The sequence below is a fragment of the Bidens hawaiensis genome, unplaced genomic scaffold, assembly GCF_021521415.1.
Source record: "Bidens hawaiensis isolate Kalapana, Puna unplaced genomic scaffold, B.hawaiensis_p1.1 tig00002338_1, whole genome shotgun sequence".
In the NCBI taxonomy this organism is placed as follows: Eukaryota; Viridiplantae; Streptophyta; class Magnoliopsida; order Asterales; family Asteraceae; genus Bidens; species Bidens hawaiensis.
This window is the reverse complement of record NW_027491126.1, coordinates 3,187,702-3,259,790: the sequence shown is the minus strand read 5'-3', so window position 1 is coordinate 3,259,790 and position 72,089 is coordinate 3,187,702. Positions and strand designations below refer to the sequence as shown.

At 38.9% G+C, this 72,089-nt stretch overlaps 4 protein-coding genes across 5 annotated transcripts; 2 read left to right on the top strand and 2 right to left on the bottom strand.

Moving 5' to 3' along the window:
- The first annotated feature begins 14,990 nt into the window (after positions 1-14,990).
- LOC143618721 (double-stranded RNA-binding protein 2-like) lies at positions 14,991-17,336 on the top strand. The gene is made up of 3 exons (XM_077090816.1): positions 14,991-15,418; positions 16,653-16,872; positions 16,954-17,336. Exons 1-3 carry the CDS (start codon positions 15,173-15,175, stop codon positions 17,334-17,336), a joined length of 849 nt encoding a protein of 282 aa, XP_076946931.1. The 5' UTR covers positions 14,991-15,172.
- A 15,887-nt stretch (positions 17,337-33,223) lies between these two features.
- Positions 33,224-34,996, top strand: LOC143618636 (GCN5-related N-acetyltransferase 4, chloroplastic-like). The gene is made up of 3 exons (XM_077090761.1): positions 33,224-33,343; positions 34,084-34,492; positions 34,570-34,996. The coding sequence occupies exons 1-3, from the start codon at positions 33,241-33,243 to the stop codon at positions 34,859-34,861; spliced, it is 804 nt and encodes a 267-aa protein (XP_076946876.1). The 5' UTR covers positions 33,224-33,240; the 3' UTR covers positions 34,862-34,996.
- A 233-nt stretch (positions 34,997-35,229) lies between these two features.
- Positions 35,230-40,189, bottom strand: LOC143618802 (uncharacterized). 2 transcript variants are annotated; one of them, XM_077090901.1, is made up of 17 exons: positions 40,145-40,189; positions 38,340-38,549; positions 38,071-38,134; positions 37,824-38,007; positions 37,686-37,738; positions 37,528-37,616; positions 37,187-37,423; positions 37,043-37,107; positions 36,884-36,944; positions 36,679-36,796; positions 36,506-36,587; positions 36,350-36,422; positions 36,193-36,254; positions 36,011-36,106; positions 35,783-35,937; positions 35,524-35,698; positions 35,230-35,444 (listed from the first exon to the last, which is right to left on the bottom strand). In XM_077090901.1, exons 2-17 carry the CDS (start codon positions 38,545-38,547, stop codon positions 35,337-35,339), a joined length of 1,830 nt encoding a protein of 609 aa, XP_076947016.1. In that variant the 5' UTR covers positions 38,548-38,549; positions 40,145-40,189; the 3' UTR covers positions 35,230-35,336. The 2 variants fall into 2 exon arrangements, with proteins under 2 accessions (XP_076947016.1, XP_076947017.1); XM_077090902.1 differs by lacking the exon at positions 38,340-38,549 and having other exon boundaries at positions 35,232-35,444; positions 40,149-40,170.
- Positions 40,190-49,821: 9,632 nt separating this feature from the next.
- On the bottom strand, positions 49,822-52,000 carry LOC143618801 (auxin response factor 16-like). The gene is made up of 3 exons (XM_077090900.1): positions 51,001-52,000; positions 50,055-50,818; positions 49,822-49,975 (listed from the first exon to the last, which is right to left on the bottom strand). Exons 1-3 carry the CDS (start codon positions 51,940-51,942, stop codon positions 49,915-49,917), a joined length of 1,767 nt encoding a protein of 588 aa, XP_076947015.1. The 5' UTR covers positions 51,943-52,000; the 3' UTR covers positions 49,822-49,914.
- Positions 52,001-72,089: the final 20,089 nt, after the last annotated feature.

Below are 72,089 nucleotides of genomic sequence, written 5' to 3'. Positions count from 1 at the left end.
CACTTGTCACTAACACCGTCATCCAAATTTGTGGTGAAATGCGAATGTACTGTTGGTAAAGCCGTTAGTACATGAACATGTTTTTTGCACATTCTAGAAAACAAACGGGTCTTTGTGTGGGTGTTCTTTAGTGACCGTTGTGGGCCTATCAATAAACGGGAACTTGATTGAATCTTCTCAACGGGCTAATAATATGTAACCGTTTTTTCTTTTTTTTTATATGAGGCATGTAGATGCGTTTAGTGTCTAGATAACTTATGTGATGTGGGAATAACATATGTCTTCATTTTTTTCTAAATTGTACAAGTTGCATTTTTCTCTAGTTACACATAATTCTTTTACTTTTTGTGTGTGTACATATCGTATGGATCTAATAATTAAAATGGACATTGATTTGCCTAAAGTGCACGGACACTTCCTTCGAAACTCGTTGTTCTTGATGTGGTTTTTCTCACAAGTCACCAACCATAATGGGAAAGAAGCAGAGCTGATACTATTTTTAACAGTCGATCCCACATACCAGCTAAATACTCTGCTTTATCTACCAAGAGCTCATGACTTTTATTTGGTTAATTGTTTATATACTTTAGGAAAGAACTTATTAAGATGTTACCCCTACTAAATATGTATTGATATCCGGTGAGTCTAGACGTGACACTGTGTTGGACTGTTGGTGACACTTAAATCTTTAATATGAGATTCACTACCACTTAATGTTTTGTTTTAACATAATATTTAAGACAAGTAGACCCTTAAGCATTAATGTGGCCAAAGGTTGCTAAATTCCACTCAACACTACACACCCTGGCTAACCTTTTCTTAGTTAGTAGTGGAGCATATTGAACCTGCTTATGGTTTATCACAAGGAATTAACTTAGTAAAGTGTAGGGGTCCACATGAAACACTAAAATAGCATCATGCGTGATATGAGTATGTCTTGATATTGTACGCATGTTTTTAGAACCATTAGTTATTTCAGATTAAAAACGAGATGAAAACAGAAAGAATAAAGGATGTGGGAATCTCTATCTTTAAGAAAAACTTGACCCTACAATGTTGTTAATGGATGCATGGCTAGACTTGTGAGTTGTGACATAATGGTCTTAATTCTATGGATGCGTTCGATTTACGGAATGTTTGAAAGTAAATAAAATTTAATAAAATAAGAATCAATTATAAAAGAAAATTCTCTCTTACTATGAACATAAAACATGTATTCTGAAGGTGTGTAAAAGGAAGAAGATAGAATTATGCATGAGATGACTAATTCTGTCACAAAGACTTGTATCAACACCATGACATCGTTTCTTATCAATTTTGGTTGTGAATAATAACCCAAGTTACTTGCCAAAAGTGTTTTTTCCTCCAAATTAAAATTTGAAATCTTTATCTGAATTGTTTGTTCTCCCTCCAAGGTTTAACTACCATACAAGTTACAAAATTCTGAAATTTTAGTTGTCAAATAATTTATAAAAGGTTCAGAAAGGATTTAAAATACTATAAAAACACATTATCGATATAACATCAATGGTAACTAATTTGTGTTAGTAGCAAACTCGCTCCCATCAGCAACAACATACCACTAACGACAAAACAAGTACAAATAAAATATATAAAAGCGGCTCACGGTGATACCATACGTGTGTGCCATCAAAACACCATATTACATTTTCCACAATCATGGTGCTCATATCATCATATGGATGCTTTGCACCCTTTAAGGTTTTCACTAACGCACTAAAAGTTAGTGAAAACTATATTTAAGAGTTGCTCACATTCTTTAGGTTTGTCATTTTCATTTTCTTCCAACAAAATTTATGCTATTTTTCTAGTATAACAAAACTTATAGCATGCTCAAAACACACACACGATATAAGTTTAATTGCGTGTCATTCAGGGACATAGCTTTGTTGGGGCCAGGGGTGGGCCCGGCCCCCTCCGTTTTTTCGCTCGGTAGTTTAATGTTATTCTTTTTCGGCCGAATGTTTTTATACATAGTGTAAATTTACCCGTTTCTGACCGAAACTTTGAGCCCGGCCCCTTCTGTTTTTAGCTCGGTAGTGTAAATCTATTCTTTTTTTCCCTGAAAATTATTATACATAGTGAAAATTTAACCGTTTTCAACTGAAATTTTGAGCTCGACCTCCTCCGTTTTTTCGCTTAACAGTGTAAATTTATCATTTTTCAGCCGAAAATTTTTATACTTGTTTAAATTCACCCGTTTTGACCGAAATTTTGATGCCGCCTCCCTCTAGTGCATGAATTTTTTTTATACATATTGAGTCCGGCCCCCTCGACGCTTATATCCAAGTTTCGCCACTGGTGTCATTTGATATAAATGTGAAATATGCATCTGATTCATTTTATCCAAGGGACATATATAGGGATTCTTAAACCCGTAAAAAAAAAAAAGAACCGTTTAATTTAATTTGGAGCAGACGTAAATACGTAGAAGACCTCCAAACCACACATTTTTTATGGCAATGTGAACTTTAAAGCATATTGCCACGCATTTACCTTATCAACAACATACAAAAGTATTTAGGCTTACAAGTTACAACATTTATTGCTTGGTAATTAGACAAGTGCCTAAGGCGTTGGAGCAAACTTTAATCAAAATGTTGTTAATGTTATACAAAGTTTTCATTATTTATTTTATTTGAGTAGTCAAGCACGTTTAGAGATGGTGATAGATGACGAGAAACCATGACTAACATATACCCCACCTCTTAGTGGATAGTGTTGGAATAAGAGAAAATGACTATACGTATGAAGATTTTTTTTTGAAAGGCAAAGATTCATTACCACAGCGAACTAGCAAGACACTAGAACAACAAATATGCAACTAAACATCAAAACCAAGTAATATTCAAACACGACTACTCGAAGCTAAAGTTACATCAATTTGACTCAGCTAAATATCCAATCCTAACCCGACATTTAATCCAAAGGAACCCCATCTTCCTCATCTCTCGAATAATACCACTTGCCGTAACACTTTTCCTCTCATGACAAACCGAATTCCAGGCTCTCCAAATCCCCCAACAAGCCAAGACAATGACTGATTGCACTTTTGAACCCAACCCCATTCACGAACTCGTGTAAACACAATAAATCTCTAAAACATAAGCAATTGTTGACCCGATCTTGCATGTCATTTTGCAAGCAGTGAAGATACGATCGATGGTTCTGGAACCTCTTCAGAAAAAGGGCACAACACACTATCAATTTAAGTATTCCTCCTCTGAAACGCGACCCTCGTAGGCAACCCTCCAACATTTTATGTATGAAGATGAGAGTATACACAATACAATATAATTTCAATTATATTTTATTTCTAGTATAGTATTGTAGAAAACATTTGAAAAGAAATTATTTTAAAACTATAAAAACTAATTATAGAAGTTATATGCTTCGAGACTAAAACCGCCTTTTACTGTTTCACGCTTTGTCTACCACTTTAAAGTTTTAACTCGTAAACTTAAAAGTTGACAGATTGGTGAAGGGTTTTATGCCACACAATATGATATAAGGATAATAGAAAGAAAATTAAATAAAATGTTGCCATGAGGATTTAGTGGATTCAGCATCGATCCAGCATGGAAGTTGTTGGCTGTCTGTGGACCCATCATGGCAGCTCACGGGCTGGGCAACTAAAGAAAAGAAAAGAATCTGACCCAAAACAACTTCGTATTTTCTCAAAAAGTTATATAAATACTATGGGCTATGTATATTTGGCTTACGTTGATTTGTATATTAAAAAGTGATCCGATTATAATGTATAAAAGTACGCACTATAAGAACTAGAACGATATTATATTTTTTTAGGTAACTATAACCATGAAAAAGTAATATATTCTTAAAAAATGTTTAGAAAGAACAACTCAAATTGTTTTTACAAATTTAGCATATACAAATTGATTTTTTCTAAGTTAAAGTGTCTTTTGGTTGTGTTCGATAACTTTATTTAGTCATTAAAAAAAACCGTAATATGCATTACATATATAAATAAAATAATTAACGGAGTCACTTGAATCCGCACCCTACAATAGGTCCATAATGATCGTGTCCTTTCATTTGTATTAAACTGAACTGTTCAAATATAGTTTAAAGTTTTTCCAATATCTTAAGTTTCTATAAGTAAGATACTCGCAAAATAGATTATGGGATTTCACGATTGAGTTTAAGTTTATTACTTAGTTTGACTTATTGTACTTGCATTTTTTTTAATTTTTTATTAGTGATCACTTTTATTAACAGTAACTATTTTTATATTTGGTTATCAAATAAGTGAATAACCTTAATTTACTAATAAAGAGTACAATCACACGCTTTTATAACATTTTCACATCGATGCGTCACTGCATCATTTTCATACCGTTGTAAATCAGTGATTCATTGTGATATGAATCTTGACTTGTATTGAGTATTTCAATTTCTTCTCTTATATCAAATAATATCTAACATCTTGTCATCAAAACACATTTTGATTATGTTTCATGCTTACATATGCACACGTTATGTGTAGTTAGTGTACAATATTACCTTATAATAAAAGGTTTCATGCAACACATGCTATTTATACGTGACTAGTAAATAAAAGGCACACAAGTTTTTTCAATAATATGCAAATTAATGATAGAATGAACACCTTCAATGTTAAACGAAAAACTTGATTAATATCCTTTTTTTTTCATACAAACTAAGATTACAGAAACACACAATTTCATTGGAATAAATCAATCATATTATATTAAGAATATACTTTTTAACAGCACAAAACCGCTTAAGGTTTTGATTTATACAACAAATGAAGCCAAATTACCTAGGAAAAAAGCTTCCACTGGTCGGTAGCCACACCAGCAGCACATGGAAGCTACGTCACACCGTCTTGTGTTTCAACCTTAACCTATTTGTCCCTATGTATATTCCTACAATGTTCTTCCCCTATCCTTAATTCTTTACCATTCCATTTTCGGGATCATTTTATTCTCTCTTTCATTTTTTAATAATAGTTATTATTTTACTATATGTCTATATGCTTAAATATTTAATAAGACCCAACCAATTAAACAATGAGACAAAGTTTCTGTACAATGACTAACCATATACACTTTTTTTAGTCATGTATGAATCAAAACTGCTAGATATTTATTTTTTAAGTGGGTAGTTAAACTTTTGTATTTGATTAACCTATTTTGTATATAATATTTTAGAGGTTTAAACTAAAACAAATTGAAGTATGAATGAGTCTTTTGAACCTTGTCTGATTACATGGATCAAGACATCATAGATATCTATGTTCTATATTCCTATGAGCTATGTCTTTCTATTTTATGAGAAAAAGTTATCATTCATAGTAGGGAGCAAGTGTGCTATATTGTGATAAATTTTGAACTAAAGTTGTGATTAGTTAAATTTTTATAATCAAAATCATAATATGACAAGAACACAAGAACTTTATGTATAATATTTTTTTTATACAAAATGAAGATGATTTAAGTGGATAGTAAATGAATTATACGGTGTTCTAATGATTTAAAAGTTTTTAAAATGTTGAATTTCTTCTGTACTAAATTTTTTTTGATGATAACCATTTATAAATCGGTGGTCCAAAGTTCTTTAATCTTTAGAGATTTTATACTTTAAGGTGTTGTTGCATTTTGATAATGGGTGGTTAATTACCAACACATGAAACTTATTTTATGTTTTCAGCACCCTGTTGAGTTGGCTTTGTACATGTAACCCTTGTTGTGTTTAGGATAGTTCGTTTTGTTGGTAAAAAGAAACTATTTATATATCGGAGTTTAAAAAGCGTGTCATGCTTAAGTTGACCTTGATTAATTACATTATTTAGATCATTAGATGATTTGTAACATGTTGAATACGTACACTTTAGGAATGCTATCTACTTGCTCGTCTTTGAAGACGATAGAAGGAATTAGCTTCTTCGTCTACTTCCTTTTTTTTTATCTATACATGTTAAAAAAAGATCTAATTTAAGTAATTTGGTTTGATTAGATTGGTGTTTCTCTTGGATTTCTAATTTTAAGTTGTAACTTGAAATTTCTTTTCTAGCGTTGTGATGATCTTCTTATTAATATTGTTTTAAAAAATAACTTTTTATATATTTATTGATTAAAAATACTTTTAACCCATTTGTAGAAAGTTAAATATAATAATGACATTAAATAATTTCAAACAAAAAGGGATATATAAAAGAAATACATAGTTTTACAGAAGTCAACATGGAGTAAAGAGTTATTCTCAACTGAAAACATCGAATATATATTTGTAATGACATAAATGTTTAAAGAAAATATCATATATTTTGTTATTTACATAAAAGAAGTAAGCATTTAAGAAATATAAGATAGTTAAGATGACATATGTATTGATTTAGCGGTTTTTAACACAAGTCAAATATCGTCTCTAACGGGGACGTCCATAGAGATATGTGAATTGATACGGAAGAGATATAGACGTGGGGAACCGACAAGGAAATAGACAGTGATAAACCCGTCTCCACAAATAGCAGCGGGCGGGCTGTGAGAAAGATGAAGGAAGAAAAAGGCATTTTCCTTCTAGATATGAATAGTCTAAGAGGTACTTTTAAAAGTTTTGAAACTTTATAATAAAATAAAATAGTAATGTTTAATTTGAAATTCAATAAACCAATAAGAATATATCATGTGGTTGATCTTTCAAAATGTCTAAGCGACAACAATTATATATCACATTTAAGCTTTTGAAAACCATTTAGTTTTTGCAATATAATTATTAGTATCAATTACAGAGAAAAAGGAAAACATAAATAGTATCAAGATAAAAATATTGTCACTTAAGTTTTTGGAACTAATCTATCATATAAAATTTCAGACTGTTATATTATAATGAGTACCAATTAAGTTTGTATGAAATCTACAAAGTAGTTAAGTTAGCATTTGGACTTGTAGGTGGGTTGGACTAATTGTCTCATCCATGTGTAATGGTCCATTGGGCATACAAGCTAGACACATACATCTAAGGGACTGTTTGATTCATTCAGATCTGAATGAGCATCTGTCTCATTCAGCAATAACATCAAGTCTGAATGATTCAGACATAATTTTAACCATTCAAATGTTTTTCTGTTTAGAACCAAACAGTCTGAAGACTGAATGAATCAGATGTTTACATCTGAATGGTTCCATTCAGATGTAAACAAACAGCCCCTAAGTTTGTAGCTTCTGAGGACTACTAATCGCATATTGCGACCAGATGAGAGGTTTATAAATGAGTATGAGAATACTATATTTGGTAAACATTCAAAATGAGTATGAGAATTCTAAATTTGGTACACAATATTCAACTACGAACATAGATGATGATAAATTAATATTTATTTACTTTTTTGAACGAAAAAAAAACTAAATAAATAAATAAGATGATATCAGTGATCAAATTGAACCGTTCCTTATCGTCTCGAGGTTGAAGCACACACAGAAGCACCCTCTATCATCCATATGTTGAATCGTTGTCATCTTGCCTGCAATATCTGTTTAAAATGTGATTATTATCCGATTACATATAGTTTGCTCAATCATGGAGTTATTGTAATATTTCAAAGTAACATAATTTTAGTATGAAATTATGAAGAGTACAAATGTTTAACGGGCCTTAGAAGTTAGAACATGATTATATGGGCTTAAGATTGGGCCTGCATCTAACGTATTGGCTTATTAGTCTACTACGTAGTGGTAGTACCAAACTACCAACTCTATTGGTCTATAGGTTTTATTATATTTAATTTGTCTTCAAAACAAGGGCTTGAAACTTCCACTCTTCTTTACAAAGTCAAAAACTCCATTAATTCTTAGTAATGAGGATCACCTATATTGACATATTTAATTCTTTAACAAAGACTGGAATTTATTACGATTTTAATTTCGTTGCCATTTTCTATACATTATTTAAATATCTTAAATAACCACTACTTTTCAGTTTTTAAAAAATTGAGTTTTACAGTTCGAAATAGGGTAGCGGCGCAGCTTATTACCCGCTTGTCTATGTTTCGATGTAATTACTATTTTACAGTTTTAAATTATATCTTAAAACATTTTTGAATTTATATTTTTAGTATAAATTATACATTTATAAAATCCAACACAATTCTTAAAGGAACAAGAGTGATGTGGTAACACAAATATAGGGTTTGTGAATGCTTGTAAGTGGAAATTACCCACAATCAAGTATTTGAATTTTTTAGTCACATTTAGAATATAAACTGAATCATTAGCTCGTGAACCACTTAAGATTGACTTGAGAAAAAATATAAATTAAATTGAGTTCCTAGATTAAAACCCAAATTTATAAAAATGTTTTCATTTTAGTAGTCATAGAAAAAGACATTTCACTGGGAAGAGTTTGATTTTGCCTTTTAGACTGTATATTAAATACGTATTAAATCAAATTAGTTAGAAGACATCAATACATCACAGTAGTTGGCTTTGATTAAAGGCATTTAGCGTAATTCTTTTGTTACAATGAAAATGTGAAATTATACATTACTACAATATCTTATCTTTTACAGAGATTTTATTGAATTTTGAACGCCCCACTGGTCAAGACTGATATACTCACCCCGCCTTTAGGGGGTTGGGACTGAGGAAGCCGCCTGATACCGTTGGTGGTGTAAACGAGCCGAGCCCTGAGCTAGACTACCTTTTAAAATCGGCTCGTTTAACTTACATAGAGCTTGAGCTAGAACTCTGCTTGTTTCAAGCGATACAACGTCTAGACTAGAAAATAATCTTATTATAACGTGAAGCCTATTATGCAATAATATCATTTACTAGTTATTTATACATGAAGAAAATAAAGAAAATGCCATACATTGGAAATACTCTGTATATTTGATAATAACCGTAATACACACATTAGGAAAGAAATTCACAATATTTTTTCTAAAATTATCTTTTTATATATTTTTAGACAGTTAACACGTAATATAATTTTACTCATAAATCTATGCATCTACCTCAGTAATAAGGAAGAGACTACAAATCTTGATAGATCTTGACTATGTGGTTTGTTGATTATCTATTTACTAGTAGAGGAGCCCGCGCTTTGCGGCGGGATTGTATGAGGGTGTTAATGTTGACTTATATGTTAGCAGGTGTATCCAAAGGATTAGTCAGATCAGTGAAACCATATTCAAGAACCCGAGAAGTTATACTATTTATCTATTATTTAATATACAAATGAATATTGATGAACCATTAACTTAAATAGTACCATAAACTTCTTTATAATAAAACTAATTGAAAGTATTGTTATTCTCGCGTTGTGACGGAGCAAGTCAAATGTATTACATTTTCGAAGAATTTTTAATGTAAAGAAAAACTAAAAAAGTTTTGGATTGTGAGCGTAGATGATTTTGATAAATGAAAAGGTTTAACATGTTTATTAGACGAGCTCCAACAAAAGCTCGAGATCTTTTAAGAATGGTTGTATTCAAGCTTTACCAAGCTGGCCCTAAGTAGCTCACAAGCAATCCAACTTGTTTAGTTTTGCATCACAATGGTGGTACCCATGAATAAAGATAGGTAGCGATGGCAAACAATTGACGCATGGAGACTAAAATCAACGAATCTAAACTTGAACTCGATTCAAAATGCACATAGATCTAAGTTCCTTTTGAAACCAATGTAAAAGAAAACTACCAAAAACAGAACTGTATTGGAAGTTTTTGAAAACAAATTTTCCCCATTTATTATCTATTCGTGTTTTCTCCATCAAAAATGAGAACCGATAACCGAGAGCGTATAACCAAAGAATGAATCGAAATAGATGAATGTTACATACAATTATCATCAACAACTTGATCCGGACCATAAAGATTTATGGTTTGAGTTCTTATAGTCGCGACTGTCACAAGCGACTAATTGAGTCAAATTTAACTATAAAAAACTATTGAGTATAGCAATTTAGGTTTGACTGCAAATTTAAAACCTAGTTGCGAGTGTTGAATATTTTAAATTCGTAAACGCATTTTGCATAATATTGAATAATTTCAATTCATAGTTTGACTTCTTAAAGTCAAATGTCATTATAAGTACATGCTCCAAAGAAATATATATATATTCAACATCATTATTTAACCATGTTTAAAATCTAATTTCACAAACAACTTACCAGCATCACATACTGTGATGCAATTTACATGTAGCATGTTTGAAGATTAATCCTATTATGAAGATAAATTGTATCACATTTGGGTTCTTCAAGTGACAAGTTGTTGGCTCGGTAATATCGGTGACAATTTTGGTATGGTCACTTTTGAGATTCGGTATGCGTATTGTTGAAAGCAATGGTGCCAGGATAATAGGTTGATCGTTGTATCCTTGTTTCATCTTTTCAAGTTTGTGTCTGGTTGGACCCACCAACACGTGAGTGCGGCCCGTTTAACACCCCAACCATATTAACATTTCAAATAAAATCACAAGAAGTCAAGCAAGTCATGTTCAGGTCAGACCACAAATATACGGGCTGTGTTCGGGTTCATTTCAGGTTCAAATCGTGTTAGGATGGGTCTAGGTATGCAACATACTTCATATAAGGTGGTTCCATCTGCATAATGTTTTCACTTACAAGGACATCTACCTTGCATATGGGTTGTTGAGGGTCTCAACCAGGAAGTTATCTTTAGATCAAAATGAACAATAATCCAAATGCAGATATTCCATTCCAAAGGTTGCATCAATGGCTATTATAAGCTCCCTACAACGATTAGGTGAACTGTATAAAATGTAAACTTCCAAAAACTGTTAAGATCCAAACAAAGGCAGAAAAGCAAATTTACCTATCCTTTTCAACCAAGACATTCCCAAGAGACCCGTGATTCATATACTCAGTAACAGTAGCTAGGGTCCTACTAATTCGCTTAAATTTTGAAGTTCTGCATTCTCTATTATCTGTATACGCAAATAATCATAACTGAAAATCATTACCTGGAGACCATACATATCTTCTTCCATTTCACCTATTAATGCATTACTGAACGGGGGCCATCTGAACCTTCAGTTTTTGTTTCAGCATCCTACATAACGAGGATATAAACACTATACTTACAAGTCAATAGGTAAAATAAACATATAGTATTACAGCATAACACAATTTGATACCCCTGCTGTTGCATTTAAGGGGAGAGCTTTACTGCTGACATCATCTATCAGTTAGCACCATCTTCCTCAATCTCCTCGTCGTTCTCCAAAAGCTGTTAGTTATTATGGGTTACGAAAATAGCAGACGCGAAGAATAATACTTAAAAAAACTATAATCTATAATCTAAAAATAGAAGAACGATGATAAGAAAACAGCTGGTAACTTCAAGAACACCTTCAAAACCTAAGCCAAGAAGTTGTCTAGTCACGAGAGAGGATAAATCTCAGTGCAGTGTTTGATGATTTTCATGTCACCTGTTCATAATGTCAACTTACACTTTAAAAATACATAAAAACAGTAACAATTGGCCGAATGTCATAAATGTTTCTATAGCACTATTTCTTAATCTTGTTCCGTTATGACTTTTACAAAACAAATAGCAGCGATCATCAAAATAAACAAATCAACTTCATACAGTTTAAACACATTCAAGATAATCTTCAATGCCACTTGTTCATAACATCAATTTACAATAAACATATATAAAATGATAACTATTAGCCGAATGTAATGTACGCGTATATAGTTGTATTTCTTAATCTTGTTTCATTGTGACTTCTACAAAACAAACAGCAACAGCCAACAAAATAAATGAATCAGCTTTATAAAGTTTGAACACAAACACAACCAAACGATGATGATTAAACAAAACCACAAACTTGAATGAGATTTTGTAGCTGAAAATCATCTAAATATAACTCTCTTCATAAAATTCCATATCACAAACATTATCCCATCTTGCTAATATATATAATAAAGCACTCAATTCCACATAAAAAGTAATAAAGGAACCAAGAGAGACTTAGCTAATGAACAACTACTGTTACCAAACCTGCAAATCAATCAAAATTAAAACTTAAGATATTAGGTTAGAAACCTAGAATATTCATTGTCAAAATTCAATAGGTTGATCCAGATTTGAAGAACATAACCTGGAATTATGAACCCTGCAACTTTGAATTTTGGGTAGATATGGATGTTGAATTAAGATTCTATTTTGGAACATATACTATCAAAAGATGAAATGAAATAAGGAAATCCATTGAACATCATTGGGAGAAAGTTATAACCTGATGTTACCGAGATGCAATCGAAAGAAGAGGGCTTAAATTAGGTTTCAGTTGAAACGGACTTGGGATTCAATCGGCCATAAGTCCATAACATATGATTTTAAAAGGCATTCAGTTGGTGATAGTGAACGATTTGTGAACCTGATTCAGTTGATGAAAATCATTCGATTGATCTATTTATGATTACAATTAGGGTCCACGGGGAGTGCCTTAAAGCTGCCGGAAGTTGAATGTAACGTCGCTAACGATGTAGTACGTTAATTTTAGCGGCGTCTCTTCGTAACTGTTTTAACGGTTCATAGAGCGTCCATCTAAAATGTTTTATACGTAATATAGATATAGATATACAAATTAATTAATTTAGAACATTGAATTTCATGGGTCTGCCATACTTTATACACCTCTATTTATAGTAGAAAATAATACAATAGTTAAATATCAAATTAATATTCCTTATGTTTTACAATTGGCAAAAATAAATGTATTGATGAAGTTCATAAATAAGAGTATTAAAAAACCTTGACTTCAAAATTAAATATTTTCTTTAAGAGAACCTTTCTTTGAAAATGTATTATAGTGACCTGATTAATAACACAACACAGACCATTTAGACTAGATGATTATCTTTAAGAAAGTTAAGATTTTACTTTACTTTTAAATTTTTCTTAATGAGTAACCCATAAATTTGTATTAAAATCAAATTCATTTTTCTAAACTAGAGCACCAAACCACCCCCCTACCTTTAATTTTACATGATTTTTTCGGGGTAAATTCAAAACATCAAGTCATTACACTTTTATAAAAAGCTTAATAACCTTCAACAAGTTGTCTAAACAGTTCAATCAACAAGGTAATCTTAATTTCTTTGTGTATATGTAAACTCTAAAAGAAGAAATCACAATGTTCAAAAACAAACTGAAATTAAAACGGAAGAACAAATGCCATGTGTGATTTAACACATACGTTAAAGGGAATAACAATAGAAGATATCACAAATGTAGAGTTTGTTAAATTTATTCGTAGAACACCTCTAGAATCGCAAGAAAATGCTTTTAAGCTATGTGACATTCTCATATAAGCCATAAACAAATCATCCTTATGACTTATGAAAGAAACTTTCAACATAGATCCGGCCTCAACTAATAACTCAAAAGATCGAGCCAAAAAGGAAGAATATTTTTGTAGTTTTGTTTGAACTTTCTTTAGCTATTGTAAAAATTAAGAAAAATATCTAAAACCTCTAAACGGACAAGAATATTAAGGAACAAGAACATAAGAGTATGAGGTTTTGTTTTGATTTTTTAATTACAGATTGCGTTAAATGGCAAAGCAAGATAGCAGGGCCAAAAACAAACACAAACTAGTTTAAAAGGAAAATTAAATTAGTCTAACACAATTCAATGCTTTGCCATTTAACGCAATTTAAAGATCTATTGTTGATCCAAAGAAAATCCAACGACTTCATGTCTTCCAAAATGTTTGACTCCATTACCATTTTATCTTCGAAAATCGCCTCATTTCTTTCCTTCCACACACACACTAACAAACTTTCATTATGATACAATGTAGATCCTTCTTATTCTTTACACCTAGCGACTTAGTGGAGCTATTTTATGCGGTTCTAGGAGATCCTGGTCCGTAAAAGCGTAAATGGGTGGGATCTTACATCATGAGCTTACAATTCTTCAAACCTGATAAGCAAATTGACAAGGTGTAAATAAATGAGCTACTTTAAACAAATTAACACAAGAAGACTATATGGGATCATAAGGGGTTGAAATTTCAACCATCAACTAAAGTCTAAAGCAAATGCAAAACATCGATATGTCTGTAACTTTGGTTATGTCGTATATGAAGATCAAATAGGCAAAGACCATATACGAAGCACAGACTAACTCAGTAACAACTACTTGTATTGGTAACACCGGAAAGATGATGTCTAGACCAACCTAAACAAAATAACGATTTTCCAAAATCAGATACTAAAACCCGAAACTCCAAAAGTCTAAAACCCTTAATAGAAATATAAATGATGTTTATATTACTTAGTACTTACCACCTACCTTATTATTCATTCACAAACCAACATTCATTTTATTCAAAGAAAACAAACAAACAAACAATGAAATAAATGATGTTTTAATTAATTAATTATCTTCTCTCCGTCCATATATCACTACTACTATATTAAACACCCTTTCATTCTTATTGACTCTAGTAATAACAAATCACTCTCTCTCTCTCAACTAGAGATGTTCAACGAAACCGGTTCCTAGAACCGAACCGGTGGACTTGAACCGGACCCGAACTGGTTCATACCCGTTTTTTGTAGGAACCGGACCCTATCTGATTCAACCCGATGATCCGTGACCGGTTCTTGCATTTTTGAGTGGGGGCGGGTAGGAACCGGAACCGAACCGGAACCGAATCGGAACCGGTTCTGGAACCGAACCATCTGGTTAGATAGGTTAGGGGTAAGAACCGGCCCTACTTTTTAGAAAAACGGCCCTACTTATAATGGAAAAAAGTAGGAACCGGGTTAGGAACCGGTAAGAACCGGTTAGATAGGTTAGGGGTCCGAGGGTGGGAGAACCGGTTCGGCTCCCTAACCGGTTCGAGCCTGGAACCGGTTTAAAAGGGAGTTTTGAATATAGGAACCGGTTAGGAACCGGTTCCTAGTCCCAAACCGTTTTGAACATGTCTACTCTCAACAGCCACGTATACATACAGATATATGTATCTACACGCCAATTCAAAACCCTAGACCACCTCCGATCCGAAACCCATGATCGGCATTACCAATCACCGCTCCGATCCGACCCATTTCAACCCGAATTAACAAACCCTTGCTGTCAATTGATTCAATACCTTGTCAATTGGATCAAAATCAAGAGACCATGTATAAGAACCAGCTGCAGGAGCTGGCGCAGAGGAGTTGCTTTAACCTGCCGTCGTATGTGAGTATCCGAGAAGGTCCGGATCACGCGCCGCGGTTCAAAGCCACGGTTAATTTTAACGGCGAGACGTATGAGTGCCCTAATTACTGCACCACGCTCCGGCAGGCGGAGCACTCGGCGGCTGAGGTTGCGTTGAATGCACTCGCTAGCCGTGGCCCGTCCAATTCGTTGGCTGCCAGGATATTGGTGAGTCTGTTTTCTAGGGTTTGGTTATTATTTAAAGTCTGTTGTAGTTTAATTAATGTTTAGAAGTTGTTTTAATTTCATAAGGGTAATTTAGGGATTTAGATGTGGAAATAGGCAAGCGAATGCGATACGATATCTGGTTATCGTTAAAGATAGGATCTTGAATATAATTCATTTTGTTTTAGATTAAATTAGGAAAGATAACTTAATCGAGAAACAAGTGAGGTAATTTTGATTTCACAGACTGTAATGCAGGCAGGATATTGCTTCTGCTTTCGTGCTTGGTTGATAATATCTGCGGTTGTCGTTGCTGCATTGGATGATAATATATGCATGAAATGAGCAACTTTGAATTTTTATTATTGTTGTTGTTGTTGTTTTTATTTTCAGTTTTTAGTAATTTTAATTTGTAAACATATTTATGGATTTAGATGTTAAAACAGTTCATGTGCTCTAGGGTTTGTAAAGTTTAACATATAGAAATAGGTGTTTTAATTCTTGATTATTTAGTTTCTATTGCAGTTTAATTTTAATTAATACATAGAACTTGTTATATAATTGCTGTTTTTTTTAAAAAATTTATAGTAATTTTTATTGGTAAACCTAATTTAAGGATTTATATATTAAAACAGTTCGTGTTTTCGAGGGTTTGTAAAGGTTAATATCTAGAAAAAGGTGTTTTAATTCTTGTTATTAAGTTTCTGTTGCAGTTTAATTAATGCATAGAACTTGTTATATAATTGTTGGGGTTTTTTTTCCTTTCAATTTTTAGTAATTTCAATTTGTAAGCCTAATTTAGGAATTTAGATGTAAAAACAACGAGTTAGGGTTTCATCAGGTGGACAATATTTGGGAACTGTGGGATTATCATGAGGGTATTGTGATATTATTAGGCAACTAAATGCTATATCTGGTTGTTGAAGATAAGATTCTGAGTGGTGGAGTAAATGAGTTTCCTTTTATTTTAGGATTAAATTAGGAAAGAGAACTTAATCAAGAAACAAGTGAGGTAATTTTGATTTCAAAGATCTTATGGGAAGTTGATTGTAATGCAAGATATTGCTTATGTTTTCGACTTTCGTGCTTGAATGATAATATCTGCAGGTGTCGATGCTGCCTTACTTGAATGATAGTATATGCGTAAAATTTTGATTTTTCTTTGTTATTCACTATAGATCACTACTAATTTGCTAACGTGACCTGAAAGTAATATGGTAATTTTTTGTATATTTAGGATGAGACGGGTGTGTACAAGAACTTATTGCAAGAGGTTTCTCAAAGAGTAGGGGCGTCTTTGCCAACATATACAACTGTTCGGTCAGGTCTTGGGCATTTGCCCGTCTTCACGTGCACTGTGGAACTAGCTGGTTGTACATTTACAGGTGAACCAGCCAAGAATAAGAAGCAAGCTGAAAAGAATGCAGCCATGTCAGCTTGGTCATCTTTGAAACTTTGTAAGCCACATTATATTGCGTTAAAGCTTATTGATTCTTGAAATTTATTCAAAACGAATAACCGGCTTTTGTTCTGTTTAGTAACTCAACAAACAGAAAGTTCTTCGTTACAAAAAGGGATACTTGAGGAACAGGAGCATGTGATTGTAGCTTGCGCGTTGCAGAAGTTTAGATTAAAGGCTAAAATGTCCAATATACCTTTTCCAATCCAGTTTTCACCACCAAATCCAAAGCCGAATACTGCACAGTCACCATCATCCACGACATCAAAAATACTTCCATTAATATGCCCTAAAACAACCAATAAAACACCTCAAAACAGCACACCTTCATATCAATTCAAAACCACCACTGCAATAAATGAAAACGTTATAACCACCCGACCCCACAAGTTCCCTGCAGTCGGTGCTGCACCATACATACCCGTTAGCCATTACAGGGCTCATCACGGAATGGCCCGTTAGCCATTACAGGGCTCATCACGGAATGGCACCGCCAGTCACCATATGCAATGCCATTCCTGTTTACGCTGCCCCACCGCTTCCTCTTCCACATATGGGTATGCCACCGCCACAGTTCACAGGGATGCTGCCAACCATGTGCAGTGTAGCACCGCCAGTTACTATAAGACAAACCTTGCCAGTTTATTCTGCTCCCACCATCCATAAACCGCCTGTGAAGCTCGTGCCTACTTCTAATCAACCAATAGAAGAAAAAGGACATACCGTCCACAGGACATACCGCCTGTGTAACTGCCGCAAACACAGTCAGCGGTTTACCAACACCAACACCAACACCATTGGAAGGAGTCAAATTGGAAGACAAGTTGAAGGAGTTACAAGTTTGATGTGAGGCGAGAAACGATTAAAAATCAAGAAAAGCTATTAATGTAGGGTATTGACCGATCATGCGATATTGATGGCGGGAAGAGAGGATGAGGGAAGATGAACAAGTGCAGTGGTGAAATTGTTGTAATGATTTTGTATCCATCAATCTTTTGGTTTCCATCTCTCTGTTTATGGTATGTAGAGACTTGTTGAATTATTATTAGAAAATATATGTAGTTTGTGAGTGTACATATCACTATCTCCCGTTATATTTTGCTTCATGCATTCACTTAAAAATAGAAACCAATGTATGTTTTAAGTATAATATATAAATTAACGCGGTATAGATTAAGTAAAGATACTTGAAATAATTTATGAAGTGAAACAATCACAGTCAAAATTTATTATTATTCATTTATTTCTAACTTTTGTCAGGAAATAGTTTAAGTTGGTCAACAACTCACCAACACATTTAATTGATATCAAGTTTATATCACACCAATCTTAGACCATGTGTAGTCTCCACTGCCAAATATTATGCGTCACGTGGCGCCCAGTCAGAGTTATGGTTTTTTATAAAAACAGGCTGTAGTCATAACTCTTCACCCCAGGTATTATGCGCCATGTGGCGCCCAGTCACCTTTACACTTTTTTTTTAAATTTTTAATAAGAATAATCACTACAAAAGGTTAAAATTAAATAAGAAATAAGCATAATAATCAGATTCAAAATCTAGAATTTACAAAAATAAACATAAATAATAGAAAAAATTAGAGGAAACTTACAGCCCCCAAACCTTCCAGCATCTTATACTTCCTCTTTGCAAAGTAAATAAATTACCGACAACATAAACTCAAAACCCTAGACCATATTAACAGAAATTAAACAAAACCCATGTCAAATTAACACAAAATAAACAAAACCCACAAACAAATTAAACAAGCTACCTGAAGTGGGTGATCCATCTGAGAGAATGAAAAACAGAGGAACAAGAACAAGAAGCAGCAGAAAAGAAAATGGGAACGGCTAGCTTTTGATCTTTGTGCCATTTCCAAGCGTTGTATACAAAACGTTCAAAAAAATAATAAGCCAAAACGCAGGGGGGGCGGTGTACCCCCGCGTTATCCTCCAAAACGCCGGTGGGAACATTCCCGCTACGAACGGTCTTAACAAAATTGTAAAGGCTCATCCACCATAGAAGTCAACACAAAGCGAAATGAGTAGACTCTGTAGAGGTGATTCATGTTTAATTACATTAATTAACACAAACATGAACCGACCCTAACTAAAAACTAATTATTTTTTAGTTAGCTTAGCGACGTGGTTTGGAACTTCGGATCATAAATTCATATTAACAAGAGTTTGTTCATAACGTTGTAACTTCATTATGGATATGGAATTGTTCATCATATTGTATATAAAAAAAGGAGAAAGTAAATTTTAGAGACAGGGCTGGTCCAAACCATCATGCGATAATTAATGTTCAGTCAGTCTAGCCTATGTGTGCATATAATCAATCATACTATATGTTTGGCGGTCTAAGTTAAGGATAGATTAAAGTGTTACGTCATTGACTTAGTGTCACTATACACGTTATAAGTCTTTCTCGAAGATAAAAAAATGACTATGTATCTAAAGAAACACTAATCCACCCCTCAAGGTCTAACACGTTAGTCCGAGGGATTAAGATAAGTATTCCCCACGATGGGTTATAAAACCTTCCTTGGCGCAGATGAGTATATCCTGCAAAACAGAACACCGTGAGCTCGTTACGAGGAATTGGGGGGGGGGGGGGGATTCTCTCGTAACCACCCTCCGGCGTGAGAATCAGTATTTGGTAGTATGAAATATATATTTAATGAATATGAGAGAGTATATCCTTTACCATTTGGAGATCCACTTGTAACATCCCGAAATTTCTAAAATAATATTAATTGTATTATTTAATATTGGCAGGAAAGTTTACTCGGGTAAGCGGGGGAAATAATAAAATAGAGTAGGAGCTAGTATGGGTCGGGCTAGTGTTGGTTAATGGATATGGGTTATGGACTTGGGTCATGAAGGAAGGAAGGATGAGACCATGGGCTTAAGCCCATGATCCATAATTATAAAAGCCTTAATTACCCAATTATCATTCATTTTCTCATACTCCATACACCACCCAAAACACACATTTAGCTCTCTCTCATCCTACCCTCTCTCTCTAAGCCGAAACCAAGAAGAAGAAGAAGAAGAAGGAGAACCGATTTCCGACCCGAGGTAATGATAGTATGTTGTGGTAGAGGTCCAAACCGTTAGATCTAGTTGCGAAACAACGAGCCGACACCGTTAAACCGTTGAAGTCACGAGATCCGGGTGGAATCGGGTATAAACCGAAACTAAGATGAGCTTAGGGATCACCTTAGCTCAGATCTGGATTGAACGAGATGAAAAACGGTGAAAACGGTGGCCAAACGAGTGAGATATCGCTTTTCCGGCGAGATTCACGTTTTTCCGGCAACGGCGGCGCCGAAAAGGCGGCGCTGGAGTTGGCTGGTACGAGGATAGGCAAATGTCAGAGAATGTTCTGACATTCTCTGACCTAAACCTAATTCGTTAGCGGAAGGGAGACAAATAGTTCGTTATGCCAGTTCGTTAGGGGAAGATAACGAATTAGCCTTAATTCGTTATGTCCATTCGTTAATCCAAGGATGACGAATGAACCCCCAGTTTGTTAAGGGTTCAGTTCGTTAAGAGTTCAATTCGTTATGGGTCAGTTCGTTAACAAGGTCCAATTCGTTATGGAAGATGACGAACTAGATAACGAATCAGAATGTGATCTGGATAGCGAATTAAAGTGTGATCCGATAATGAATTACACTTAATTCGTTATGGAGAATGTGATGGTGATTAAAATAATAATTTAAAAATCGTAGTGGAAAATGTGATAAGATAGGGGGCTGCCGCCCCTAGACCCTGCTGCAGGGGCGCTGCCCCCCGACCCCCGTTCGTTGAGGGTTGTGAATAGACTAGAAACGTGATATGGATAGTAATAGTTAATTGATGTGTGTAATTGTTATACAGTTAGTCGCGCACAGCTAAGGAAGGAGTAACTGTTAACCGAGTTCAGGTGAGTTTCTAGCCCCATTTCCTTGTTATGTTTTCGGGGCTGTGTGCATACTCGATGTGAAGTGTGAATACACTTACCTTAAGTGGTAAGTGTATGCTATAGATGTTATACAAGTAGCTAATATATAATACTTGTCGGTGCGTGAACGATCTTCAGATATTGCACGTATCGTCAAGGTTAGTGACTGTCAGGTGGTTATTAGTGTGTCTGATTGCTATTATGTGACTTGTTTGCTATGTAAATGATGTAATGATATAAAGTGTGTTGTAGACAAGTAGCAGTAGAGTGTGATAGAAGTGGATAGGGGTCTAGTAAGAGTGTCAAAGTGGCATAACGTTATTCGTTATTAAAGTGGCAAAGTGGCATAACGTTATTCGTTATTAAAGTGGCATAAAGTGGCAGAAGTGGCTAAGCTGTAGGAGTAATTAAGAGGCTAAGCTGTAGGGGTAATTAAGTGGTTAAGCAGTAACATGTTAGACAGTGGATTATGTGTATTTGGATACGTATATAATGTATGTAGTGGTTGTATGACAAGTTGCTTGATTAACTAGAACTCACTCAGCGTAGCTGACTTTTAGTATGCACGCAGGTGAGCTGATTATAGAGTTAGCATGAGGATGGCACATGGCATGGATTGAACGGCTGGCATATGAAGATAGAAATATAGATGTTTTAAATATAATGTTTTGTGTTATGGTATCAAAGAAAAGATTTAATGTTTTGTGACGAATGGTTGATGTTTTATATTCCGCGAAAAGTTTTAATTAACTCTTATTTGTAAGAACTGTGTTTATGAGTAAATCCGACGCTAAAGTAGGGCTACCGGGAACGAGGCCTTACCCCACTGGTATTTATAGCCGGAGGAGAGAGAGAAAGGGATATGTATTATTGGTTGGGTGCTTATTACCATGTGGATTGTACCTTTTTATCCCATGCTTGTGGGACCTTTGCGGTACTATTCCCTAGGCGTTAAGGGATATGTATTATTTTAAGGAACCACCCGGCGCACGGCGAATTACTCTCGCCTTTTGTTCCGCCCAGCGCTTTTGTTTGGGTATTATCCTTGTTATATGGTGGGCTTAATACCCTACCTCTACAAGTCCCCCTAGTCCATAGTTGTCCTTTCCAAAAAAGGGGAGCTGTGGACTTATCATGGGCTTTTTTTTGTTTTTTTTTATTTTGTATCTTTCGGTTGTTTGTGTTCCGCTTGTCTTGTTACCAATATTGTATGTTTGGGTATTTGGTTAATAAAAATCATTCTTCCCGACAATTAGGTACTTAGCAAGCATCACTTGATACTTTGAATGTAATCGTTCCGTCTTTTGGTGGGTGATTTTTGAAAATCATCCCCTGGCGTAGCCTTGTTCCGGCGGGTGATTTTTGAAAATCATCCCTTGGCGGAAACTTGTTTTGGCGGGTGATTTTTGATAATCATCCCCTGGCGTAGCCTTGTTTTGGCGGGTGATTTTTTGAAAATCATTCTTTGGCGGAGCCTTGTTTAGCGGGTAATTTTTTAAAATCATCCCTTGACGGAGCCTTGTTTGGCGGGTGATTTTTGAAAATCATCCCTTGGCATAGCCTTGTTTTGGCGGGTGATTTTTGAAAATCATCCCCTGGCGTAGCCTTGTTCCGGCGGGTGATTTTTGAAAATCATCCCTTGGCGGAACCTTGTTTTGGCGGGTGATTTTTGATAATCATCCCCTGGCGTAGCCTTGTTTTGGCGAGTGATTTTTTGAAAATCATCCTTTGGCGGAGCCTTGTTTAGCGGGTAATTTTTGAAAATCATCCCTTGACGGAGCCTTGTTTGGCGGGTGATTTTTGAAAATCATCTCTTGGCATAGCCTTGTTTTGGCGGGTGATTTTTGAAAATCATCCCTTGGCGGAGCCTATTTTTTGGCGGGTGATTTATGAAAGTCAACCCCCGGGGGAGCCTTGTTTTGACGGGTGGTTTTTTGAAAATCATCCCTTGACAGATCCTTGTTTGGCGGGTGATTTTGAAAATCATCCCTTGGCGTAGCCTTGTTTTGGCAGGTGATTGTTTGAAAATCATCCTTTGGCGTAGCCTTGTTTGGCGGATGATTTTTGAAAATCATCCCTTGGCGTAGCCTTGTTTTGACGGGTGATTTATGAAAATCATCCCTTGGCGGAGCCTATTTTTTGGCGGGTGATTTATGAAAGTCAACCCCCGGCGGAGCCTTGTTTTGGCGGGTGATTTTTGAAAATCATCCCTTGGCGTAGCCTTGTTTTGCCGGGTATTTTTGAAAATCATCCCTTGGCGGAGCCTATTTTTTGGCGGGTGATTTATGAAAATCAACCCCCGGCGGAGCCTTGTTTTGGCGGGTGGTTTTTTGAAAATCATCCCTTGACGGAGCCTTGTTTGGCGGGTGATTTTTGAAAATCATCCCTTGGCGTAGCCTTGTTTTGGCGGGTGATTTTTTGAAAATCATCCTTTGTCATAGCCTTGTTTGGCGGGTGATTTTTGAAAATCATCCCTTGACGAAGCCTTGTTTGGCGGATGATTTTTGAAAATCATCCCTTGGCGTAGACTTGTTTTGACGGGTGATTTATGAAAATCATCCCTTGGTGGAGCCTATTTTGGCGGGTGATTTATGAAAATCATCTCTTGGCGGCGCCTATATTTTGGCGGGTGATTTATGAAAATCAACCCCCGGCGGAGCCTTGTTTTTTATCAACACTTGTTATTTTTCCATGTGTTGATGACGTGTATTTGGCGTAGAGAGGTGAATTAAATGCAAGTTAGTGAAGCGACCGTCGAATATGACAGTTTGGAGACGGTTTATTTGCAGTTAAGCTTTTTCGTCTGTGTCAGGCGAGTAGGCGAGAATCTCGGTGACGCGCCCAGCTGTAACACATATCCACCGGCTTTTTGCTATCGTGGCAGTTTATTATTGGACCGCGTGTTGTCAATCCTTTTTGTATCCCTACTCTCCGATTAGTATAAAAGGCGGGGTTACTCCATTTGGAAATTACTTTTCCCACTTTCTCTGCATATTTTGCTTTCCTTCCTTCGTTGGATATTTTCTCCTTTATGGCTGAATCCTCTCAATCGTCTAAGACCAAGAAGAATAACAATATGGAGTTCGTCGGTTGTCGTATGACCGTCGCCGACTTCAATGATATAGTCGAGGTCTAAAACCTTGGCCCTGAGTATGAGCCTGAATTGCCTGCGTCTGGCAAGACAGCTCGGGAGGCTCCTGTTGGCAAGATTGCCGTGTATATGGAGTCTTTTTTCTTGGGAAACTTCCGATTGCCCATTACTCGCTTTTTGTTGGATGTGTTGGATGCTTTTGGGCTACAACTTAGACAGATTCATCCACTCGGAATGGCTCGCTTTCGCCATTTTGAGTATACTTGTCACTGTCTTGGCATTACGCTTACAGCTGACAAGTTATCGGCATTTTACCGGTGGCGTTTTTACCAGGGGTGGTATAATCTATTCACTAGTGGTAGTGCCAAAGCGATTGCTTTGGATACACCCCAGAGCCTGCACGAGTGGAAGAGTTTGTTCTTCTACGTTTCTGCACGTGTGGTGCCTCATTCCATGCATTTTTCGGATGTGAAGGAGCTTGCTGAGCCTAAGGTGGCTCCCTATTCTGGTTCGGACTGGTTCACCACGTTACATGCCAGCCTTTCCCCGCTTCGTCACTACTCCGAGCGTGCGTTAGTGTTGTTTGGGATGAGTCGCATCTGGGAGGATGCCCATAAGGTGCCGATCATCCTTAACGGCAGTCAGGGTTAGTATCGTAATATTTTTTTTTTCTTTTTTAGGTATTTATTTATAGTAATAACCCTTGTTTCTTTATTCAGAGGTGGACGGTCGCATGCTTCTTTTGCAGCCCGTGGAAGAGGGTGTGAAATTGTTGGGGCGGAGGGATTTGGGTCCTCGCAAGGAACCGATCCTTACCAGGACCGCCCGGAACTTTGTGTTTCCTCTTCCTATGGGGCAATCACTTGCTCCGCGACCGCTGCCGCCTCCTAGCTTTGTTACCCGTCAGGGGGGTAAGCTTTTTTCTGCTGCTTATTGAACATAGTTTCTTATATATTTCTTTTGCTAACTTTCCCCTTTGGTTTTCAGGTAGACGACCTAACGTTGTGCGTGTTCCTAATTCCAGTAGTAGGAACACCCAACGCAGTGGTGGGGAGACGGTTGCGTTTCCGATAGATACCACCACGAGAGACGTCGTGGATGATGACGACGATGTCGTCCTCGTTTATGCCGTCCCATTTGGGAATCCGGTATCTTCGCCCGCATCATTGCTTGAAGCACTCGGTTCAAGCGGTGCCGCGGTATCTTCCCCAACCACCTCCGCACATGTTTCTGTTGGCTTCTCCTTGCTTTCAGTCTTACAGCCTGTGACTGCTGTGTCTGTCTTGGACACAAGTCGGTCTGTCGCTACTACAATTTTGGTGGCGACAGATCTTGTGTCTTCTGCAGCCGCAGCTCCTGGAACTGTTGTGGATACGAATTTCGTATCTACCAGTTCATCATCTTCTTCTTCTTTCGCAGCGGGTGGGGAGTTCACTGTTATACACAATACGCGACCCCCTGTGATTAATGAAGATGATGAAGAGGTACACCGCCTCTTCAAGAAACCTCGGCTTGGAAATTTTGTGAAGGGGAGCAGTCTTGTTAAATCGCCAGGTATGGGTTTTCCCCTTGATATTGTGGTTTATTATGACGCGAACTCCTTTAATTTGCCTTTGATTTTCGTAGGAGCTTTGGCGATTTCTTCATCGACTGTTTCTTCCGCTGCTGCGTCTTCGCTAGCGATTGTCTCTGACAGTATTCCGATGATGACAAACATTGGTGGCTTATCGGAGGCGATGCCTTTTGTACAAATGTTGAGTTTGCCAATGATGATGGGTGTGGTTGGCCCGTCTGAGGCCGAAACCATTGTGACGACGGTACGCGATTCGGCGGAAACCTCTATTCCGTTGGTTTCCTAGCCTTCGTCATCTACTGGACCGATGAAGGTGATTGTGGACGAATCGCCCAAGGTTAGTCTTGACTTGGCCGGTATTTCTTTTGCCTACCTCATGAAGTCAAGGCAGTCTTCACCAGACAAAGGTTATGTTCTTGATGGTGATGAGGTTGTGCCGCCGTCGACTTTTACTATTGGCGCAACGGTGCAAGGAAGGCGGAGGCTAAGTCAAAGGAAGGCGGACGCGGAGGCTAAGTCAAAGGAAGGCGGACGCGGGCAAGCTGGCTGACACATTGGTCTCTAATGAAGAAACCATTAAAGCTTTATCTACTGAATGTGCCGCCATTGCCGCCGACCGCGATTGGCTGTTGAAACACGCCATCTGCAAGGTGTGTTGTCAATACATTGATACTTGTATTTTGAGGTTTACTGATTTTCATTATGTAGGTTGCTCAACGCATCATCACTGACAATGACTTAACGCGGTGTGTTGGAGCCCTTGTTACTGCATCCCGGCAACTTGGACATAAGATCGGCTTTCAGGATGCAGTGACGCATCTGCGTGACAATCTTCCTCCTGAAGCTTACGTTCTTCACGCTATTGATGTGAAAGCGGAGTATGCCGCCGCCGATGCGGAGTATGATGCTCTTACTTTTCCTATTGTTTCGACGGTTGCTGGATATGCTAAAGAGGAAAATGGCGTGCAGCTGTTGAGGCAGCTGCTGGAGCCTTCGTTGGCTGGTCCATCTGCCACATCTGGTGGCGACCCCAAAGATAGCGCTACTGCTGTTGACAAGTCCGGAAACAACGTCAACGACGTTGACTAGGCTATCTTTGTTGTATAATTGTAACCCCCCCTTTTTTTTCCTGCGGGTGTTGGTGCTCGCTTGTAATTTTTTGTATATATGAATGCAATGAACTTTTTATTTTGTGAAAATGCGGAGTATCGTTTCCATTCAAACTTGTTTGACCCTTGGCCTGTGTTTACAAATTTGGAATCGATTTACGTATAACATCTTCGCAGTTGCGCTGCATTCCATGTTCTGGGAATTGGTGAGCCATCGAGTTGTATAAGGACATATGCACCTTTCCCTAACACTTCTTCAATTTGATAAGGGCCCTCCCAGGAAGGCGCTAACTTACCTTGCGCATGCGCTCTTGATGCCTCGTTGCTGCGAATGACGTAATCTCCAGCATTGAACTCGCAGACTTTAACTTTTGCATCGTAGTATTTTTGCAGTTGACGTTTGTAGTTTTGCTCTCTAATTGCGGCCAAATCTCGAAGTTCTTCTAGGAGCATTAAGTCTAGGCGCCTTTCCGCCTCATTGTCCTTTTGCACTGTTACTCTTGGTGATGGAACGCCGATTTCTGTAGAAATCATTGCCTCAGTACCATACGTTAGGCTGAAATGCATTTCTGCGTTGCTTGTATTCCTTTGGGTTCGTATGGCCCATAGGACGTGGGGTAATTGATCAACCCATCCAGACTTGTGATTTTCCAACCTTTTTTTGATTCTGCCTACAATAGTTCTGTTGGCTCGTTCTACTTCACCATTTCCTTGTGGGGGAGCCACGGAGGTAAACGTTTGCGTAACATTGAGCACTTTTAACCATCGCTGGATGTGTTGATCCGCAAATTGTGTTCCATTATCACTAACCAGATTCATGGGTAGTCCGAAACGACAAATGATGAACTCCCATTTGAATTTTTTAACGCTGGCTGTGTTGATTGTTGCTACTGGTTTTGCTTCTACCCATTTTGTGAAGTAATCAATTGCCACGATAAGAAACTTCACCCGCCCTGGCGCCTCTAGAAATGGTCCCGTTATGTCAATTGCCCATTTCTGGAATGGCCAAGAGGCTGTTACAGGGATCATGACATTCTTTGGGCGCATGGTGTTTGGTGCGTGACGTTGACACGCGCTGCATTTCCTTAGTTCTTTTTCGGCATCTACATGCATACCCGGCCAATAGTACCACATATTCCTTCGTGAATTTCTCTCAACAGATAATTCGCGTCTTGCGGGTCTACACATCTGAGAAGTGGTCCTAAGTATGATCGCCTGTATAGGATGCCATCTTGGATTGTGTAGTTCAGGGCTTTGTGGCGGATTTTTCGAGCTTCCGCTTTCTTTTCTGGCAAAATACCCCTTTCGAGGTAGTGGATGATCGGTGTCATCCAATTTGTTTTAGCCGTTGAACATACAAAAATTTCTCTGTTCATTGTTGAAGGTGTTTTCAGAACTTCTATGCTGACGTCTTTTACCAAATGTTCGAATCCGACCGACGCCAATTTTCTTAAGGCATCCGCCTGTTTGTTTTCGCTTCGTTTGATGTGCTTTACCTTGCATGTGGTTAATGTCGTCATTAGCATTTTGGCTTGTGCTAATTATGATACCATCTTGTCGTATTTTGCATCATATGACCCTTTGATCTGGTTTGCTACTAGCATTGACTCTACATGTGCTTCTAAGTGTTAGGCTCCTAATTTTTTGGCGATTCTTAATCCTGCCAACAACGCTTCGTACTCCGCCTCATTGTTCGTACTCTTGAATTCTAGGCGAATTGCGTACGTGAAGTGTTGTCCCTCCGGGTTGGTTATTCTCAGGCCCGCGCCCGCACTTTCATCATCAGAAGCACCGACTGTGAGCAACTTCCAGACTTCATTTTTTCTTTGATCAACAGGGGGTTCAATCTCCTTCTTACATTCTTCCTCTTTTTCTTGAGGAAATTCCGCAATGAAATCAGCCAAAACCTGGCCCTTAATCGCTGGACTTGGTTTATATTCGATAGCATGTTCTCCCAATTCTATCGCCCACTTTGCGAGTCTCCCGGACAATTCTGGCTTGCTCAGCACATTTTGTAAGCGAAAGTTGGTGAGAACATGTATTGGATGACCTTGAAAGTACATTCTCAAACGCCGCGCTGTCTGAACCAGGGATAAGATCAGCTTTTCCAAGGTGGAGTATTTTGTTTCCGCATATGCTAGGGAGCTTATGTAGTAAATGGGCGTTTGGATGCCATTTCTTTCCACCATCAAGACTGCGCTTATTGTTCTTTCTGATGCTGCTAAGTATACCAACAGCGGTTCTCCAGCTTTAGGGGCTGTTAGCGTTGGTAGTTCTGCTAGGCACGTTTTGATTTCTTGGAATGCTGATCCTGCTTCCTCCGTCCATCGGAACTGATACTTCTTGAGGCAATTTCTCAAGGTCGAGACGAATGGAAAAGATCTTTCAGCGTGGCTGGACAAAAATCTGTTCAGCGCCACTAATCGACCATTGAGTGTCTGTACTTGCTTGACAGATTTTGGTGAAGGCATTTTTTGCACGGCTTCCAATTTTTTTGGGTTGGCTTTAAAGCCACCATTTATTACGGTTACTCCCAGGAATTTTCCTTCTTCCATGCCGAAAGAACATCTTCCTGGATTGAGCTTCATGCTAATCGATCTTAGGGTTTTGAAGGTCTCTTCGATATCTTTTAACATTGTTGCCTCCGTCTTGCTTTTGATGACCAAATCGTCCATGTAGACTTCCAAATTCCTTCCGATTTGGGGCTTGAATTCTTTATCCATCAACCACTAGTAAGTAGATCCGGCGTTTTTGAGGCCAAATGGCATCATTTTGTAACAATACGTTCCGCTGTTTGTTCTGAACGCCGTCTTGTCCTGATCTTTTACCGCTATGTGGATCTGATGGTACCCTTTGTATGCGTCTAAAAAACATTTGAATTGAAAGGGTACCAGCGCGTCTACTTTAAGATCAATTTCTGGCAGCGGGTAGCAGTCTTTTGGACATGCTATGTTGATATCTTTAAAGTCGATGCACATGCGCCATTGACCGTTTGTTTTGGGCACAATCACCGGGTTGGCTACCCATGTTTGGTACTAAATTTCCCGGATTATGCCCGCCTCTACCAGCTGTTGAACTTGTTCATCACAGGCTTTCGCTTGGTCCGGCCCCATTCTCCTTTTTTATGTACTACTGGGACACAGGTTGAATTAACTTTTAACTCATGTTCCGCCTTGTTTCGCGGGACACCTGTCATGTCTGCTGGAGTCCAGGCGAAGAAATCAATGCTTTTGATTAACAGTCTTTTGAGTCCCGCCCGCGCTTCTTCGGAGATGGTCGGTCCAATAGTTATGCTTTGTTCGGGGAATTCTTTATTAAGCACCCATTTTTCTACCTCTCGAGTTTTGTTGGTCTTTAGTACCTTTTGGGGCGGTGTCTTCCTTTCCTCCATGTTGCATTCTTTGTTAGCGTATATCATTGCTATTCCCGTTGGAGTCGGTACTCCCAATATTCAATGGGTTGTTGAGGGATTAGCGTTGAAATCGCCAATTGCTTCTCTTCCCAAAATTATATCATAATGTGAGTGAGGTGTTTTCATTACTAGGAAGTCTATGTCTTCCGTTCGTGAATGAACTCCGTCACTCAGCTCCACCTGGAACGTCAACTGGCCCAGCGGGTATTCAATACTTTGATTAAAACCCGCGATTGGAGTGTTGACTGGCGTCAGCTGCTTTTTATTTTTATCTTCCAGTAGGTCAAAACATTGACGATACATGATGTTGGACGTTGCCCCCGCGTCAATGAAAAAACGCGGTGTTCGATAGTGACCGAACATGGCTGTGATTACTAAAGGCGCTTTCTTGTTCGCCCCTCCTTTTACTTTTGGGAAGATGACTTGTTCTTCTTTTCAGGCCGCATATTCTATTTGCTTTCGCTTCTTGGAGTGGGCGTTGCCTGAAATCATGTTGGCGTGAAGGTCTTTAATTTCTTTTCTGGCCTTCCGCCGTCTTTTGGAGGTGGGTGCCTATATTTTCCTTTGATACTTTTTACGAGGTGATCCAACTTTCCGTTCTTGGCATACTCTTCAATGGCATCCTTTAGATTAGAACATTGATTTGTTGTGCGCCCATGTTATTCGTGGCAGTCACAATAGCTTTTCATATCTGTGTTTGGACCCTGCTTGATTGGTGCCGGTTTCTTTAATTGAATCCCTTCTGTATACATGATGTGTGCTGCGCTTTTTGTCAGCGGAGTCCATCTGGATGCGTTTGTATGACCTTTATGTTTGGCCTTGAACGGTTCATACGCTGCAAGTTCCTTTTCGTTATTCAGTCTTGACCATACAGAGGATATTCTCTTGCCTTGGCGGGCTCTGTTGATATCATTTCTGGCATCGTTCTTCGCCAGTTCTTTCCCAAGACTTTTTTCCATTCGCGCGTATCTTTTGTTCGCGGTCATAACATCATCCCATCACTGTGGCATGCCATCTCTGCCCGTAAGGTTCCGAATGAGATCGTCACACTTTACGTTTTGACGACAGGCTGCCCGCAGCAATTCTTCACTCACGCCGCCTATGTTCAGGCCTTCTTGGTTAAATATGGTAATGGAATCTTCCAGCGTTTCATTATCTTTTCTGACGACATTCAGAATATCTGCTGGGTCGCTGATGTGACGCCGTTGTTGGCTGAATTGTTGGATGAATTTATTGGCTAAGTCTTCCCAACTTAAAATCTGCCCATCTGGTAATCTTTCATACCATGCCCTGGCGGCTCCGACTAGTGTCAGTGTAAAGATGTGACACCATAGCGGCATGGCCCACCCTGACACTAGTCCAGCGGTTGTGAAGGTTTGCAAATGGTCATCTGGATCTGAGATGCCATCATATTGTCCGACCGTTGGCGGTATTTTTGGATTTTCTAGCAACTCCGCCTCAGCGATTCTTGCTACAAATTTTGATTTTCCTGCCGATGTTGTCGGTCGGTAAGGTTTGGAAAAATCTTCTGCCGCATCTGGATGATATTTCACCAGTTTTTTAGTGTCTGGACCTTTCCAACTTTCTTCGTAGTCTGGATCGTCCAAGCGTGAGTCTTTTTCGAGACGCGACCGATGTGACTTGTCACCCGCCTTGCTATTTTGTTGACCAAGCGGTGACTTGTTGGTCGGCGTCTTTTTATGAATTGGCATTGAATGTTCTTTGTATTCTTCTTCTTCGTTGCTACTAGAGGCTGTATCGAACAGAGCTCTAGGTTGCATAACGGACGCCATTTTTTCTTGGAGTTTGTCTTTTAGTTTTTGCTGTTCTGTCTCCAACCATGCCATGATGTCTGGCGGCATGGTGTCTTGGGACGTGTTTTGGTTTTCTCTTTGTCTGTGACGGTAGGGTGAATGGTAGACGTAATAACGACACCTTCATCGGTACCGGTGATGTTTAAAGGTTCCATGTTACCCTCTTGGTTGGCCCTTGAATTTTAGCCAACCTCTTTTGGTGTGGTCTTGCCACTCATTTGAGTCAAGAACAGAGTGATTGTTTAGTAACTGTTCTAGCTATATGCACGGATGGCGCCAATGAAGAAACAATAATCCACCCCTCAAGGTCTAACACGTTAGTCCGAGGGATTAAGATAAGTATTCCACACGATGGGTTATAAAACCTTCCTTGGCGCAGATGAGTATATCCTACAAAACAGAACACCGTGAGCTCGTTACGAGGAATGGGGAGGATTCTCTCGTAACCACCCTCCGGCGTGAGAATCAGTATTTGGTAGTATGGAATATATATTTAATGAATATGAGAGAGTATATCCTTTACCATTTGGAGATCCACTGGTATTTATAGCCGGAGGAGAGAGAGAAATGGTGGTCAACCACGTTGTCATGTATTTCCACCAATAATATTCTCCATTCGTGTGATTGTGGAGGTTGGTGGAAGTTGGTGGGCATCATGGCCTTTTGACAAGGACATTTCGTAATGTTTGTAGTATCTCTCGTGTGTTGTTCCGTCCCTATTGGTTGGGTGCTTATTCCCATGTGTATTGTACCTTTTTGTCCCATGCTTGTGTGCTCTTTGCGGTACTATTCCCTAGGCGTTAAGGGGTATGTATTATTTTAAGGAACCACCCGGCGCACGACAATTACTCTCGTCTTATGTTCCGGCCAACGCTTTGATTTGGGTATTATCCTTGTTATATGGTGAGCTTAATACCCTACCTCTACAGTATCACACCCTTATTTTTTCAAGATACATACTCTCGTCCATGTATATGTCAAGAAATCCAAAACATAGGTAACTCTAAAAAGAGATCATATCATATTATCGTATTCCTCGTACGGTACATATATACGGATGTTTCGGTTTGTGAAAATTAATAGTAACAATAAGAATAAGAAAAACAAATATCCTTTATGGATACATAAGACCCGACCCGGAGCGGAAGCCGGGTTGAATGTAAATAGACCCTGACAGAACAGAAGAAAACAAAAACAGAGAGCAGATTGGTACAAGAAACAACAAAAAAATCATCAGTAGTGTTGAGTGAAGAAGGAGAATAACAATTAACAAATCAAATGTTGTCTGATTGATACCCAGAAGCCGTAACCTCTCTCTCTCAATCAAACCAAACCAAACCAAACTGAACCCCTTCTTATTATTATTCGATCGGTCGCTAGGTTTCAAGAATCTTTATTATCTAATCATCCAAGAAATGTGGACCATACCTTTGGGAATCTCAATCACCCCCAATTTTAACAAATTACCCTCTTTTTATCCTTCCAGATCTTCTCTCTCTCGTCATATATCTAGATCAGGTACTTCTCTCTCTCTCTATATATAAATATAGATGTATGTGTATCTATAGGTGTGTAATCTAATTGGGTATTTGGGTTCTGATTTTATGTCTTATCTTTGGATTTTTAACTGGTGGATTAATAATTATGTGTGTGGTTGAATTTTGTAAGATGGTTAATGATTTGGGGTTTAGTTGAATAATAATAATATCAGCTATAGATTCATGTTGGGGTGCGTAGAGTTTGATCTTGAGGATATAAAAACAAGATTTTTATTCCAAGAAAGTGGTACAGCTTTGATTTTGATGATGTTATTGTTATATTGTTATCCTCCTAACACACGGGTCGGGTGGGTTCGGGTTGCGGGACAAAACGGGTCAATTCAAAAAGGGTTGTTTTGGTTGGGGACGGCACGGGTTTGGGTCAGAACGGGTTGGTTTAGTCTAAACTGGTTTTCTTGAAATTAGTGTACATTTCAGTTTTGTTTCTGAGTTTATGTTTTCGGCACTGGTTACGCATGCGGCTTTGGTTTATGTGTGCTTAATTGCCGGTTATGCGTACCAGGGCCAAGAAATGTGGAGTAACCCGGCTCTGGTACACATTTAAGCCAGCGCTCGACAAGTAATCGGTGTTGGTTACACTGTTTAAATGCAAGTTACGTGTACCGAAGCTGCGAAACAATGCCACGTAACGGGTGTAACCCGACCCCACTACGTGGTTAATTCAAAATATATTTGTTGTAAAACTTTTATTTTGTGTAGATTCCACAGGGATTTGCAAAGCGAGTCAAGTGGTTGACATATTTCCAGTAATCTCGCCTGAAATTGTCGTTCGCGAGGCAAGAATCGAGGATTGTTGGGAAGTTGCAGAAACACATTGTAGCTCCTTCTTCCCTGAATACGCATTCCCACTAGACTTTGTTTTAAGGCTTGATAGACTACTTGCACTCGTTTTCGGTTTATCAGTACCAAATGGTTTCAGAAGAACATGTTTGGTTGCTGTCACGGGTGCTTCCGAACATGATGACACTTTCTTTATCGGTGACGAAGATCTTAAAATTGCTGGTTTTGGTGCAAAGATTAGTCTGAATAAAGGATATGTTGCTGGGATTTTGACTTTAGACACTGTGGCTGACTTTCTTCCCCGAAAAGGACCTCTTCGTCAGAGACGGTGAGAAATTTTGAGACTGAAAGTCAAAGGGTTGACTTAAGAAGTCAAACTAATAATATGTGGTTTCGTGGTTTCAGGACTGGTATTGCATACGTGTCAAATGTTGCGGTTAGAGAAAGCTTTAGACGAAAGGGGATAGCTAAAAAGCTGATAGCAAAAGCCGAGGCTCAAGCCATAAGCTGGGGGTGTCGGTCCATTGCTTTGCATTGTGATTTAAACAACCCGGGTGCCACCAACTTGTACCGGAGCCAGGGTTTTAAGAGTATTAAAGTTCCTGAAGGAGCTAAATGGCCCCAGCCAAGAACCGCGCCTGATATGCAGTTCAACTTAATGATGAAACTCCTCCATAAAAAACAAACTGGTTGTTAGAATTATTTGGTGTGCTGCTAATATTTTAGAAAAGGTGCGAATTTATCGAGCGAGTAACGTATAGCAACTGTTGTATATCTTTATAATCTAGTACTTGCTTGTTCATGTAAGATAAATGGAAATTTGTTTATCTTCTTTTCTGATATGTTCAAAGAATGTATGCTACAAACTGGATAATAGTGCAGGTCAAGTTTTTGTAAGCTTGAGTTTGGTTTGGGTTTTTCGGTTCAGTTAATTCGGTTTTCTGCCCTTAGACAATTTTGAGTAAAAACACATGAAAGGTGAACCCACTTCGACTCGGACTCGTTTCAATATATTACCCAACACAATGTTTTGCAGTTTGTGACATCTTATTTTGATCATCTCATATCACATAATCAGGTAATAACTTTCAAAACACAATTATAAATGCCCCTTATTACAAAAATTGCCAAAATAGAGCTTCTATAAAGAAACAAAGAAAAGTGGAGCTTGATTACTGTTGCACAAATTTTGCCAATGCAGAAACATCCAGAGCTGAGAACTCATTTACAGCTGAAAGCACTGCTAATCCAAGTTTTACTGCGTCCTCATTACTCAAAGCCTGGATATTCAAACATTTATTTAGTATTTTTACATACGCGGATAACTTGGAAATATTCATGGCATGGCTTGTAATTTACCTCGATGTTGAGGGGCAAAACAGGGTCATGAAGTGAAAGTCTCAAAAGGAACCAACCACCATAACCGGAAACCCGAACCCCTTCATGATTAACAGGAGCTTTTTGAAGCTTTGGATCTGATTCACTTTTACTTTCCAAATGTTTTAACACTGCTTCACCATACTCGCGGAAAGATCTGTAAAAACACCATTTAAATATTTTCCAATATCACAAAGGGTATGTGGTAATTATGCAAATGTAAATTATTAAACATGCATACCCTCCTTTGAGATCTGAATGATTTTGATCTATTTTTAACCTAAGCTCAACTGCAACACCTGGTTCTTGCAGTTCATCTACCAAATCAGTCAAAACTTTGCTACCGCCAGTTTGACCCGAAGCTCTAGCGGATGCAAGTTTGTTTAATAGTTTGACCTACAAACAAATTTCACTATCAGTCAACATTTACAAAAGGTACACATTTTTTTATCTAGAACTAGGAATATACCATGAGATATGCACCATCATCAAGCCAGTGATTTTCCTTGAGTGCTCCATGGCCACTGGTCTCAATAGCCAAATGTGACTCCTCACCGACAGAGTTCTATAAAACAAGCCAGGTCAGCATGACAGTAAACTGATTTCAACATGTTTTAATCAAATCATTGACTGTTGTATGTCGAGTCATACCAGACGAATAGCTTCATCAATGACATTTTTATACCCCCGTTTGAACCGATGGTGTTTCCCACCTGCAAGAATTTGGAAAATATCATCAAATCTAATTTGATCAATAAACAATATCATGAACAATCAGATATAACACTTGAAGAATCAATTCTCTTACCTAGTTTTTTCTCAATGAATGTTGTAAGCCCATCTGAAGTAACACTGTCTGTGACAATAGTTGTTGCGGGGTGCTATTGAAAGCAAAGAAAACCTTTCAACTCAACTCAAATTCAGGAAAATCAACTATATTATGAAACAGTTAAAATAAACTTACTTCTTCTAAAACAATAGCAGACATTAAAGCAATTAGACGATTCCGATTAAACTCACGACCGGTGGAATCCACAGCAGCAGATCTGATTCAGACACCATCATTGACAAAATTACAAAAATGCCCAAGTATTTCTGCATAAAAATAATAACTTGAATATGAAGAAGATTGATCACCTGTCAACATCTGTGTCAAAGATAATCCCTAAATCAGCCTTGTTATCAAGCACTGCCTTCGTAATTGCCTTCATTGCTGCCTTGTCCTCAGGGTTAGGAATATGATTGGGAAATAAACCTAAACAATGGTGAAGATAACTTGAGTTAATCCAATACGAAAAGTCAAAAACCTAAAGAGTTTAGAGTCAGTTGGTTAGTTAACTACCATCTGGTTCTAGAAATTGACTGCCAGAAGTAATAGCACCTAAAGGCTCCAACACCTTTCCCTGCATTACATATAAAATTAAACAAATAAAGTTCCCTAATTGACACATAAACCATGCTTTAATATAAAAAAAATTAAAAAAATTAAAAATTAACGTACAGCAAAAAAGCCACCAGCTCCATTGCCAGCATCAACAACTATATGAAATCCTTCCAATGGTTTTTCTGGTAACTCGAAGCAGATAACATATTTAAAATGATAAAACTGCCCCTTGAAAATTATATAATAACTAGCATGTGGTACCTATGTTTCCGGAAGCTTTGCGAACGGCTGTTACAAGGTCAGATGCATACACACTCATGTAGTCAACTTTACTGATAGATAACAAAGCTTTCTTTTCGGCCTCTTTTAAAGATTCAGGTGTAAAACTATCGTATATGTTTCCAGCACGCTCCAAAATGTCTTTAATGTCAGCTTTCCCTAGCCCTCCCGCATTAGTAAAGAACTTAAATCCGTTTCTATTATAAGGAAGATGGCTTGCTATCAAAAAACGAAATAATAAATAAATATACATATGAAAAAGGTGCATAACAATATACTTTCTAGATTCTGGATTATATAATACTCAGTTCCATATACTTTACCTGTTATCATGATAGCTCCATCAACTGGACATAAAATGTCTTCATTTTTGGTCAATGTACTATTAAACATTGCTGGTGTAGATGCTAATCTATGCACAAAAACATATGTATTTAAGAGAACATACTATATAATCATTATCTTATGGCAGCTACATTACCCGTATTGCACAACATCAAAATTTGCACCAGCAATCCCCAGAGAAGCTGCGTCCTGAAAACATCAGGTCAAGTTTTTAGAAAAACAGCACATACACATATATATAGCATTACACATGCATATAAATTAGGATTGATACCTGTAACTTTTGGGCAGAAATCCGAGAATCATGACCAATAGAAATTTTGAGACGTCTAGATGAATCAGCTTTTTTCTTATCTAAAAGCCACGCAGCAAAGGCAGCTGCAATGGCTTGTGTCACTGGCTCTGTGAGATTAACAGGTTCTCCAGCAACACCATCAACAGCAACACCACGAATATCACTGCACTAAAAGTATCAAATTAAATTGCTTAAATATAAAATTAAACTTCTGTGTACAATTTACCTGCCATTTTGAAGTTTGAGAAAATCTACTTTTCCTGATGGTACAACAGTGGCATTTGAGGAAGCTGCAAGAGAAGTATATTAGAAACCAAACTTTTGGTTAATAAGATTAAAGATGAAACACAGATGAAAACATTTAACAACTCGTCACAAAATAATGTGCATCCATTTAAAAGAAATGCCATCTTACACTAATTGATGTTTAAATCTTTATATCCTATTTTACTCATATTTTCCTACCAAGAAAGTATAACCATTATATGAACAGACCATTGCAGTAAACAACTCTTTGTCTAATGTTTGACACATCATGCAATTGCATGGTTGACATCCCCTTCCATGTCAGCTTCCTTCCTTGAAAGAGAAGCAAATTGTTTTTAAATTGAGCACATTGGTCCCTTCGATATAGGGATCCAAACTGCCTATTTTGTTGGCAGTATTGTGCACTTGGTAAATTTTGAACAATTTCCCCCATCATTTCTGCATAATAGAAGATTTGGAGTTTTATCAGTTTTCATATTATAAAGTAAGAGCCAAATTCCGTTAAGCGGTTACGTTTGTGAGTTATTTTTTCACTAATTACATTGCTTTATCAAGTTGAATTTAAAGATGTCACTATGTCCATTGTTCTCTTGACTTTGGGCCAAAGTTTAATTTGAAAAGAAAGTTAAAATTCAAATCATGAACTGTCGTGCCATGAAGCTGAGTTCAAAATCTAATGCAGGTCTTACAAGTTTAGAATGCAACAAGTCCATTAACTTTGTGTGCTTTCTCAAACAGCTTACTATAGTTGATAACTACAAACTTACAGTAAGATCGAGAAAGACTTGTTAAAAGAGAATCTCTTAGATAAGTGAAAACAAAGGAAGAACATAACGGAAAATTACTATACAGACCAACAGAAACAACCGCTTGCATAATGACACTTATAACAAGGGTTTACACAAATGCAAAAAGACAATCAAAATCAAGATAAATATTATCTTGCATCAGCTCTGTATTCTTCGTCTTTCCCTAATTCATCATATATTAAAACTCAAATGATAATGCAATCCGATCCAATGATGTGAGTGTTTACTAATTAATAGTGACACAAAACAATGAATTCAAACAAGCTCGATTCAGCCCTAAAAGAAGCGTTCACAGAGCATATCTTGACTTCATTGCTACTGCTGTGGTCGACCGGTGCCGGAACTGCTGTGCTTATGAAGTCGAACTTATCACCATCTTTGTTGGAGGACACAGAGTTTGGCTTGTAATCTGCTAGCTCTACCTCTACTGCCTCCTTAGTATCACACATCTCTATGTCTCTTGTACATTCCGGTGATCACATCCTGGTGGTGGAACTGAGATCAATCGTGTGATTGGCGGTTTGGTGTACGTGTTGATAGGGTGATCGGTTGAAAGATTTTCACAATCTAATGGACAAATTCAGAAAAATCTTTCAACCAATCATCACGTCAGCACGAACACCATACCGCCGATCACACAATCGATCTCAGTTCCACCACCACAATGTGATCGCCAGATTGAACAAGAGACGTTGAGAAGTCTGTGTAATGCTTAAGAAACAGTAAAGCTAGCAGATTACAAGCCAAACTCTGTCTGTCTCCACCAACAAAGACGACGGTGATACGTTCGACTTCATAACACAACAATGAAGTGAAGATATGCTCTGCGAACGCTTGTTTTAGGGCTGGATCGAGCAGGCGAAAACGAAAAGCAAGTCCAGATTAATCCAAATTATACTGTGGATGGTACATTAGAGTGTATATCTAACCGTAACGTTTGTAGTATACTTGAATCCATCCACTTGAGTTAAAAACTAACTTATTATATTCCTGAATACGAATAATATATGTATCTATACATAATCACCTTTTCATAAAATTGTACTCCAATCGTGTACTAAACAACTAGTTATAAATCAATCAATGAATAAATCAATAAAACCTAGCTTGACGTTATGTATTTCAATTAACTAACTAACTAACTTACAAGTGAAATGAAGTCGTTAATTCCAGTGGCCGATCTACAAAACATACACATATAGAGATAGATTAGAGATAGCTTACTAACCTGCCATTAATTAATGAATTAATAATCGCTTTGTGTTGTGTGTTCGTTCGTTCGTTCGTAAGAGACGGAAAAAAATGGCGGAGAAGCTAATGATGATGGCACAGAGCGTGCCGGGCACGTGCGGAATCTCACCTACCAGTTTCTTCTGACCCGACCGACCCGGCTAGGAAGGTGTGGTTATGGGTCATGAGTCATGACAATGGATACATGTTACATTTGCATTTAATCATTTCCAAAGAGGCTTGATACGAAAAATACATGGGTGTTTTCATGTAGTGAATAATGATTTTACCGAGAGATGTATGCTAGTGATGGTGGCGCGGACCTCACCGCTGCATTGCACCAACGAATAGCAACTCTAAAGAGGTACCCTCTTTCTTTTGGTTTATAGGTGTTTGGTGTGCAGATTATCTTCGTGTTTTTAGTTGTCTTATCTCTCAAGAATGTTAATTGATAAGCCAATGCTGACATGGCTATAAAAGGACACTATGTGAAATAAACATGAAGTTAGAGTACTTACAGTGAAACCAGATTTATGAGATCTTTAAAATTAGAACATCAAGACCATTTTTGTGTCATATTTTTATCCGTCTTTAGTAAAGTTACCAATTAATGTGGTACATTATTGTTACAACACTTGATTTGACGACTATAAAGATTCAAACTTATCACGTATAATAATAACTTTATTATCGTAAATGGGTTTAGTATAAGTGACTAAAACGAGTGAGCAAGGATGAGGGAAACTAATCGGGTTGGAATTGGAGAACAAACATTGATATAATGGTGAACGGTGCCTTTTTGTGATGTTTGGTGATGGCTTGAGCTTGGTCTATCCAAAGCTGTCGAGCTACAAGCCCAAGTCCGACCGGTTCAACCGGAACCCTGTAGGCTTTCTGGTCCAGTTACCATAGTATAACCCGTTTTCTAACAAATTGGGCGGGTTTGGTGGTTGGCGGTCCGACCGGAAGGTATAATATACACCCACCGTGATGGTCTGCATGAAGCGTATCAACTTGACCCAGTCCACCAGCTAAGGCCCAAGCCCATCAAAAGACCCACCATGTTTCTGATTTAACTTTCCACGTTATTGCTAACCGATCGCATGATTTTCACTTTTGCATGAAGTGAGGAGCCATAGAACTTGTGTTTTACTAACTCTGTGTTTAATATATTAGTGAAAGAGGTGGTCTCTTGGATGAAAAAATAAAAAATATAAGAAAATGGGTGATATGATGTTTAAAATAGACTTTGAAAAGGCGTTTTGATACCATAAACATAGATTTTTTGGACTTTGACAACAAATGGATTTTCTCATTCAGTGGAGGTTGTGGATCTAGGGAATATTATCCTCGGCTCGTTCGTTGGTACTAGTTAATGGTTCATCAACTTTGGAATTCGATATCCAAAGAGGAGTTAGGCAAGGCCACATGGAGACCCACTTTCTCCTTTCCTCGTATGCAAAGCTTTCTCGTCTGATTTCTTGATCAAATGACCCTCATAAAGGGCGACTATCTCACACTTATAATACATGACAGTGTTATAACTATGAGAGAGTGCGTTGAAGTCCAGTTTTCTTAACCTTCAACGGATTCTTAGACGTTTCTACTTATCTTTAGCTTTGAGAGTTAACTTCTTCAAAAACAAATTGTTGGCACTAAAGTAGTAAAGTTGACTCGAGTAACGCACAGAGCATGGTGTGTATTCCTTTTTTTTGGAACAACAAATTTCATTAAACAAAAACAAGCAAGAAGCTATAAGCCGAACAAACCACAACGGGAATTACAAACAAAATTATATATTTCCATACAATAATTTTTGAAGGTCGATTGATTTTTGTTCCAAAAATATAATAAAGATTTGGCGCCCTCCAAAGTTTTTGAAAGACAAGTCAAACTTGTTTGCAAAAATTACTTCATTTTTCATCTTTCAAATACGCCATGACGGGCATTCTTAGATGCCAAGTTGTTACCTGTCGGAGACTCGGAGCTAACGTAAATCTTGATAAGAGAGAGAGATAAACATCACAAGTAGTAATTGTGGTATTTGTGATGTGTGTGTGGAATATTAATAAAATAATCTATATCTATACTATATACAATATAGGAGTTAGAGACCTTTTAAATTTTAAGAGGTACCACTCTTATTACATGTTATACAAGTAATGATGCATAAAATTTTAAAAATGTAGGGGCAAATTAGTCTTTGCTCATTAAAAAACAACTTACAATAATGGTCCTTAAACTTCAATCAAGTTTTATTAATTTATTAAATAGTTACACATTTCCCCCTAATTCTAAACCAACTACCCACACGACTCTTTAACGACCGTAACTTTTTAACTCTTTAATATTTTTTCTAAAAGACTACATTATAAAAACAAGCATTTTATTCTCTTTAATTTGAGTATGGTATTGCTATAGTTTATTAATTTTTAAAAAACTAACATGTTACGCGATTACCATTTATTATCGACAACTTGTCGGACATGTTCGGCTAATGGTGTTGGAACGGGTTAGATTGGAACATGTTAATACAAAAAGGGTTAATTTAGTTCATGTTGGGATGAGTTTAGATCGAAAGGGTTCATGTCAAAACGGAATTCGGGTCGGAAATGGTCCGTCAATACGGATTGGGTTAAAAAATAGATTATTTGAAATTACTATACATTTCATCTTTGCTTTTTGCTTGTCGCCACCAGTTACGCGCGTTTAAGCAGCGGTTATGTGGATAACATACCGAGTTGCTCACGTATAGACGTTATGTGACGCGCTTACTAGCACCGGCTACACGTCCGATGCCAGGTTAAATGCATACCACCGCTGGGTTACGTACGTACCGTTGCGAGGTTACAAACATACCAACACCAATTACGTCTGCACGTACACCGTTGCATCGCGAGGGCAACTGGCTAGTATATAATAACAAGGAGGTTTCGATTTTAAAAATGGTTAAAGAAATCAAGACAACGTCATTTTTATAGATTAAAAAACGGATGAATACTCCATTACTTAGCATGGTCAAAAAGATGTAGCTTCTAGTTTTCTTTCTTTCCCTTGTAATTATATTAATTATATTGATTGCACTCTAGCTTCTGGCTAGTAATTTTCGTTTGAGTTGTATAGATCTCACGTTGTTAAAATAAATGTAAAAATATGTTTTATGTACAATGTATTTAACCACACGGCCACAGACATTATTTAAGCCTAGGAGTTATTTATGGAAAGTCTAGGTTTCCAAAAGTCAAACCTCAAAACAAAAACATTGGATGCTTGTCATTTTACACAGAAATCTGTGTGTTCCACCCAACCAGTTCATTTTTTTATTTTTTTTAAACAGCCAACAGTAACGCTTACAACAAAGAAGGCTTAGCCAGAAGCTAAAACCCACACCACCGAACCGCCAACAGGAAAAACACAAACAACACTATCTAGTTACACACTAAATCCACACCACCCCTTCCATGACAAAGACACACTACCCGATCTACTTTTGACCCAAAGAAAACTAAGAGCATTAATATCCCCCACCACCCTTTCCACAGTTACCGCATGGCCGTTAAGCACCATCTCGTTGCGCGCCTTCCATAAGCACCACAACGAAGCAAGACAAACCGCGTGAAAAAATTTCGCCTTTCTTTTATGAAACTTAGTATACTTGTATAAGTCAAGAACATCTCGAATGTTGAACGCAAAGATTTGAGGTACTTTACACCATAATGTAATGGCCTGCCATACCGCCTGAGCCAAACTACAAGAAATAAAAACATGCTCGGTTGTCTCGTCCGATTCACCGCAAGCCGGACAATCCACATGGCCAACCATAATACCCCGTTTAGCAAGCAACGCGCGAACCGGGATCCTATCAAGCTCCGCGCGCCAAGCAAGAATACCCACTTTGCCCGGGACCCAATTATTCCATACAAATGTATAAGTTGGGTTTACATAACAAACTTCTCTAATTTTCTCTTTCAATGTAAAAGTCGAATAATCTCCTGTATTATCCAAAACCCAACTTACCGAATCAGACCCGGCCACCAGAACCACATCTTGACATAGCAAAATCAATTGTCTTAGCTCCTCAATTTCCGGCCCCAGTCGCGGCGCTCTCACCCAACTCCAAGTGCTACAAATAACACCATCCACCATCACCAAACGACTTGCTACATTACACCCTTTCTGTCTCTCTAATCCATACAAAAGGGGGAATTTAACCTTAAGTATATCATCTCCAATCCAGTAATCGAGCCAAAATAACGTGTTATTTCCACTTTTTAGCACTATTTTTATCAATGCATCCAAACTAATCCCCAACAACGCCAACTCATCCACTGACCTCTTAATCTGTTTCCATGATCCTGGAACCGAAAGTTTCGCCGGAATACTTTGCCAGTCCCTCGATGAATGATGTATTGACCAAACCACCCTTCTCCACAGTCTATCTCGCTCTCCTTTAAATTGCCACCACCATTTTGCCAACATAGCGAAATTTGAAAACCGGAGTGAACCAAGACTGAGTCCACCATATTCTTTTGGAGCGATAACCCGATTCCAAGCAACCCACCCCAAAAAAATTTTCTTCTAAGACGCTCCAACTTTTCTAACACTCCATCTGGGACTCGAAACAGAGAGAAATAGTAAGTCGGTAAGGCGTTCAACACCGACTTAATAACCGTGACCCGGCCCCCAAAAGATAACACCTTCGCTTTCCAAATTGACAACCTTTTTTGGAACATTTCCACTACCGGATCCCACGCCGAGATAAGATTCATATTACCACCAATTTGTAGGACTAGATGTTTGAACGGGAAATTCCCCACCCGACATCGGAGCAAATTCGCGATCTGATGTATATCTGCCTGAGACACACACGTCCCAAAAACCCGACACTTTGACATATTCACTTTTAACCCCGACACCATATGAAAACATCTAAGTATACGACAAATATTTTGAGCGTTTAAATCTCCCCATTCCCCCACAAAAACCACATCATCGACATAGATGAGATGAGACACGATCGGCCCATTAAGACCACATCTCAGTCCCCGGAAGGGACCCGTATCCTCTGCCCGCTTCATCATCTCCGTTAACGCCTCCATGGCAATGATGAATAAGAATGGTGATAAAGGATCACCTTGGCGGAGACCCCGATGGCAAGTAAATTCCCGGGTCGGGGACCCATTCACCAATAATGACGCCCGACCAGCCTTAAGGATCGCCGAAATCCAATTCCTCCATCTAACCGGAAAGTTCATATGAGACAAAACGGAGTCGAGGAAACCCCAGTTTAACGAATCATACGCCTTCTGTGTCAACCTTAAAAATCATACCTCGTTTTTTCGCCTTACGTAACCAAGCCACTAACTCGTTTAGAATTAATGGGCCATCAAGAATACTTCTTTGTGACAAAAACGCCGGTGGTTGTTCCGAAATCAGCTTACCAATGACTGTCTTTAATCTATTCACCAGCACCTTAGATATTATTTTGTTTAAACATCCAATAAGGCTAATAGGTCTAAACTGGGCTAAACACGCTGGATCTTTCACCTTTGGGATTAAGGCTATGAAAGAGGACATACACCCATTGCTAAATGAACTGTTATGGTAAAACTCGGTTAAAACTTTCCAGAAATCATCTTCAAAACAGCCCCAGCACCATTTCAAAAATTTAAAATTAAAACTGTCCGGCACCGGCGACTTATCCCCATCGCATTCCCACACCGCCTCTTTTAATTCCACACGTGTAAAAGGCCTCACTAAGAGATCCGCCTCCTCCTTACTTAAACGGGACATTCCAGTGCCAACAAAATTTAGCCTTACCACTAGCGGTTCTTTGAACCTATACGCGAAAAAACCAAACACCATATCTTTCAAAATACTGGGGTTATCCACCCATTCACCATTACTTGAATTTAGGCCATGTAGCCTATTATTAGAAGTATTTGCATTTTGTAAACCGTGGAAATAACTCGAGTTTTCGTCGCCCTCCACCGCCCACCTCACCTTTGCCTTTTGTTGCAAATCCTTTAAGTTTTGACTCTCAACCTCTTGAACGAAACACTTACATTGGGCTCTTTCATCTAATTCAACTTGTGATAAGTTCCGGGATTCCGCCTCCAAATCTAAATCTCGAATTCTCGACCTTTTCGCCAATAACTCCCCGTCTCTAGATTTTCTAAACTTTGCCAACCAATCTTTAATCTTATATTTCAACCATCTAAGTTTTATAGTTATCGCTAAATCTGCCGGACCCGAGAACGAAAACTTTGCCCACTCCGATTTGACAAACTCCACAAAACCCGGGAGTTGAAGCCAGGAGTTAAAAAATTTGAATGGTAAATGACCAAAGTTAACATCAACGACTGAGAACAAGACCGGCCGGTGGTTAGAACAGTCTTTATCTAGAACCGTACATGAAGCTGTCGGCCACCCAATCATAAACCTTCGACATACCAAAAATCTGTCTAATTTACTGAACTTATCACCGCGATCCGAAACGTATGTAAACTGCCCTCCCCCCATTTGGTACTCGACTAGGTCTGCTGCCTCAATAAACTGATTAAAAGCCACCGCATTGGACGCGACAAACTCGGAATTTCGTCTTTCCAACGGATCTCTAACCTCGTTAAAGTCCCCCGCGAAAACCCATAACCCCGGAAGAACGCTCCTGATGCACAAGAGTGTATGCCATAACGCCCTACGTTCCGACGCATCATTCGGAGCATAAATGTTAACTACATTCAAAGTCTCTCCCGAGGCCTTAATTTCCCCACTAATCACTAGGAACCTTCTATTTTTTATTACCCCTGTTTTATTGAAGAAAGATGGGTCCCAAATACACAACAATCCACCCGAATTTCCTACCGCGTTAACCGAATCAAACTCAAAACAAGTCCTCCATATCGGTGTTATCTCCCACCGGATTAGTCGACTCGTTCATCTTTTTCATTTTTGGAGCACTTGAAGTGTTTTCTCCACATGATGTGTCATTATCATCAAAAACAGGCAGCCACGACTTCTTCTCCTCCGTAACCCAAACCGCGTATTGCACGCCCTTACATATTAAGCTCACCTCCTCATCGATTCTACCCCGATAACTAGTAAGGATAAAGCACATCCCCGTGGAATTATCGGTGGACTCCCAACTAAACTTTGACGGCCACACGATCTTCCCAAACAACTCCTCAATTTTGTCATACACCTTAGGATCCCGTAGCGTCAGTGGCACCCCAGTTACCTTCACACCAACAACGCAATCTAGTGCGATATCTTGACCGTCCCAAACCGCTACCGACTCAAAATAGGACCTCCAAATCTCAATTTTCTCACGGACGAACTCCTTGGCACATTTGGCTTCTTTAAAACTAATTAGCACAGACAGCCCCCCCACATATGATAACGCAACGTTCTCGAAACCAGCCTCATTGAGAATCAATCTACAATCACATAAAGCTTGCATATCTTTTAAATTATTTTGACAAAACCAGTTCATATTCATCAACATAACATTCAAGGTCCTTCAATTAAATTATTTTTTATTTAAATATTAAGTATGCTTTTATTTTCAAGTTAATATAACATATATTCATTTACAAATATATTAAAACACACATAACATAAACAAACATATAATTTTAATAGCGTGTTAACATCATATATATATATATATATATATAACTATTCGAAAAATTATATATATTTACCGAACAACCAAGAGTGTAAATATTGTCTTGGAAGTATACATTTATGTATTTGTTGGAGATACAAATAAAAATTTGAGAAGTTAATGAACTTGTAAAAAACAAGAAATGAGGAAAACATGGATGGAGAGTTTCTAGGGTTGACTCTCTGACTTTGAGTTGGTGATCAAAACATTTTGCTTGGGATCTTGAGCCTATGGATTTGTGATCGGTTGGATACCTTTTTACTCCTTATAAAAGTCAATATAATAGTTTATATAGTTATCAGAAACAAAGATTAATTATATATTAATAAAGCAATCTTGTTATATTTGTTTACCCCTAGTCATGTCTTATAAATTTTACTCTCAAGATTATCTTCGTGTTCAAGTGTGGGGTGCTCGACATATCAATATGTTTAAAGTGTATTGAATGATATTTGAGACGCGACATTTTTTATATTAATGATTTTCGAATGCATCAAGCGTCTATTTTTTTTAGAAACATAGAGTATATTATTTCTTAGACGACATTTTCTATATTGATGATTCCCGAATGCATCACACCTCTATTAATTTTTAAAATATTAAACAAAAAATAGAAAAGTTTTGTTTGTTGGGTGACATATCTTCCTAACTCCGATATTGTTTTCCCTAACTTCTTTGACCAAAAAAAACCTTAATTTCAGGGCCATTCAATTTTACTCTCAAATCCCTATAAATTTGGCTTTCCACCTTTTGCGCCCTTCATTTTGCTTAGTTGGGATTAACAACTCACATTTTTGTGCTAGGTGACCATCCTTTTTTAATGCCTACAATTTATGGCCATTGTTAACTCCCAAAATTAATGTTCCCAAAACCTTATATTTAATCTAAAATAAATGCTATAACATTCATACTTAACTTATTGTGCCTTTTTTAATTTAATAGAAAGGAAAATATTTCATACTTGATTGTCTAAACTAAATGCTAAAAACTTGAATAACAGGGAGCAATTGTTACAATCTAGGTTTGTGACCCCGAAGCCCTATTGAACTCGCTAGAAAACCATCAACAATCGGCCATTGTCATATACTCGTATGATAACATCCTACGCTGAGTGGCGTACACTCGTCGAGCTTTGAAGTCATATTCCCATAAGGCCATAATCTTTGTTCGCCAGTCAAAGTTGGATTTGTGTTTAATTTAAAATGTCATAATATGATATAATGATACGCTGGGTAGGCAGGGAGTGGTGCGTCGAGTGACGTTTTTTCCCCTTGTATTGCTTTTCTTATGCGCACATGACCATACGTCCCGTCACTTGTATCATAACTCCAAAATAACATCTTTTGATATACATTTAATGCTAAAATCATGTATTGCACTACAATTTGCTTAGACCTATTTAGCGTACCTCAATTAGATACAGTTATCGTGACTTATATTCAAAGCAATAAAGTTTAAAGGATTATAATACGATATCTAATTTACATACGCGTTTAAACTTTTTACAAATAAATATGATTTAAAGTTTTTCAAAAAAAAAATAATGTGCATATTTGTCATGCTTTTTGTCAAATGGTCTCATGGTCTTCACATCAAACATTCAAACCTCATTAGAACACAATTATTCCGTTAGTACTTGGTAGGACTCCATATGTGTTATCAAGTCACATGTTTTCAGTTTCTAAACATGCAATCGAAATAGTTTGTGCATCAAATTTGCATTCATTAACATGCATTTTGAATGTTCATAGACAAATGTAATTTGCACCTTTTAAGGGACACATATGACAACATAATATATTTGAATGTTCAAGTGACCTATTTGAGTCACCACATGAGCACCATTTTCAATAATCAGAGACAAGATCTTGTCAATGAACATATAATTCCAAAAATAACACTACAGATTGATTAAAAATGAAAAGCTGTTTAAATAACAAGGAATGCTACAGAAAACATAAACTAAACCGTCTCAAAATCGGTTCGAAGGGGACTTTACCACAACTACCATAAACTAAGACATGATTTCGTAAGAACTTGAACTAGCGACGACTGTACACGTTACAAGAACCTGTTAATCGGTCACTAAATCTAATTCCTACACTTCACTGCCCGAATCCATCACAATTGTTAGCCTTTGTGCTGTCTTTGAGAACTCACTGCAACACATAACAAAAACTCGTTAGTCATAAGAGGTACAATTTAACGCATATGGTACAACACGATCACGCAACATACCTGAAGGGTTCGTCTCCCGTGTGTTTTACCACACCCGAAGTGGTCCGGTAAATCAAGTTGTTGAGCATTACAGATTTCTCCACACAGAACATATCAGTCAACTTATTTTGCAATTCTTCATATGAATTAAACGAAGCAAGATCAAGTGTCCGGCCCACGTCTTCAGACTCCATGAATATTTTGCAATGTCCGGTCTCATGCCCGAACCATGGACTAGCTTCATCGGATGAGCTCTCCACTGGACCATTTTGCATCACCACCGAACCATCGGACTGGTTGGCTACGGTGTCACCAGAACTGCTATCCAAAAGCTGTTGTTCCATGAAAATCGGCTGACCAAACAACACAAATGTTGGTTTCTTCTCGGCTTTTAAACTCGTCTTCGAGTTACTAATGTCCCCAATCGTTAGCAAACAGGAAGTGTTTTCGGGTTCTTGGGCTGCTGTTCCCATGAATCTTGGAGGAAATATTGGTGACCCAAATGGAAAAGATTGTATCTTGTTGAAGTATTGTTGCTGCTGCTGCTGATGATGATTTAGATCATATCCATATTGTGGATTATGCCTGGCTCCCTGAATGCTTGCGGGAATGTGGTTCGTGATCATCGAAAGGAGGGGGAAATCGGGTGGTTGTTGGATCCTAAGCTTCTTTCGTGGAGGCGAAAATGGTGAAAGATGAATTGATGGCACACTCGACACCAACTCGACTAACCACGGGTTAACCCGCTTCACGTTTTGTAGCAAATCGGGTTCGTCCCAAGCGACCTATAACCATAAACCAAAAATCGTATCAAATTCATATATTTCAATAACTAACAAACAAACATATCTCACTCATAAAGAGGCCTAAAAGCAGTTTCTCTATCCTAGTGATATAATTATCTGTATGTATGACTGTATGACAGACGCTACCAATAACTTTGCTATAGTCGATATGAAAATTGTACCTGGAGAAGCCTCCAAGGAGAATTAGGCCAACGAAACTGATCTTCGACATCAACCAAAGAAACCGTGCCCATAAACCAGCTAACCCGCGACGAATCCTCCGTCTCGAACGCCATCTTAAACCGCATATCAGGACACCACTGAATCTGCATAGCCGCCTTGACAGTATCCGCCTTAACACAAAACTCGGGCGTGCTCGCACGCGGATAATAAACCACCTCAAACGGGCGGCCCGAAGCCGCCCGTTTCACCGCATCAACCACAGACTCCACACTCACTTTCCCGGACTCTCCAAACCCGGAAGCCGGAGCATTCCACCCGGAAGCATTCGAATCAAGAAACCCCCTTCCGAAACCCCTTTTCGCCCTCCGAATCCCGACACAAAGATCCCCAGTATTGGCGCGTAAAAACACAATCGAGTCACCAGCTACCAGCTTCTTCTGGTTAACAAAATTACTCCAACCGGTGGTTAAAAGATGCCTGCGAGGCGTACCACGGTAAATATGTCTAAACTTCCATAGCTTCCCGTGAACATCTTTAGCTAATATGTTTTGTACCGGTGGTTCAGCCGTGTAATCCAATCTCGGGAATATTGTCTCCGCACAGTATCTCGGAACCGAAAACCCACCGCCGTTATTAGCATCTGATTGCGTTAATGTTTTCGCAAAAGACGTCGGTTTATCTTGGCTTTCACTGTTACTACAATCAAACCCTAACAACCCATCATCGGGTTCGTAATCATTTTGTAACGGGTCGAGATATATTTTGGCGTAGACCTCGTCCGTGTCGGTGTCCGCCATGTATTTCACAGCGGACACTTTACATAAAAATAACGGAGAAAGTCTAGGGAAGTCTCTAAACTCAACGTTGCAAACGGCAGCATGCTCCAAATGACCTTGTGGAAAATAATAAACTTTTGAGTTTATTTCCGGCATCTGCACCATGCCACCAGCACAAGCGTGCCACAATTGAGCATCCAACGTTGTACCCGACCCGGGTAATTTGTTATTATCATTAAAATGATCCATTACATTAAACATCTTAAAACAAACCAAATGAAAGTATGAAGACAAGAAGTGGATTTGGTGAAGAGATTAGAGTGGAAGATAGATATGTAGTGGACTTTTTGGAAAGAATAAAAGGAGAAAAGAAAAGAGAGAGTGACAATACGGAAGAGGAAAGACAGAACAGAACAGAACAGAACAGAACAGAAGCAGAAGGAAGGCTTGTTGCCGACCAGACACAGACGGTGGCATATAACAGACAAATGTGAGTTCTAGAGAGAGAAAATCAATTTGTTTGTTATTCTAGATTCCACCAAATTAGCATTGCCCCAAGTATTTCGGTACCCTACTTAATAATAATTTAAATACAACAAATGTCATGAATACCTCCCTTAATTTGCTATCATAGGTCCACTTCTTATACATTATTTACATCTATGTTTTTTTGTTAGTAAATTATGTAGGGATGAGAATCTGAGATTGGTACCGAAGTTCAGGAAAAGTGGGTACAAAATACCATATCAAATATATCGGTACGATACCGATACTCGGTACATCTCTAAATTTTTTATATTTATTTATATATTGATTTGGTCTTTCATCCTTAATTTTCATTAATTGCATTCGCTGTTTTCCTCTCTTAGGTTGCCATATATTTTGTCTAACTAACTTTAAAACGATTGGTATTTATTAAGCAAGAAAAGTAAAAGGTTAAATAAACAAACAAAATAAATGTATAATAAATCTCTTAAATAAAAGTGATAAAAAGAGAAGAAGAAAGAGTAAAGAAATGAAATGAATTAGAAAAATAAAAGGAAAAGAAAAGGCTATTTATAAAAATTACAACATTTTGTTTTTTTAATAGTAAGTGCAAAATATATATGCAGTTCAAAATAAAAGTCAAACGTATATATTTTGTAGAAAGTTTACAAAAGTTTAACATTAGTTAGACACATTGTTTTGGTGCATGTTTAGTTGACCGAAAGTGTTGTCATGTCACTCGCCCCACCCGTTACCCTAGCACTTGGCACTCTGGTTGCGTTTCCCCACTAATGCCCCCCCCCCCCCTCCTCAAACACATAATGGTGTTTCACACCCAAAACATCTAACGTGGAGTTGGTTTTCACGCCCACGACACTCTATCTTAGTAAAATTGATGAAAATCACGACAACCCATAGGGGTAAAGCATGATGCCATGATCAGTGTAAATGATAATTGTGTGTTGGTATCTGCCTAGACCCTAGAAGTAAAAAAGTTAAAAAGTATAATTGATGATATTGAAGTTGTGTGAATGAGGTTTAAGAACCAACTAAAGATGTGAAAGTTGAGTAAGGGTGTTGTGATTCAATACTCAACGTTGAGGGTGTGTTATTGAAACATTAGGAAGTTGAGTAACCACTTTCACTTGGATCAGATCTGAAAGTTGGAAGCTTCTCCCATCCATAATGTCCGGCTCGTGATAACCACTCGCTACCTTTTGTCCAAGGAAAAGTGGAAATGCATGATTTGTCCGTTTTCACACACAAATATCAATTTTATTATTAGAGCATGTTCGAAAATAACTTAGCAATGCTTTATAAATAAAATAAAAGATAACACATATGTTCACTAAAACATCTTGTTAGATATGGATTTAAAGATGGCCATGAAATAGATTAAAAAAATATATATATTATGGCATATATGCTCAACATGATATGCTTAGGGTATGAAAGATATAAATCGTTACATGAAGGATAAAAGTGAAACTAAAGCAACATCATAAAGACAATATTAAATGCAAAGAAAACTCATTCATCTAGCATCCCTGACATGTCCCACTTAAATTAGACGGGTGTGTTGATGTGAAGTTTACACTAAAGAGTGTCAAACTATGTGAAAGATTTGGTTAGACGATCTATAATCTAAACAGCGTCGGGGACATAGCAAACGTCGTAGTTCTAAGTAGGGATGAGCAAAATCGGTACAAAAGTTTTAAGTTTCGGGATTGATATGGTACCCGGTATTTCCCGATTTTTTACCTTCGGTAACGGTATAATCCCGGTACCGAACCGAATATTTCGGTACCGGAACCGGTACCAAGAATTAGCGAAATTCGGGATCGGGATTTTCGGTACCGGTACCGTGCTCATCCCTAGTTCTAAGCTAACAATATATCTCGTGTTAAATGCATATCAATCTCAAGTTGTTTTGTATGCTAATGAAACAGAAGATTACCTTAGATAATAATTTCCATTGGTAAACTCAAAATTACGATAAAATGACTAGTAAACGAGCAATAAGTTGCGTCTTAACCAATTGTCATATAATACCAAAAAAAACCTAGATTGATTGCTAAATATGTACAAACAATATTGGCACACCACAAAGTAGGTGGAGTAGTACAAGGTATATGTAAACTTATAAAAGTATATAGGTGATTTGACAAAGTTCATCGACAACATTGTTAGAAAGAATATGATATTCTGTCTCGATACTAGAACGAGCAATCATATATTGTTTATTGAAATTCCAATTGATAATCTATTGTATAAGAAACACACAATAAGTTATGGCGAGTCAGCAATCATATGTAAAACCAACCTAGTCATAATCTAATAAGCATGAATTATCATAGACTCAATAGAGCAGGATCTAGAAATAGTAATAGTCAACCCATATGGTACCCATAAGGCAAATAAGAACACCGTGTGATCCGACAAATGGGAATAGGTTCATGAAGAATCGTACTAACCAAATACGAATCTTAGTATTAGTCAAGACAGTATACAATATACACCAAAAACAAAATATAATACCAAAAAACCTAGAGAGTTGTACTAACCACATATTGAACCTCTTATCTACACCCTATTATAATGTATTAAACCTAACTTTAGTAACAAACTAAAGATATAAAACCCATGTTGTAACCAACTTTGAGGATCAAATTTAGATTACACTAACAATCAATATTTGAACATAACATAAAACACACACACGTGAAAAGGACAATCCTTATCACAAAGTCTAAAGTGAGGTTCACATCCAACAATTCCTCAACCGATTATGATGGTGTATTATTATACATTTATATGACAAAATCATGAAAGCGGTGGAGTCTATAATGCTTAAATAATTAATCAGGAAAACAGGGAATTAAAAAGTAAATAATAAAAACGAGGATGACGGAAGAAATTGACTTTGAGACCCGACTCTTGCGCCTAGTGGTTGACTAACCAAAACTGATCAAAATAATATTCTTTTGTTTATCTTAAAACAGATCAAAAAGTTATTAACTTAATGTAAGGAAATTATATCAAAATATAATCCAAACTTGGGGGATGCATATTGACCTTACAAAGTTAGTTCAATTAAACCCTTTTCAATACCAAATAAATTATTTTTCAACTTATGAGCATCTTAATGATACTTATTAATTTATAAACAAATGGTTTATCATGATACTCAAACTCTCAATCTCGAAAAAATTGATATCGTTTCACAAATCTTAATATTATACGCTAAACCAAAGGCCCTTTCGGTATTTCGTAGTTTTAATTGTTGCTTTTATCCTTATGGTAGCATAAATTATGGAACACCACGTTATACTACTATTCCCGTGGTTCCCCCGCCATCCTGACTTTTAAGCTCTTCACCGTGAAACCATTCCCAAAAAGCGTGGCATGATTTTCAAGATTCACATCATCGAAAAAGCATATGATTCGTTAAATTGGAACTTTCTTGATTCGTTACTTAGAAAAATGAAGTTTTTAACTACTATATACAAACCATCCAAAAAGATTAATTGTTGATCGTATTTCATGGCTCTAAGGGCTGTGTTTAGTAAACTTTTAATATATTAAACATTTAATTTACAAGAGCCTACTTGGATTTTGAATATCTTATAAATGATGAAATAAATAAATGTCAACAAACAATTATCTATTGGTTAATTTCCTCATTATTATGACAATGATATATTGGTTAATTTCTAGAATTCTAGAGACGCGCTAACATTTAATCATGAAATGGTAGTGTTTTTTCAGTTTTAAGGATATGTAAAGAGATATATTAGGTACACACCAAATGTGAAACGCATATTTTATCACACATGATTGTCGCATTCATATTATCTTAATAAACATTTCATTGGCTAGAAGACCTGTATCAATCATATATATGTTCTAGTCAAAGACGCATATTTAAACAACGTAAAACAAACTTCAGCTAGGTGGGAGCTGTGGAAAAACAAGCAAGCGACCAAACAAGTCTCTTTACCAATGGAAACAAGTTTTTTGGACGGTTGATGTCGTTTGACAACCTTTTGCTGAATCATTAAGAACTCTGACCAATTAAGAGTTAGCATATGAATTATTTAGCATGCTTTTGATGATGTGTCTTTTTAATTAACCAAACATTTTCTACCTCTAAACGATTCAAACGTAGCATAACTCTTCAATATTCAACTTTTAATGTAATCACAGTGAAACGTATTAAAAAATACGCCAAAAGCTAAAACAAGTAATGTTGTACAAAACTAAAAGTATTTATAAATAATTAAGATGCTTGATATATGGTTTGCTTTTAATTTTCTTCTTTTAAAATTAATAATTAATAAAGATATGTGCTTTTTAACGATAATATTGATTATTTGGTATATAACTTGTTTCTAGGGTGCTTTCAAGTCACGTCAAAACATAAAAGAAGAATTTTGTCTAGTTTAAATATACATGACAATGAACTAGCACAATTATATATTAAACTAGACAAACTTAGATATCTTGATATAACAAAGTAATAATAAAAAAAGGATATGTGGACATTAATTGAGATGTTACACCAACATACACACTTGAGAGAGGTAACAAATCCCTTTCACAACCAAACACCAACTTCACATGATCAAGTTTGGTAAGATAATATGAAGAGGTAGGTCCCAGCAGAGCCCAGTTGGACCCGCAAGACTCACCTTAAACAGGGAAGTCTGCGCAGAGACCAACTGGATCCGCAGAACCAACCATGCTCAGAGACGTGACGTCCTTACGCGCAGTACGCAAGCTGGTCCCGCAGGAAATGCCTCCCAATGGTGAAGGACTCCGCCTGTCCCCGCAGCCTCGGATACAAGCCATTAGGGAAGGCCACCCGCGCAGCATGGCTACACGCACAAGGCACTTAGCTCTCGATCATTCAGTGTCACCTGAAGGAATGAGCCAAGCCGGGAGCAATCCCGCACAGAGGCGGGAGGGGGAATACTCCCGCCCAAATAAGCCAGTCCGTATACTGAAGGATCTTTTACTGTACCTGACGAGGTATGGGCGAAAGATCTGATCAGAGATACGACAGCTCACTGATACAGTATGGCGAGCAGCATGCTCCTGTACTGTATCACTATTAGCCGCTGCCTACTCACCAACTACTGTCATACCACGTGCATAGCCGGCAGTTGGTGGAAAGGGAATAGTACACAGCAGGCCTGGTCACTATCAGCCGCTGCCTACCCACCAACTACCAGCAGGGCACGTGCGTAGGCTACTGTTGATGAACAGGAACACTGTAGCAGCCGGCCATACCTCCTTGGAAACCTACCTTCGGCTATAAATACCCCAAATGGTATGATCATCTCAACACATTACATTATCTTATATCATCATAATATACCTGATATCTGCTCTAGCAATCTCTTAATATACTTTTATATTTAAAGAGCAATCTAGTCTGATTCTCACGCCGGAGGGTGGTCACAAGGAGGAACCCCCCCCCCCCTTCTCAGTGACGAGCTCACGGTGTCTGTTTTGCAGGTTATCAGAAGAACCATCTTCCAAGGGTCTAACCCCTCGTGGGAAACAGCTATCCAACCCCCAGGTTACCAGTAATCTGTCCGGGGTCCGGTTAGTGTTTCTTCATTGGCGCCATCCGTGCATAAAGCTAGAACTACAATTTTCTCCAGTTTTTTCAAACTTTTACAAAGATGGTTAGAGAAATTCCGGTAACCACAACCCCAGCTACTGGAGGGAATACCGGCAACACAGTTTTTACAAACACTACCCCGGCTACCGAAGCCGGGGCAAGTGAAGTAAATTTTACGAACACTACCCCACTTACCAAAGCTGGGGCAAGTGCAGTAAATGATCACCTACTGGGATCCACCGATATCCAGTTTGAGAAACGAAGACTCCCCCGCCAGACTCTCGATGAAGTTAAGGCATGGGCGGAGGCACGACAAAAGGAATTCCAGGCTGAGTTGAACGAACGCTTGCGTTCCGTGCAACAGGCCGACGAATTCGAATACTGGGAGGATGACTCGGAGGAATCCGATTCCGACGCGAACCCTCGCCATAGGGCAAAAGGGAAGCGTAAGGAAACGGAATCCCAACCGAAAAGGCATTTTGGACAAGCCTTCAAACCAAAAAGCACAGGTGGAAGTCCACGAGACTTCTCTAAAACGTTCAGACCAAACGTTGCAAATGCAGGAACGTCCAAATTTGCAAGGGACGTTGCTGAAGCAATCGCCCCAAAGAGTGCCAAACAAATGCCCAACATAGGCACATATGACGGTATATCTGATCCAGACGATCATTTGAACAGGTTCATAGCGGGGGCAACCGTCAGCAATTGGACGGAACCCACGTGGTGTTACATGTTCCAAATGACGCTGGTGGGGGCTGCTAGAGCTTGGTTTGATCGCCTACCGGTCAACCACATTTACGACTGGGCAGACTTCCAGCAGAAGTTTAGCCAACACTTCAGCCAGCAACGGAAGTATACCGAGGAGCAATGGACAATCCTCAAATGCATACGAGAGGAAGATGAATCTCTGCCAAACTTCATCACTCGCTTCAACTCAAAGAAGCTAAGTTTGGGCAATATCAGCGAAGATCTTGTTCGCGCTGCCTTCATCCAGGGCGCACATGACCCAGAGCTCATCCGCACCCTAACGGGTAAAGATGGCATGCCATCCACATGGGATGGCATCATGACAGCAGCAAAACGCTATGCGGAAACAGAGAAGCAACTGGGTAGAGATCTCCCACAGAGCACAAACCTCTACACTCAGAAGACGAGAGAAGACAACGTCCTCACCGCCAGACTAAATAAAAAGCGAAAGCTAGGCATTTGGCAGTCAAGGGTAAACTTTGACACCTCATCCGGCTTGCAACATCGAGTGGGCGGAAGGGATAATGTACGGTCGCACCGGAACTCCAGATGGACGCCACTCACCAAAAGCGTCACTGAGATATTCGCCACTGAAGAGCTCCCATGGCCAAAGCCTCCAATAATCCGACATCGTCACGATGCTGATCGGAGCAAATACTGTGACTTCCACAAGACAAAAGGCCACAACACTGAAGAATGCATAGACGTAAAGGACATGGTCGAAGCATTTGTCAGAGATGGGACGCTCGCGCACCTCGTGGCACAATAAAGGCTGAGCAGGCGGGTGCGTATAGAACCTCAGCTGGGGAAGACACGAATCAATTCCAGCTTCAAAATCGAGACTACATGCTGCGTAAAGAACGAGATCCCGAACCAGGTGCGTATCGGCTCGATGGCACTCCCATCCCAACATGGAAGGGAGCTCATTTACACAGTCTGCATGTAAATCAATTCCAATTTGTAAAGAAAAGGCCAAGAGCCACTTCTAATGGAAATGATTCTCTTTAAGAACATCGAAGCTGATGATTTTACATTCATACTTTTCTGAACACTAATATGCCGGTTTTCACCGCATAATTACGTGAAGTCATTGCATGGGAAGGCGGTCCTACCCGCACGAACCCAATAACGTGACAAACCTTCACGCAGGTCAGTTTGGGAAAAAGTTCAGCACCCAAAAATGAAAGTGCCGGTCTATCCGCATGAATCATTAAAGGAAACTGAATAATAACCTATCAACAACCGCGCGTCGAACGGTTAAACTATGCAACACTGGCGACGGCGTTCACATTACGTGAAGTCGTTGCGTGGGAAGGCGGTCCTACCCGCACGAACCCAATAACTTGACAAACCTACACGCAGGTCAGATATGGGTAAAGTTTTGCCATCCTACTAAGTGCAAGTGACGGTTCTACCCGCACAATCACGAAAGAGGAAGCAAGACTTCCTGTTATCAACCACGTTCAAAGGTTAACTTATCCTCATAGGATGAGTAAAACCTACACGCAGGTCAGATATGGGTAAAGTTTTGCCATCCTACTAAGTGCAAGTGACGGTTCTACCCGCACAATCACGAAAGAGGAAGCAAGACTTCCTGTTATCAACCACGTTCAAAGGTTAACTTATCCTCAAAAGGTGAGGAAAACCTACACGCAGGTCAGATGAAGGTTAAAGTTTAGCCATCTTACCAAGTGCAAGTGACGGTTCTACCCGCACAATCACGAAGGAGGAAGCAAAACTTTAACCCATTATCAACCACGTTCAAAGGTTCTTATTCTAAACACTTGGAAAATTGCTAATTTAAACTAAGTATGCAAGTCATAAGTTTATAAAGCAAGGAACCCAAAGAAGGAAATAACAATCTTATACGCAAAAAGATTAATATTTCAAGAATATATTACAAGAATGGCCGGGTAACTACCCGCCTAAAAGAATAAAACTATACAAGTCTTAGCAATGGGAAGGGATCTTCAGGATCAAGCTTCAGGGCCGCTTCCACTTGGACCCGCTCCGTCAGAAGAACGGGGTGGTTCGAGGAACGCTTTGAGGACAGCTAACCCATCATCAGCAGCAGCTACTTCGTCCATCTTTTCCACCACTGGATGCGGGAAGGCGGCGTATTGGTTCAATGCTTGGTCATAAATGGCTTCGGTATCCACATCGAACAAAGGGAAGTTGGAAGGCGGGACGCCTTTCTCAACAAACCCTAGACCAAGCAGAAAGCCGGCCTTTTCCCCATCCTCATGAGAAGCGTTGAGGGCTGCGGTCATAGCATCATCGTAAGAGGTCTCTGAAAAGACCCGACGCACAACCTACAAAGAAAAAATACAAGTATTAGAACCTTTTCTTACAAAAGAAAAGCGAGAAGATAAAGCTAAACATACCTGAGGCAACGCTTCTCGAAGAAGCCATTGGAGGGCAGCTTGGGCTTCGTTATGGGCGCGTTCGGCTTCGCTCTTGTTAAGGTTGGCAAGTAAAACTTCCTTTGCGGCAGCCTCTTCGACGCCCTTAAGCTTCCGCTCGGTGTGGTCAAGCACCCCTCTTTGGTCCAAGATTTCCTGGAGTTTCTTGGCATCTTCCATTGCCAAGGCATCATGAGCGCGTTGGAGAGCCTCTAATTTGGCCTTGAGCTCCTCATTCTCCACACGCAAAGGCTCAGCAACGGCTTCAGCCTTGGCAGCCCTCTCGGTTGCGTTTCGCGCAGTCTCCCTGGCCAGCCGAAGCTGTTCATTCACAGCTTGGGCAGCCTTGGAGCGGGCCTCGAGTCGCGCCTAAACTTCAACCTCGAGGGCCTTGAAGGCCTTCTCCTTGTCGGCGGCAGCTGCCGCCAGCTGTTGGTTCTCCTCCCGGAGAGCACGCGCCTCAGATACGTCCTTGGCGCGAGCTGCTTTCAACTTGTCGTTTTCACGACAAAGCAGCTCGACGCGTGGCTGCATCCGGGCTTGGAGAACCCGAAGCTCATTGGTTAGCCTACCCTCCTGGTAGCTAGCCATGGCTTCCCCCAACGCACCATGAGGAGCAGCGTGGCGAGCCCAGTCCACGCACTCCACAGGGGTACGAAGGGTTGTTCCTCGGCGTATGTTCCATCGCGGAACATACACTTCATTGGAATCCGACACTGCAAAAGAAACAAAGGCAGTAAGGAAAAGATGATAAAAAACATAAGGGAAAAACAAAAGAACCCTACGCACCTGTAGGGTCAATGACAGGCCGATAGCCGCCAAACCCATCACCTGAACCTAAAGGAAATCCATCCAACAGGTCAGGCAGACGGGAAGGGGGCAAAGATCGGCGGGAAGCCCTGCGCGTACCTAATGGTCCGGCCGTAGGTGCCGGTGGCGCGGGCATGGTGGCAGCCGCTGTGGTCGCCGTTGTGGTCGCCGCCGCGGTCGCCGCCTCCTCAGCAGCAGCAGTAACCGCAGGCTCCGTGAAGGATGCTGTAAAAAACGCACTCACGGCCGGCGGTGACGTCATCTCGGCCGGAACAGTTGGCTCAAAGGAACGAGCAACTGGACCAGCGGATGTAGGCGCAGGCGCCTGGGTCGATGCCTCAGGAAGGCTGACCGAACCTACCGTCATTGGCGGGGAGGTACTCCCCTGCGCTTCACCCCGGAATGCGTCAACATCCACGCCTGCACAAAGAAGAAAGTGTTCGATAAATTTCAGAAGTATTAAATCTGCAAAGACATTATGATTGTACTTACGGGTTTTCTTGACCCTGAACGTACGGACGGGCGGGGAGGAACCCGATGGAGCCGGCCTCTTGGTACCGGTCACCGTCGTCTTCGTTGGTTCTCCGGAGGTAACGGTCGTAGCCTCCGGAACAGTGGTCTTCTCACCACCGGGCTTCCCCGCCACCTCTTCACTATCTGACTCCGAGTCAGATAGAACCACCGGACCAGCCGTGGAGGCCTTCTCCTTCCCTTTCCCGCCGGCAGCAGCTTTCTTCTTCCGCACCAATGGAGGAGCATCTGAGGATTCCTCAGAAGAAGACAGGTCAAGAATTCCAACAGCGGGTACAGCATTGAGAGATTGAGGAAAGAATATCGCCTTACCTGGCCGCCGGTGGCTCAGGATCTCGTGGCCCAGCGGATAGACCTCCACAAAACGATCCGCCGTTTGCTCCAGGATGGGCAACTCGCCCTCGTCCAGAGCACGAGTACCCATCCGCGCGGGACCGTCGGTTTCCCGCGGGAACAGAAGCGACTCCAAATCATTTCCCTCTGAAAGAATAAACAGTTAGAAGACAAACGCATATCAAAAAGAAAGACAAGACATACCATAGGGAATAGAGTTCAAACCGTATTCGAGAAGGATGGGAACCTGAGACGCATCCTTCCACACCCGACTCATCCCTAACATGACCATCCCGGACTCCGCAAACCGGTAAACCGGAGATTGGATCCGGGATATCTTCGAAAACCATTCCGCCTCCTGGTAGTTGGGGGCGTGAAGGCTCGGTATCGCTTGGCCATTCTTAAACTTCATGGCAAGGGGGATGGCGCGGGCAGAAATGTAGAAGAATTCCTGCTTCCACGCGCGAAGACTGCGCTCGGTGTCGCAAATCTTCAGACCCTTAATACGGGTCGTCAAGGTGTACCACCCCTGGATGCACCTCCAGGTATAGAAGGTCATCAGGCGGTCCACATGGGGCTCGATGCCCAAAATCCGGCACACCCACTCAAAATGGCGAATCTTGGCGATCGCCATGGGGTGCAGCTCGGTCAAATGAACACCGTGCCTCTCAAGGACACGGTAAACAAATTTTGTCAACGGGAATCTAAGATTCCCATAGACAAAAAATGCAGCATAAACCCCGATCTTGCCTCTGGGGGCATCATACACGGTCTGGTGGGATTCAGGAAACTCAGGCTCGAGATGATCGAGCATGAACTTCCTGACAACATACCGGTACTGATCGCCGGGCAGAGCACACTGGCACTCGCCAGCAGTACCCCTGTCGTCAGCTATAGCTTCAGCATCACGAGAAGACATCTTGCAGAGAAAGAAGAGAACGATTTCGAGAGAATGCTCGATTGAATAAAGGAGTATTCGCCGGAAATCGCCTTAAAGATGAAGAGAAGAAGTGAAAAGTGTGAATTGCAAATAACCCTCTCCCCCTTTATATAGTAATCGTAATTAATGCGGTGAATTTAATGCGGAGGAGAGAGAAATCGAATGTGCAATGAAACTATGACACGTGGCAAAAAGCAAGCTGGCAACAGCTGTTGAAAGGACGTGTGCCAGTAATTTCGCGGCCACGCGCCCGAAAAATCGCGCCCACGCGCCTGAAAAAGCGACTGGAATGACCATGTTCTGTCACGTCACCATAACTTCCTGCACGTCCTGACACAGTCAGAAGAAACCGTCGCACGACGTTTCAGAGGTTTGGACTGTTCTGATCTTTTCACCAACTTTTCGAATTTCAAAATTCAAAATTCTAAAATATTAAAAAGTAAGCGGGAAAATACCCCTTTACCCCTTGGCAAACAAGTAACCGTAAGACGGATGCGGGTACCGTGTAAAGGCAAAACCCTTCACATACCTAGCACCCGCAGGGAATTGAAGCCAAATAAACCTTGGCAAACAAGTAACCGTAAGACGGATGCGGGTACAGTGTAAAGGCAAAACCCTTCACATACCTAGCACCCGCAGGGAATTGAAGCCAAATAAACCTTGGCAAACAAGTAACCGTAAGACGGATGCGGGTACAGTGTAAAGGCAAAACCCTTCACATACCGAGCACCCGCAGAGAATTGAAGCCAAGTACCTCGGCAACCAAGTAACTATAAGACGGCTGCGGGTACAGTGTTCAGGCAAAACCCTTCACATACCTAGCACCCGCAGGGAATTGACGCCAGGAATACCTTGGAAGTAAAGTAACCGTAAGACGAGCGCAGGTACAGTGTCAAGGCAAAACCCTTCACATACCTAGCGCTCCGCTGGGAATTGAAACCAAGAAGGATCTTCTGGGCAATGCTTGCGGATACGGAAATAACATCCCCGCATAGCGGGAACGTCGAGAACTACGTTGTTTGAAGCTCCAGGATGGAATTGGTGGTCTTAACATAATTGATCACTATGTTCAAAACTACCAAAACCTCATGGAAAATCCATACAACTGGGACTCAATGCTCCTGACTTGCGAGGAGGTTACAGACCTACCCACATCATACCCAAAGACCAAGCAGGAAACTCGGGCATTTCTGCAAGTGACAAGGACTTCCGCGGAAAGAATCCCCATGGAAAACCTTACAAAACCCTTTTCAAAACCCTTTGCTCAAGTCTAAAAGTTCACCTCACTTTATTAAACACTCATGAGAAGAACATTGGACTGGGGGGACTTGAAGAGGTAGGTCCCAGCAGAGCCCAGTTGGACCCGCAAGACTCACCTTAAACAGGGAGGTCTGCGCAGAGACCAACTGGATCCGCAGAACCAACCATGCTCAGAGACGTGACGTCCTTACGCGCAGTACGCAAGCTGGTCCCGCAGGAAATGCCTCCCAATGGTGAAGGACTCCGCCTGTCCCCGCAGCCTCGGATACAAGCCATTAGGGAAGGCCACCCGCGCAGCATGGCTACACGCACAAGGCACTTAGCTCTCGATCATTCAGTGTCACCTGAAGGAATGAGCCAAGCCGGGAGCAATCCCGCACAGAGGCGGGAGGGGGAATACTCCCGCCCAAATAAGCCAGTCCGTATACTGAAGGATCTTTTACTGTACCTGACGAGGTATGGGCGAAAGATCTGATCAGAGATACGACAGCTCACTGATACAGTATGGCGAGCAGCATGCTCCTGTACTGTATCACTATTAGCCGCTGCCTACTCACCAACTACTGTCATACCACGTGCATAGCCGGCAGTTGGTGGAAAGGGAATAGTACACAGCAGGCCTGGTCACTATCAGCCGCTGCCTACCCACCAACTACCAGCAGGGCACGTGCGTAGGCTACTGTTGATGAACAGGAACACTGTAGCAGCCGGCCATACCTCCTTGGAAACCTACCTTCGGCTATAAATACCCCAAATGGTATGATCATCTCAACACATTACATTATCTTATATCATCATAATATACCTGATATCTGCTCTAGCAATCTCTTAATATACTTTTATATTTAAAGAGCAATCTAGTCTGATTCTCACGCCGGAGGGTGGTCACAAGGAGGAACCCCCCCCTTCTCAGTGACGAGCTCACGGTGTCTGTTTTGCAGGTTATCAGAAGAACCATCTTCCAATGGTCTAACCCCTCGTGGGAAACAGCTATCCAACCCCCAGGTTACCAGTAATCTGTCCGGGGTCCGGTTAGTGTTTCTTCATAATACTTTTAATTTTTGTATTTCATTTTAAATATAGTATTTTAATTCTATGAGTTAAACATATATGATGCTTAATCATTGAAATGTCTTGAATCATGATATACCATTAAAATTCGTGAGTTACTTCCTTCCAATGGAATATCAATTACATGATTCGTCGGGATTTTGATATGATATAACCGTTCACGAAAATACACTAGTTCCCTCATTCAGACGGAACATCGCTTACATGCTTTGGCTTGAATTCTGATATACATAACGGTTCATGGAAACATATCTACCCTAATTAGGCTGTATAACCATTGAATGATAATAAATATTCTTCAAGCATGACACATGAGATGACAAGCAAGAAGGTATTATAGATCAGTAGATCACCCTCATTTTCAAGGCATTTGTTGACCAAAAGTACAAATGACACCACTTTAGCAAAATTCCACCATGCTTGTGCCCATAAAGTCCATAATCACTCTAATGGACCACACACAATGTGTTTATAAGATGACAAAGGTCTCCAACAAGGTATGCTTGGTAAGTGTAACTCCACTCTTTAGCATTCTATATTGTCTAACACAAAGTTAACTTTAGCGTTGCAATGGAAGCCAAGCCATCGGGGGAGGCTCTGCGATACAGGCAACTAGGTGTGCAAGAAATCGAAAACACCAATCTGAACCCGAAAAAACCGAAACAAATTTCTAGACTTTTATTTTTTATTATTTATTTTAAGTACTGTAATATATAGGAATTTAGTAAATATGTAACTGAAGTATTATTGGCCAAACGTATAATAGTTGACTGGTTTAATTATTTATATCTAAATTCATTATTTTTAGCCAACTTTTTTTAGCCACCTTTTTTTTAGCCTAGAGTTTTCAATCTCAAATGACAAAAACCAAAAAACCCAATATGAAACGGAAACGGAACGAACTATTTGAAAAACCCAAAAAAAGAAGTTTCGGTTTTAGTTAGGTTTTAGCCCAAAATCTAACCGTGCACACGCTTAAAGCAACACTTTAACCCCTAAACTTTAAGGACCCCAAAGTGAACCCCAAAATAAATTATATATATCTTAAGCTGCAAATTTGATATGTTAACGATATTGGAAACATAAATTGTTGTTTCAAAATCTAATTGTATGATATATCTACATCTACCCGAAGAGAGACGAAACAAATTTGATAAAATTATTTATTTATGTCATTATTTATCAACATTGTGATATGATAATAACATCCTAACATATATATTTAAATATATAAAAGACATTCACACATGTAATGTGCTACATGCCAAGTGGCTTTTAGTCAATGGTATGAATGGATCTTTATAAATCTTAGGTTGTTAATGCTAAGTATTATTAAATGAATTTGTATTAACATAACAACAATGTATTTCACACTCATACTTGTTTTAATATTAGAAAACGTATTTTGATTGAAGTATGTCTTTTATATGAATTTATATGCAGCTTATAAATGTAAACATAAATTGAAATATGTTAAAAAGTTTTAATCCGTGTTTTATTCAATTGATAAACTAATCACATATTAGTTTGTAAAGTTGTTACTCTGTAATAAGTATGAATGTGGTGGTGATGATGAGGACGATGATGGTGATTGTGATGTTGTGGAACCTTAAAGATGAGGGGAAAAGATATGGTCATTTTGAGATTTCAAATACCCCATACGAGAAAAAATAGGTAATAACTGTGATAACTATAAACAACACAAAATTATTGTATCAATAAAAAACAATCTTAAACACTAAACCAACTGAACCCAACCACCAAGGTCCCATATTTTGTTGCTAGCCATTTAGACCAGACTCGTTATCACGATTAATCTATTACAGGATAATCTGGACAAATTTTCGGTTTTCGTATGTTTATCAAGAAAAACTTTACTAGACACCGATCACCGAAATCTTTTATTCCCGGATTGTCATTAGCAACAAAATACTTTGGTTTTTCTTTTTATATTTTTTTGTGTTTGTGTAGATCTAATGTTTTTTATTTGGTTTGTAACTCTGTATGGTTTTAGTGTTGATAAAAAAAAACTAAAATGGGTTGATTTGTAATATTTAAAGGAAAACATGCATGCAACATATCTTTAGTTTAAAGCATGTCATGTTGGGATATTGATGGAGGTCACGTGCTGGTTCGATCCGCCGCTAATGCAGGCGTCACCGATGGCCGTGCACGGCGGCATCGCCTTTGTGTTTGTTGTTTCATCCAACCCAATGCCCTTGGTCAACGTTACTTTTAATTAACATATTAATTAAGTGCATCTTATTTTATATATGTATAAACTATAATGTCTTCTGGTCAATAAAAAAAAGTCAAATAGCATGCGTTAGTTTCTCGTAGCTTATCTTTTACCATATTTCTCACGACAGCTAAAAACAAAATTTAAAATTAAGAAAAGGTACAATCCACAGGGAATAAGCACCCAATCAATATGGACGGAACAACATACGAGGGATAGTACAAACAGTATGAAATGTCCTTATCAAAAGGCCATGATGCCCACCAACTTCCACCAACCTCCACAATCACACGAATGAAGAATATTATTGGTGGAAGGACGTGACAACGTGGTTGACCACCCTTTCTCTCTCTCCTCCGGCTATAAATACCAGTGGATCTCTAAATGGTAAAGGATATACTCTCTCATATTCATCAAATATATTTCATACTACCAAATACTGATTCTCACGTCGGAGGGTGGTTACGAGAGAATCCTCCCCCCCCCCCCTCATCGTAACGAGCTCACGGTGTTCTGTTTTGCAGGACATACTCATCTACACCAAGAAGGTTTTATAACCTATCGTGGGGAATACTTATCTTAATCCCTCAGACTAACGTGTTAGATCTTGAGGGGCGGATTAGTGTTTCTTCACCATACAAGTTTGTACTTAAACAACACAAAGAAAATGAAGTATCGATAAAAATTAAGCATTTTACATTGATTTTTTTAATTGTAATATAATAAATTAGTATTTTGTAATAATTCTATTAATTAGTTTTTGGTGAAAAAGAGAATTTTAGTTTTTGGATGGACCATTAACAATCCATATTGAATTTATGAAATTATATAAATTTTAGTTATTGAAATATAAGTCGATAATTTATCAATATATATCCGTATTTATCTTTCGAAATTAACTTTTAGCGAGAAAAAGTCAACAAATTTATAAATGCATAAATAGTAGCGTGGTCACGTTCGATATGGATTGTTAATGGTCCATCCAAAATTAAAAATATATGTGTGTACTTAAAATTGCTCGGAGTAAACATTATACATATATTTTTTTGTTGAATAATATTTTCTTACAAGCATTAAATTTAAGTAATCGTTTTTCCTAGCCTTAAATTCCAAAGATATAAGAAGATGGTTTTTTTTAATAACTTTAATATTTATTTGCGGTTTTGAAAAGCAACACATAAATTTATAACAATAAAAGCATATAATGTCACACATAAGGTAATCATCAATTGATGTTAACATTAACACATAATATTATTGTTTAGTAATTAATTCATTTGGTGAAAAAGAAATTTTAAAATGTGAACAAAATTGCTAGGGCGAGGTAGAGAGCAAATGAGAGTGGTGCACCTAACCCGACCAAGGGCTGGACCATGGTTCATTGAACTGTAATTATTGGTTGTGCTAGATGTCAAGAAGTATGGACCATGAGTCTAATGAATATGAGCCCATGCTGGCCAACCTAGCCACAACCATACATCCATATTCCATACATAAAAAAAATATAAAAATAAATAAAAACAAAAACAGGACATTTGCTTTCAATCATATCATTTCACTCAGATTTTTTCATTTGTCAAATCCTAACTTTATGCACGTATCCTTAACAAGCGAGTCGGATCAGATTCGGGGCTTGGTCTCAAAGTTGAACGAGCTAACTCTGCTTGGCTTGCTCATTTTTAACGCGCTAATATTCGAGCTTGAGCTCAACTTGTAAAATTCTAGAGCTAACTCAGTGACTCTACAAACCAACTCATTTCCTTTCAACAAAGATAACCTTTTGAATTTCGTAAAATTACAGTATAAAACAATTACAATAAAGTGGCAGACAAACGGGTAACAAGCTACGCCGCAACCCCCTTTTGAATAACAAAGTTAATCATACTAAAAACGAAGCTTTGCGACCTAGGAGCGGAAGAGGTTCCGTGTACGACACGTTGAGCCCTACTAAAAAAGTTCACAGTCTCTTGGCCAGAAAACCAAATGTATCAAAAGCAAATGTGAGAAAGACATGTTGTTGCTCTAAACAAGTTTTCTTGTGTTTAACAACTTTGTCCAATTTAGCCTTCAACGTTTTTATACACATTTTTAAAGATAAGACTGGATTGTTATTTTGATGATAACTTATAAACATTATAATTTGGGTTTAATTTAAACGAGTGAGCTTGAATCGGCCTGGCTCTTCTTATTGTTTAAATTTGAAGAAAGTCAAATATTGTTTCTATTTAATCTCTCGCCATATTAGGTGTTTATACTACCTTTGTAAAACGACAAAAGGAGTCCATTAACTTTGGGCTTTCGGGTCTTAAGTTACAGGGAAGTGCTATGTTAATAATGGGCCTTACAAATTGAAGAAACACGGATCTACTCTCCACTAATGGGTCCTAGATCCAATGAGTCCACAAGGTAGGATACGGTTACTGTTAACACGATATGAATACAATTCCTAAAGTCCAGTGACGTGAATCCTGCAAAACAGAACACCGTGAGCTCGTTACGGGAAGGACAAGAGGGGGGGTCTTCCCGTAACCACCCTCCGGAGTGAGAATAAGTACCGTTCTGATGAAGAGATAAAATACTTAAGTAAATTGAGAGAGTACAGTGATGGTGAATGAATACCTCATGATGATTGAGAGGGTATTTATAGCCGTAGGGTGTAAGGAAGTGATTGGGCCAGCTGTCCGTTTAGAAGATACCTCATAACTGTCTGGACGCGTGTCCTTATATGATATGTTTAACTTATACACTGCATGTGCATGTATAACAACCTGGACACCTGTCGCTTTATTATTGGTTGATGGGGTAACATTGGCCATGTGCACGGTTATAACGGCCTTGTCACGTGTCACTAGCTAATTGGCTGTAGGGTCACGTATTGCCCAAGAAAGCATCTTGGCAAGTTTTCTAGAAGGTAGTTGGTTATTGACAACTGTCCCGAAGCATTACCTTGTAGTTATTTACGCGGAAGGATATTCCTTCATGCGGATAACTTTTGAGGGTGCTGTGGAGCTTCCGCATGTACTATGAGGGTGTTTCTTCTTCAGATGATTATGAGGATGGTTTATATGCCCCGCGGGTGTCTTATGAGGGACTTCTGATTGACCGCGGGTATTTCTTACGGGTATTTGGGTTCTTTTGGTACCCTACCTCTATAAGTCCCCCAGTCCAGTGTTTCTTCCGTGTGAAGTATTCTATGCGGGTGAAATTCTAGACTTAATGGTGAATTTTGGGGATTCTTAATTTTGCAAGTTGGTGAGAAATATTTTTTGTTGCTGTGGATAATCATGAAAAAGGACAAGTTGATCACTCGCAGGCGCGTGTGCAGGTGACAAGACGTTTTTGACGGCTGTTACTGTACCCGACTGTACAACTGTTTCCCTTTTTCGAATTTCCCGCGTGACGTGGCGGTTTGTGATTAGGCGATGAATTTCTCTCTCCACTGTTCATATCCCATCGCATTAATTGCGATGGGTATAAAAGGAAGATAAACCTTCCTATTGAAGCTTTATCGCCTTTGTTTTTCCTTCTTTGTTCTCCTTCTGATTTAGAGCTTTGGAATTTCTCCATAACCCTTATGCCAAAATCGCCTGCAATGTCGAATGTTCAAACCGAAGTTGATGAGATAGAGATCTCATGGGACTACTCTGAGTATGAAAGATTACTAGAGACGTATGGCATTTCACCGGAGTGGGAGTCGGAGTTTCCTTCACCGGGATCTATAGCCAGTTTATCTCCACCCGGTAAAATGGTTGTTTATGCCAATTACTTTTCCTGTGGGAATTTTCGTCTTCCTTTGACGAAATTCTTTATGAATTTGTTAACCGCCTATGGAATTCATTTGTCTCAACTGCATCCACGTGCTGT

Coding starts and splice junctions, on each gene's coding strand:
- LOC143618802 (XM_077090901.1), bottom strand. CDS start 38,547: ATGATGGGGGAAATTGTTCAAAATTTACCAAGTGCACAATACTGCCAA. Junction 38,008..38,070: donor CTCAAACTTCAAAATGGCAG/GTAAATTGTACA, acceptor CTTTTAGTGCAG/TGATATTCGTGGTGTTGCTG. Junction 35,445..35,523: donor TTTTGCCCCTCAACATCGAG/GTAAATTACAAG, acceptor TTGAATATCCAG/GCTTTGAGTAATGAGGACGC.
- LOC143618721 (XM_077090816.1), top strand. CDS start 15,173: ATGTATAAGAACCAGCTGCAGGAGCTGGCGCAGAGGAGTTGCTTTAAC. Junction 15,419..16,652: donor CGTTGGCTGCCAGGATATTG/GTGAGTCTGTTT, acceptor TTGTATATTTAG/GATGAGACGGGTGTGTACAA. Junction 16,873..16,953: donor TTGGTCATCTTTGAAACTTT/GTAAGCCACATT, acceptor TGTTCTGTTTAG/TAACTCAACAAACAGAAAGT.
- LOC143618636 (XM_077090761.1), top strand. CDS start 33,241: ATGTGGACCATACCTTTGGGAATCTCAATCACCCCCAATTTTAACAAA. Junction 33,344..34,083: donor TCGTCATATATCTAGATCAG/GTACTTCTCTCT, acceptor TATTTTGTGTAG/ATTCCACAGGGATTTGCAAA. Junction 34,493..34,569: donor GGACCTCTTCGTCAGAGACG/GTGAGAAATTTT, acceptor TCGTGGTTTCAG/GACTGGTATTGCATACGTGT.
- LOC143618801 (XM_077090900.1), bottom strand. CDS start 51,942: ATGGTGCAGATGCCGGAAATAAACTCAAAAGTTTATTATTTTCCACAA. Junction 50,819..51,000: donor CTCCTTGGAGGCTTCTCCAG/GTACAATTTTCA, acceptor TTATGGTTATAG/GTCGCTTGGGACGAACCCGA. Junction 49,976..50,054: donor ACGGGAGACGAACCCTTCAG/GTATGTTGCGTG, acceptor TATGTGTTGCAG/TGAGTTCTCAAAGACAGCAC.